Genomic DNA, 72089 nt, shown 5'->3' with positions numbered 1-72089 from the left:
TTTTTCGGGCTAAGAAGTTGTGCAATATTTACAAAAATCTCAAAAACATACATAGGATGTTTAGAAGTTTTACCTATCAACTTTAAAAGTTGATTGTGGCTCCAACTTTGTTGTCAAACAACAAAGCTCCTCAAGGCATGAAGATCTACAAGCTCCTCCTCCAAATCCTTGAATCTTTCCTTCAAATTAGGCCCACCACCAACTAGGTAGATCCCCTCACAATTTGCACTAGAAAAATGTGAGGATTTTTCAAAGAGAAGTGTGTGTTTTCTCCAACAAATTGAAGAACACAAAAGAAGAGAAATATGGAGAGAATAGGAAGGGAGGTTTCGGCCATGTGTGTGTGTAAAATGAGGGAGGAGAATCTAGTCTTGGGGTTGCAAAAAGTTGATACAAAAAGTTGCATGCCAACCATTATTTTTAAACAAAAGTATTCCCCAACTCTTCACCTCCCATGCATGCATATAATATAGTTTTTAATCAAATTAAAAACTTTGGACTAAATTTAATTATCTCAAACACATTTGAGACTAATTAAACATTACTTGAATTTACCCAAGTCCCACTAGTTAAATAATTATTTTAATTGAGCTCTACAAGACTCAATATTATTTAATTAATCCAACACTTGAATTAATTTAATTATTTGGGCTCTACTAGGCCCACTAGTGTTTAATTAATTCAACACTTGAATTAATTTAATTTAGTCCATAATAATGTTTATGAAAATCACAATTTTCAAAAACATTAGTCACTTGGCCAAATTTTAATTTAGGAACACTTCCATAAATCAAAATTTACATTTCTCTCATAGAAGTCATACTTCTATTTTTCTTTACACTTATAAACACATTTATAAGCCGTTCAACACTTTGAACTATTTTCTCCTTTATAGAAGTCATACTTCTAATTTTCTTTACGCTTATAAACTCCTTTATAAGCCGTTCAACACATTGAACTATTTTTACTTCTCATCGGGATTTACAAAGCTAGTACTTGTGTGGCCCTCAATGGTTCATTGATACAACTAGCCGTGGGTTCACATCTCCATGTGATTCGGACTAAACATGTCCTTATTCGAGCATACCCCAATTGCTCCATTCTTACTTATCAACTCCTTGATAGTAAGAACGTCAGAACTCAAGTCTGATAGTACCCAACCAATCACGTTAAACGCCTAGCAGCATCGCTTACGTGATTCCCTAGGTATCACATGATAGTGCCTGCAAGAACCATTCAATTATGGTTAGCGTACAGTACGGTCCCTTCAACTCATATATCCCGACCGATTCGACAACCATTGGTTTATCGAGAGTTGTCAATGAATCGATACTATGTGTCATGTCGTAGTTGCATCGATGGTGCAATCTATGAAACACCTTTCATAATTACAACCATACTCTGGCCAGAGATTTCGATCTACATACACATGATAACACATAGGATATCCATACCCGAAGGTAAGCGGTGAATCCCCGACTACAATGCATCGACTCCTATGTGTTTCGACAGAACACCCAACCTTGCCACCTAATGACCCCATGAGAGTCGGTAAACAAGTCAAAGTGTAATTCTAGCACATAGAGTCTCAATGTTGTCCCAGGTCATAAGGACTAATTCTGTACAACCATAAACCAGGACTTTTCCACTCGATAAGTGAGAACCACTTGGAAAGTCCTTTTATGGAGGGTTGTTCAGTGCACTCTACCAGGAGCACCTATCTGCATGTTCGGACATCACAATGTCCCCTACCAATGAAACATGGTACTCACATCGCAGATACTAGTCTCTAACTCGAGCGGCCTATATCCTTCTTAGTGGCGGCTGAATTGACTAGGAACCGTTTAGAATATATAGTATTACAAATATGAGTTTCATGATACTCATCATATGAGCATCTCATATTCTTTCTACTATTTGTATATTCAAGGGCTTTATCTATGCAGCTAGCATGGGTATACAGATAAAGATTTGCCAAAATAATAATTTCAAATATTATTAAAATAAAGACTGCTTATACATAGAGTTTCATTGTGGACACTCGGCCAACACTTGGCTCGACGGGCACCTACTCCAACAAGTACATGTAGAATCCTTCGCATGTACTAAATTATGAGCCTGTACAGTTCACTACAAATACGTCATATGAAGAAAGACCTACACAAATCCAAAGAAGACTACGAAACAAGGTTATTCCAATGATCAAAGTCAAGTGATTAAATCTCTCTGAGGAAGAAGCTACTTGGGAGACTGAGATGGACATGAGGTGTGAGGCCCGGGGCCGAAGAGAGCGGGGGGTGAACGCTGGTGCCATGAGGTTGCACGGACAATGAGCGGCTCCTGGCAGGATTCTAGGTGGATGGAACATGAATGAACCGATCCCACATCGGAATGAGAGGGATTCTGAGACTGTTCAATTTAATGGACTATACAGTTTAAGAGGGCTTAAAAGATTTGATATGTACTACTCATATCAAGAAGGTGCATCTTCTTTTCGGTAGCTCATCACATAAGAACTCCAAAGTTAAGCGTGCCTGACTTGGGGCGATTTTGGGATGGGTGACCCCCTGGGAAGTTTTCTAGGGTGCGTGTGAGTGAGGACATAAACACGCTGAAAAGACTTGTCTTGGTATAGTGAGGACAGTCGTCGAATCTGGGGAGTTACAGTTGGTATCAGAGCCGACCTCTCTTAGTACGGTGTGGTTCGGGGACGAACCAAGCGGAAGCTGGTGGGCATGTGAGGCCCGGGGCCGAAGAGGACGGGGGGTTATCGCTGGTCCCATGAGGTTGTACAGACAATGAGCGGCTCCTGGCAGGATTCTAGGTGGAGAGAACATGAATGAACCAATCCCACACCGGAATGAGAGGGATTCTGAGACTGTTCAATGTAATGGACTGTACAGTTGAAGAGGGCTTAAAATATTTGATATGTACTACTCATATCAAAAAGGTGCATCTTCTTTTCGGTAGCTCATCACATAAGAACTCCAAAGTTAAGTGTGCTTGACTTGGGGCAATTTTGGGATGGGTGACCCCCTGGGAAGTTTTCTAGTGTGTGTGTGAGTGAGGACATAAACACGCTGAAAAGACTTGTCTTGGTACAGTGAGGATAGTTGTTGAATCTGGGGCGTTACATGAGGAGTCGCTACCCGAAGTCATTCGGTAAGTTTTAATTTCTAGGACGAAATTTCATTTAAAGGATGGAGGAATTTTGGACGTAATCCAAACTGCATGCAAATCTAGGAAAATGGAAAATGACAAATTAAATTATTTTAATGGCATGAGTTAATTAAGATATGGATGATTACATGTTAAAATAAGATTTTATTATTTGAATGCATAAAACTATATTTTTAAAGGTTATTTGAGATGCGATCAAGAAACGGAGACCGAGGGCTGAAAAGGGGAAAATATTTTTATTAAATAATTGTTTTCAGTTCTTTAAAATAAGATTGATTTTAAATGGTATTTTTGAAAATAAATTGTTTTGAGATGATTTTATACGCCGAGTTGTAAATTTTAACGGTATTCGATTTTCAACGAAAATATGAACTTTTGACAACTCGGCTAATATTTTCACAAACTTTCCTAAATGAAATATTCTAAATATGCACTAATGGGCATAATGGGCCTAATTAACCATCTTATTGGGCCTATTCTTGTTTACTTGATAACTAAACAAATAAATAAACACAAACCCTCCCCACTAAAATTCATTATACACGCCCCTCTCCCCTCAAAACACACGAAGTCTCCTAGCAGCCTCAAACACATGCACACACGAGAATTTCATCAAGGGAAGCTTCGGTTCTTGCAAGGAAAATTCAGCCTACGTTCTACATTGCCATTCTTCGAATCGCCACAACGTTTTCGTGCTTATATAGGCACGCCATAAATCTTATTTTCTCATCTATCACATCCTATACATGTTTTATTATCGCTTGCATGAAAAACATGATCTTCTTTGAATTATTTTCTTTTGTATGTCCTACTATGTTAATAACTCATGATTTTATGTCCCAAAACTTGATATATTATTGCATGAAGGGGTTGCATAATAGGGACACCGAAAAGGGAAGATTTTAAGGGGGTTTAAGCGTCCCTATAAGCTGCACACGACAGGAGCCGAGCTTGATCGAATAAGAGCATGTTGATGCATTAGGGTCTCGATTAAGGAGGTAATCAGCACATGGCTCAACTAGGGCTTGGCCAGGGCTCAGGTCAGGCGTGGTTGAGTGTGAGGTAGAGTCCTAGCCATGCTAGGATTCGAGCACAACGGCTAGCTAGGAAGGAGTCCATGCAAGTTAGGGCTCTTCCCGAGCCAAGCGAGAGCAGTTGTTGTGCGTAAGGGCTTGTGGCTCGGACAGGGTGGTCAGGCTTGTCTAGGCTAGGTCTCAGAGAGGTCCAGTGTTGGTCCAGAGGGTGAGGGCTCGGGTGGTGGCTCGAGCAAGGGGTCCTTGCTGATCTAGGAGTCCTAGGCACAAATTTTAGGGAACTCGTGCAGCTTCTTGTTACGTGCAGGAGGATTGCAGCTGGTTAGGGACTGGTTCAAGGGGTCATGGCTGGTCAATAGGGTCCACAGGAGGGTTGGGAAGGACTGGGCTCGAGGAAATCACAAGATGGATCGAGGGTGTCTTGTAGGGTTCGGTTTTTAGGTTTGGATGGCTAAAGGTTCAAACCATGGTCCACAGGGGTCGAATCATGGTCCATGAGGGTATTTTAGGTATTAAAAGTCTAAGTTCAAAGTACAAAAAGAAAATATTAAAGTTTGAAATTAATTCGGGATTAAAACGCTTTACGAATTAATAATTACAAAATAAATAGAAAACCATGAATTTAAGCCAAATAAAAATATAAGAAAAATAATTTAAGCTTAAATAGTTATTTGGGATAATCTAGCGTCAATGAAACTAAGAAAAACTCAAAATCGAGAAATTTTATGTCTAGGTGTAAAACGGTCATTTTACACTGAAAAAAATTGGGTTAGACGTCTTGCCAGTGCTCTGAATGCCGTAATATATGATAAAATGCTTATTTTGAATGTTTAAGAAATTTTATGATAAAATTTTAATGCTAAAAGATATGTTGCATGTTTGGTTTAAAAAGAAAATGACATTTATATGCATGATTTTTATAAATGATGAAAATATGAAACGTTGGATGAAGTGAAGTAATTGTAACTGTTATGATGATATGATTGGAGATATTGTGAGGAAAAAGGATCCAGGGGATCCCATTTACGCAAGAAGGCCCAGAGGGAGCCCGTCAATGGGAGAAGGTCTCAGAGGGAGCCCGTCTATGGGAGAAGGCCCCAGAGGGATCCCGCGATCATATTTCCATATGATGATATGATAGGCCAAGGCTCAGTTGATGGGTGAGAGTGTCGCTGATGTCCCCGCCACCCAGTACTGTGGTTACATGTAGATGGATCCATCGACCATACGAAGAAATGAAAGTCACAATTAACGATCTGAATTCGATAAAATGAAAACGTATATGCTTAAGATGAAAAGAGAAATGGTTATGATGAAATGCTATATGATATGAAATGATAAAAGGAAAATTTTTTACGCATGTTAGTGAAAAATTCTTTTTAAGTAGAAGTATTTTGACTGTTGCATGCAATTGTATATATATTACTTGTTATCAAGATTATAGTTTGCTAAGTCAATAGACTCACTAGGTGTGATGGATGCAGGTGAGCATGATATTAATGATGATGGAGGTTTGGATGGTTGATCTTGCTGGACTGAAGGTGCACACAACCCGAGGACCAGCGCTAGATTTTTCTGCATTATGATTATGATTTACGTTTAAGTTTACGTTAAAGATTTTCACGAATTTTATATGATTTGAGTGGTTTTGGAGAGGATGTTAGAGTTAGGATGATTTTGAAATATTGATAAGTTTAGGGTTGGCAAACAAGTGACGAATTTATATTTCAAATTACTTTATTTTGAATTTGCAAATTTAGTTGGTATGTTTTATTTTAAATTGGAGTCAAAATTATTGTATATATGTGTATGTATAATTTCGGCTGAGATGGTGAGGGAGGAAAAAAAATTATAGTGTATTTTAAAGAAAAACGAGTAGTAGAAATTTCAGAATAAAACAACAATGAATGTTTGTGCTTGAAGCTCAAAGTATAGCCTAAAAGCTATTGATATATATATGTTAAGTGTGAGCTTTTGTAAAACTGAGCTTTGAAAGAATATGCGTAGAGTTCTAACTGAAATAGGGATGGCAATTTCCTCCGAACCCGTTAGAAGATCCGATACCCGACTCGAATAGAAGAGGGTATGGAGGGATTTTTAGACCCGATTAAATAATTGGGTAATCGGGTATGGGAATTTTCGGGTTTGGGTATGGAGACGGGTTTGATATAATCCGACCCACACCGACCCGAATACCCGTTTAAATTAAATATATATATATATATATATATATATATATATATATATATATATTTGTGTATATATGTATATATAGTAATTATATTTATTTATATTAAAGATTCATCTTCTCAAATCAAAGTAAATCATACATATATAGTACTTATATTTATTTATATTAAAGATTCATCTTCTCAAATTCAAGTAAATCGATACTTTTTTTTTGCTCTTCCCTTTCGCTTTCACTTTTATGTTTCAAGGTTTTACCGCTCTTTTATTTCTCATTCAATTTTTCATCTTCTCTATTGGTAAGTTTATTCCATGTTTGACTTCAAAAATTGAAAAATATTTTATTTTTGTTGAATTGCGTACTTTTATTCAACTAATATAAACTATTTTTAATATTTTTTTATTTTTTCTACAAAGTTTATTTTGTAAATTTTTATCAATAATAATTTTTCATATTTTTAATTAAATAATTTTTTAAATATTCATAACTTCATTGAAATAATTTAAATTTGAAAAAATTCAATTGTATATGATAATAGGGTATTTGGGTAAGGTATGTGTATCCGATAATCCAATGGATATGGGGATGTGGATGAAATTCAATACCCGATGGGTATGGGGATGAATTTAATAAATGGGTATGGGGATGGATGTATGAAATCCGACCCATACTGTAGAACTCGTAACTTAGACTACGTATAAGTCATGCATAATTCTAGTATTTAAAATTAAAATTATTTTTATTTCATGAGTATTTAAATGCTTTTCCTTAATTTAATTATTTTATCATAATAGTTTGATTTTTATCATTTCAGTTAATTCAGTGAGGCCGGACTGGAGTTGGAGTTTTGAGATAAAATTTAAGATTTAGAAATCATTTCCAGAATTTATTTTAGCTAGCAAGTAAGTTAATTTAAGTTAATAAAGAAGTTTAAAGAGTTATTTAAGTTACTTGAGGTGAGTAGAAAATAAATTCATTTAAGATCCTTAATTAAGGGGTTAGTTCACTAAATTAATTAAAGGATTGGTAAGGCTTTTGAGGGTTATAAATTTAGTAAATAATCAACCTTTTCCTTCATTTTTATTGATGATTTCGGCCACATTAGAATATTAAGCAATTCAATGGCCAACTCACCCTTTGACCCATTCTTTGTTGTTTTAGCATGCTAATATTTTTAATTATTGAGCAACCTTAATTAATTACCTAATAAGCATTATCCTAGTCTAGATAGCATGAGGAATTCGGTCACCACATTCTAGAGTCATCCAATAATCATTTGTTAGCAAACCAAATTCAAATTTCAAAAAAGGTGGAGACTTGGTCTTGATTTTTTCCCTATATTTTGCACACATCTCCCTCACTCCCCTAACCAATATTTCTCCCCTCCATCACCGAAATCCAGAGCCATTTCAGTGTTAAAAATCGTGAGAATTCAATGAGAGTAAGGAGAGAAAAATCGAGCAAGAAGCAAGATAAGAAAACGCTCCACCTCCTCCGCGCCGTATCGTCTTATTCATTTGTTTTCGTTCAAAATGAAACCAGGCATGCATATATTCTTCCTTGACTCTTCAATCAAGTCCTATTATCATTTATTTTCATTTCATGATCATTATTTCTATGGCAAAAATCGAAATACAGCAAGCATTTTTTTAGAAAAATAAATCATGCAGATTTCGGTTTCTATGACAGCTTCACGGGTTGCATTGTTTTGTTGGTTTCAGGTATTGGTTCGATTCCAGGCTCCCAAGGCGACATCTAGACATGTAATAGGATGCATTAGGACCATGTTGATCCATTCATTTAACCCCCTGCACGCTGGAAGTCGAGAAAATGACAGCAACTTCCCCTTTGGTCAATATGATTTTTTCGAAAAAAACAATGTTGTTGTGCTGTCAAAGGGAATGGATCTGATCATGGCTACCCTAGGGGCCTATAGCCATGGTTAGATCACTTCCCTGGCATGTCTAAGACGTGACTAAGTCGCCCTTTTGGTGGCTTGGTCCATGGTGAATCGGTTTTTACAAAATAACTCAAGAACAGCCCCTTCCCCATTTCGGCTCTTCATTTGTACAGGATGTGTGTTTCGAATTTTGGTGGATTGGTGTGGATCTTGGTTGGCCTATGGCCCTTAGCCATGGTTCATACCATACCCCAAGATTTATAGATCGTGCCATGGTCAACCAAATGGCCACTGGAACGGTCCATGACAGCAAACGAAGCAAAACTCCCCAAGCGCGCAGATTACGTTCTCGGCTAGGAGTGTGGTCTTGTTTCTGGTGTGGTTCGGATTGTGGCTGGCCTAGGGCCCTTAACCATGGTTCAAATCATTCCTTGAGATGTTGGTAAGAGTCTCTGGTCGGTGGTTCAAGCCCCAATGGCCGGTAGTCTCGAAAACGACACAAGAAAAGAAAATGTGCAACTGCTGTAATTTTGACAGCAAGTGTGCTGTTGTTCTCAGGCGTCGTTTGAGTTCTTGGTTGGCTTTTAGCCCATGGACTTGGACTGGAAAGTGCCTCATCAAGTTATTAAGGTCATGTTTTTGGCCGTTTGTGATTCGGATCATTTTTGAGGTCGTACGAGAATTTACGGTGCGATGTGCCAAATTGACTCTCGAAAGAGTGTTTCATGTTTTGGCCTCCATTCACCTAAAATTCGACTTGCATCATTTTAGAAGCATTAATTTATAATTTTAAATGTATTTTAATCATGACTATATGATGTTTCAGTGTTGGCTCGGGTTGGTTCGGAGTCATGATTAAATACGAAGTCGTTCGGTGTAATTGTCACATTTTCGAATGTTATTGCATAGTTTGGTCCCATAAATCTATTGCATATTTTTCATGGAATATTTATGTTGCAGCGAGCCTGGGAGCGATCCAATCCAAGCAGTAAATTATTACAGGATATTTAATTGTGCCATTTAATTATATTACGTGCATAAAAATAAAAAAAATTTCATTTTTGAGATTATGCGATATTGCTTGTGGTCATTTCACTATCATGGGATTATTGCTAAATCCGGTCGCCAGTTACCTGTCCGGTCGCAAGTTACCGGTCAGTTCAGTTTGTACCACCCAGTATACTGTGGCATAGTCTGATCAAACGTTTACTATTTTACCCGGTCACCAGTTACCGGTCATGGGAGCATTTTATTATCCGATCGCCAGTTACCGGTCAGTTTCAGTGCAGGGGCCACTTGCGTAGACCATAATCTCAACAGAAAATTTATTACAGTCTATTTCAGTACAGGGCTCCAAAGAGCAAACATTTTCACTATGACTTTCAGTTCAGTTATGCACGTATTATAATCACTCATGATATGTTATTTTCACTTTGTGCCTCATGACATGATATTTTTATCCCATGCAAATTTTACTATATTATTTACTCGTTATTTACGATATATGCATGTTAAAACTTTAAACTCACTAGACTTGATTGTTGTAGGTACTGATGATGCCGGGGCTGAGGGCGGGGACCAGTGAGCTAGCTTGGGTCGGCAGTAGTGGAACCCGAGGACCTCGTTTTAGCATTTACTATTTTTATGCTCAAACAGTTTATCCGTTGTTGGATTATTCTTAAATTGTTCTTTTGCAAACAAATAGTTTCTTCCGCTGTTATTTTTAACATTTAAACTTTATTTAATGGTCTATTTTATGAATGAGGCATTTTACTTACTTTACAAAGAAAATTTTTAATTTTTCGCAAATATTCAAACACGAATTTTCGGGCCGTTATACATACCCTACCCATTGCCATCCCTAAACTGAAAGGTTTGATAATCAGATGACTCAATTAACTTCATATGTGTTGTGTTATTCTTTCCGTGTGTTTCTCAGCTGATCTTCTCAGCTATTCATAGGCTTTGATTCCAACAATAACAATGAATACATTTAAATCTTTATATCCAATTGTATAGCTATGTAAACATTCTTCTGACAGTCATACACTGTATCTTTTCCTAAATGCGGCATTCCCCTGCTTCTATACAAACTGTTGGTTGTTGGCTACGTCCTTAACTGATGATGTGTAAAGCTGATAAAATTAGTTGACTTCTTTAGCCGATCGATAGGATTAACAGATGTGTAACTGATCAGTCTCAACTCATTGTAGTGTAACTGATCAGTCTCAAATGATCGTTCAGTTGACAACACGTTTAAGTTAGTTTTGCTCAGTTCAGTTGCCTAGAATTATATACGCATTAATCTTCAGTTTATGCAACTATGAGTTTACGAATCTTCAGTTCAGTTACCTTCGGTTTTCTTGATCAGTTGTTCAATCTTTTCACGCTAAATTTGTAAAACTCCGAAATTTCGTTTCCAACACACGTTGTGTGTAAGATTATAATAGTAATTTATTTAATATTTTTAAATTTTAATAAATTCTTACTTTTATGTTTAATTTAATAATAATTGACATAGATTAGTGAGATGTAATAGTGCAATTTGAAGGGGTAATATTGAAATAAATTGCAATTAAAATATTAAAAATATATTTGTGTGAGGACAGTTTTGTAAACCGAAGATAATGTCGTGAAAAATTTTTTATATAATAATATAGATATATATTATTATTTATTTATAAAAGCATATTTTACGTATTTGTAGTGTTTAATATAAATTTATTTAAATTTCATTTGTAGGATAATAAAAATTCATTTCATATAATTAAATTTTTGTTATTTAGAAGTATTTTAATATTCTACTTCAACCCTTTTAGTAAATTGAAACGTCATTTTATTCGTGTTCTTAAAAAAATGTTGGAAATTTTTTTTTCTCTTACATACATATAAATACTTTGAAAATACCTTGTATCATTTTAAAATTAATCAATCAATTAACATTCAAAAATCAAAGAAAAATATTTTAAATCGTAAAATCGTCAAACGTTTTACCAAACATAAAAACATTATTAGAAAAGTGTAGCCCATACAAAGCCTCTCAAAATCTCTCAAAAACATAAATAAAAGTCTTAAAATCTTTTAACGTAACTCATAAACTTAAATGCGGAAAGTAGAAGCGCTGGTCCTCGTGTTATGTGCACCTTCAGTCAAGTCAGGTCAACTATCAAGACCTCCAACCAACTCTCCTGCATCAAACACACTTAGTGAGTCTAAAGACTCAACACATCATATCTTTGATAACCGATAATACGTATATAGATCACATACAAAAGTGAAAAATACTTATACTTAAAATAACATTTTTATAATAATGTATAAACTTGAACATAAACATTTTCATATGAGCATATTCAAATTCATATTAACATATTCATATTCATTTAACATATCATATCATTATTCTTATTCATATTCATAATTATATTCATGTTTGTTTAATTCTGATCGTGATTGTGACTCGTATTCTTAAATGTATTGGACTATGGATCCATCTACATAAAACCACAGTACTGGGTGGCAGGAACATCAACAACACTCTCACCGGTCAACTGAGCCTTGGCCAACGTATCAACATATTAATGTATTCATATTCGTATTCGTATTCGTATTCGTATTCGTATCAACGGAAACACGTTCATCGAGCTCCCACTAGGACCATAACCCTCACGATATTTCCAACATATCATCGTATTTAGTCACAATCCCTTCACGTCCTTCAACATTTAAAATTTCCATCGCTTTATAAAAACATGCATAGTATTATAGTTTTTCTTTTAAACCAAACATGTAACATGTCTTTTAAATGTCAACATTAAATCATAAAATTTCCTACAATTAAAAATCATAATTTAACATATAAAAATTCATAACATCCATAATCATTAAAAAAAATCATATTAGCATATAAAACAGCATTTAAGACATTGTCATGATGTTTACTAATTTTTAGGTGTAAAATGACCGTTTTACCCTAGACATAAAATTTCAGTTTTTTACTTTTTCATAATTTCATTGACTTTAGTATGTCCCAAATAATTATTTAAGCTTACATTAATTTTTTCCATATTTTTATTTGGCTTAAATCGAATAATTTTAATTTAATCTGTAAATAAGACGTATGACTGTGTTTTAATCCCGAATTAAACAAAACTTTCATATAAAATTCCCAAATTACAAAATTAGACTTTTAATAATTATTTGAGCTTAAACATAATTTTTTTCATAATTTTATTAAGCATAAATCTAGGTGTTTCTATTAATTCTTTAATTAACGTTTCATGATGCGATTAAATCCCGAATAAATCCAAACCTCATTATTTTGATCCCAAATTTTAAACATAGTATTTTTATTATTTATTCTACCCTTCCAAGTCATGAGCCACAACCGTGGACCCATGTATTCAATTTTAGCTTTATTATTTTCGTTTTTGACACCTAGACGAACACACCGAGCCATCTCCCAAAATACTAGAGCCATGGCCGAGCCACCTCAAGCCAAACCCAAGCCAACCCATCTAGGGACCCTACTGACCAGACCCAAGCCCTTGAACCTAGCTCTGGCTCGCTCAACCTCTGTTGTAACCGAACCCAAAAATTTCATGTGGTGTGCGTGTGTATCCTAGCAATAGTAGGACTCCTAACCCAACTAGGACACTTCCAGCCCTTAACCACTTGGCCCCTCATGCCCATAACCACCCTGAACCACGCCCAGGCCCAGCGCAGAACAACCCCAAGCTCTAAAACCGAAGCCACATCTCAGCAACTTGTCATGGCCGAGAAAACCCATATGAACATGGACTCTTGATTCTATTGCTAGGACATAGCCAACCCAACTAGGCCCTGAACTAACCCCTCTAGAACCCTTCTAGGACCCTAAGGACTTAACTTAGCCCAGTCTAAGCCCCCTGGCCGAGCCCCTTCTCCCTGCACAAGCTTCTGAAACCCTTGCTTTCTCTCAGGTGATGTCCTTGTTGGCTAGGACTCCTCCCAGACCCTGGTTTTCGAGTTCTAGCATGGGTAGGACTCTTCCCTTGACCCATAAAAGACCCTAGCAATGCCCTAGTCCCAATCGAACCCGATCCCAGCCACCATGCCCATAAAACCGAAACCTATGATCACCTTGACAGCAACTTGTTTCCAGTTTGTTTCCTTTGTTCTACCATCGTGTGTGGTGTGTGTCTAGAGTCTTATAACATGTGTAAAACCATGCTTAATCTTAACCTAAATTATGGCAATCCTTAAACCATACGGAAACATGATTTCTGAAGAAAATACAAGCCAAAATTTTGACATATGCCATAAATCCGAAAATAATTCAATGTGACACTTGTTTTCCATACTTTTCATGCATAAAAACATATTATGGTGTGATGATGTTTTGAAGGAAAGAATTATGCGTGCCTTTCCGTATTTAACGCAAGATTATTCGTTGGCGATTGCGAAAAACGGCGACGAACGACCTTGGCTTTCACTCTCTTGAATCTTTTGAATTTTTCTTTAAAATTAACTTGTGTGTGCCGTGTACTTGATGGGGTGAAAGAGTTCTGAATTTGTGAAGGGGTGTCTGGCGAGGGTTTACAATGAATTGGGTAGGTTTATTGCATAATATATAGTTTATAACACATTAATGGGGTTAATTAGGGTCATTAGTGCTTAATTAAGATATTAAAAATAATTTTGTTTAATAAAGTTAGTGAATGTATTAGCTGGGTTGTAAAAACGTTCGCGTTTTTATTGAAAATCCAGTACTGATAAAAAATTACGTCTCAGCGTATAAAATCACTTCAAAACTCCTTATTTTCAAAATTTTATTTTCAAAAATAAGAAAAAGCATCACCCTTATTTTAAATAATTAAAAACAAATAACCAATAAAAACATTTTCTATTTTTCAGTCATCGGTCTCCGTTCCTCGATCGCAATTCGAATGACCTTGAAAAATAAACCTTAATCAATCTTAGTCTCATTAGTGGGGTTAATTAGGCCTATTTGTGCTTAATTAAGACTAACAACCAAGGCACACGCGTTGCGTGTGTCATGAATATATGAGCCTAATATATTAAACATTTATGATATTATAAAATCATGCACCGTTTTTTTTTATCATGAATATATATTTAAAATAAAAAAAATGAACATTTAAAATATGTATTAGCAAATCAATGTCATCAAACTTACCAAAAACATGTCAGATCCAAAGCTTGCAAGCCATAAAAAACTCATAAAATAAAACTAAAGAGACAAAAAATTACACGAATTATGCGCTAAACTCATGAAACTAAGTTTATTATAAAGTTAAAATTGTACGTATAAAACATGCATTAGCAAATCAATGTCATAAAAATTACTAAAAACATGTCACATCCTAAGCATTCAAGCAATAAAAAAACCCTCCAAAATAAAAATAAAAGACAGAAAATTACACTAATTATACTTTAAACTCATGAAAACATGTTTAGTCTAAAGAAATTGTTGAGGATCGAAGTTGAGTTTAGAGGGGGGGTGAATAAACTCTACTCGTTTTTCTTTCTTCTTTGATGAGGTACTAAAATCCTGTTAGAGATAATAGTTTATCTTGTGCGTACACCTTCACCTAGATTACAATAATATGTGCGGAAACAATCTGATGAAGTAGTAGAAAAACAATAATAATAACAGTAGGCAGCAGTTGTTTATGGAAGTTCGAAGATAAAATCTTCTACGTCTCCCCTTCTTCTGTTTCCAGAAGGTATAACTAAAAGACTTTGGATATTACAGTACAACTCTTGTACACACCCACTTCAGAAGGACTTACACCTCAGCCTATTGAAACTCTTAGTTACTCAACTCACAAATAATGTGACACACAAAGTTCTGAAAAGACTCTTTTCAGATTACAAACTCTTACTGATAAAGTATAAGTGATGTAAGGATTGTGAAGATTGTAAGAATCAGTAGCACAAGATGATCTTCAAAAGAACAGATATTAGCTATGAAGCGTGTGCTACTTTCCTTTGTGTTGAACTCTAAGTTTTCAAGGAATTTCGAGATTGTCTGATCAGTGAAAATAGCTTTGATTCTTGAAAAATGATGTTATGCGAAGTGTCATGTCGTATAAGGATTTGTTCCATGTATATATAAGCGACTGAGTTCAACGTTCATAATCAGAGGATGTCTTCAGATAACTGATACAATCAGCTTTATTACCAAAAGAGGTTCCTGCAGAAAAGCTATAAAACAATCAGTCTTGTTTTATACTTAATTGGGTAAAGTGCATTAAATGACTCCGTATAGTATTTAATGCTGCAATTAATACTAGTACTAGGAACTTTAACGGTAACATTTAAAGTAGTAACGTTAGGCAATGTCTTCTACTGGTTCTGTATTTATATCCTTTCTACTGCTTTAGTTTTACTAGATCAGTAGCTTTTGATAAGTTAGTCTACTGTTTTAGTTTTACTAGACCAGTATCTTCTGATAAGTTAGTCTACTGTTCTGGTCTGCTGGTTTTAGTTAACATCGCCACAATAAAATTCATGTCTAACAATTTCCCCCTTTGTGGTGATGCCAAAACCTAAACAGTAGAAAAGAGTTAAATCAATCTGATAATCATTAAGCAAAAGGATAATGTCAATAAAGTATCAAAGTAAATAATCAATCAGTTTCAATATCCCCGTAGATGACTTCTTCATTCTGAGGATCTTGAAGTCTTCTGTCTGAAGGTTCAGCTTCAGCTTCTGATTGCCTAGCTTCTGCTGGATCTCTTCTATCTTCCTCCTTTTTGGCATCAGCGGCAACCACATGGGCCAAGAGATCATTCATTCTTCCAGATAGGTTCTGAATGTCATTGGTTAGCATCTCCAGATACGGAGCTTGAGAAGAGATGCGACATTCAGTGTAGTGAGAGATTGATTCTGAGAATCAATCTTGGCATCCATAGCTTCCATGGAGGTGGAAAAGGAGCGAATAAGATCATCATGCTGGTTGAGTCGTTTGAGTATATCATCTTGAACAAGCAGCATTTGACTGTTATTCCTCGTTATAGCCTGTCTGAAAACAACGGTTTCAGCATATATCTTGTCCATGTCTTCCGCCGTGTTATATATGTATTTGCCCATCCGATCTCTGAAGGATTGAGCACCAGCAAATTCTGATATGTTCTCACATGACATTCGTTTGACTAAATCAGACAAGTTGTTGAGTTTCCTTTGTAGAACATCAATCTGGAACTCCAAGTTGAAAGAATCTGATTCAGGGGAGGGGGTTCGCGCAAGCATGCGTTCCCTCATTTCAGCAGTGCGAGTGTTGGTGAGAGTTTGAACAGGATTAGTGATAATCAGTGCAGTAGAGACCGGATTGGTGTCTATCACAGCAGTGGAAAGACCAGGATCAGCAGAGCTTTCTTCTGGAAGAGTAGAGACAGTCGGTTCAGCAGCAACCATTGGAGGAGAAATTTCTTCAGCGAGAACGGCCAAGTCAGAGGCCAAATTCTCTGCCGTTGGTGCAATGGCAGCAGGTGAGTCTGATGGTTCTGCAGTTGAAGGTGTAGATGGTTGATCCAAAAGAGCTTTCATTTATGCTTGATGATCAACAGAAAATATCTCTAGATTTGGCAAATGAGATATGCCATCTGATTTTTCCATATGTTGTTCTGCGGTCGTAGAAGGAGAAGGTGGCAATGAAGTAGCCGGTGCTGCTTCCTGAGTGGTAGAGACCGTTGGAACAATCGACTCAATGACTTCTTCAACCGAAGCCAGTTCATGCACAGATAACAGAGACGATGACGGAATGGGCCTTGTTGGAGAGGCAGGAGTACTGAGAACAGAAGCCTTTGGTGAGGCTGTAGTTCGTTCCTCAACTGTCTAGTCTGTTGAAAATCTGGAACGAGGCCGACGTGATATACAATAGGCTCTCCAAAACCCTTTTCTTGAGCAAGAAGTTGCTCACGCATCTGTTTTAACTTGTCAGAAAGAATCAAAATAACGTTTTGATCCTGAATAGCAGTAGGAACAGCATGATCAAAATTCGATTCAAGAACTTTTAGAACCGATTCTGGCTTCTGACATTTCAGCTGATCGAGGATGAAACTCCTTCTGCGCAAGGCCTCGATGATATTTTCAGTTTTGGCAAGCTGAAAAATTCTCTTCTCTGCGTTCATCATTTTTCCATAGGTTCCTTTTGTCTTGAAGTAAGCAAAAGAATGTAAAAGTCGGACCGTGTGCCACTCATCAAAAAAATTCATGTCATCATTTGCAGAGCTTTTGATTTCTGCCAAATGAAGATCAACACCTTTGGTCACAGATGTTCTTAGTCCAAAAATTTGTGGTTCTTCAATCATCTTCCCTTTGCCTTTATCAGATGAGGAAATAGGCAAAATGGGTCGGAATGCAGAAGACCCCTTCGTAGGTTCTCGAATCACTATTCCAGACAACGGCTTGAAAACAGAAGCAGCAGATGTTCCTGGAATAGATGCAGTAGCTTGTACAGACGCAGCAGCAGTGGGTCGAACAGAAGGAACCACTTCTGGAAATACCTGTCTGATAGGTATTTTCTCAATCTCAGAAAGGGCTGCTGTCTTCTTGATCTTAAGAACAGTGCGAGCTTTCTTCTTGGTTGGAGTTGGTACGGGTGGCTGAACAGCAGCAGACTCTTCTGATGCTGTTTTTTCTGAATCAGTCGAAATGATCACTCTTTTCCTTTTAATTTTCCTTTGAGGTTTCTGAACCTCAGAAGCAGTTTCTCCAATCTCATTTTTCAAGGCGAAAAATTCAGCCACGATTGGCTTAGGCCTTAAAGCGAGAATGTTCTCAGCATCAATCATTGATACTGAAGCAGCATCATGATCACTGGTAGAGGCGAAACCAGCATCCTTGAGCATTGCGCTGATTTGAACAGCGAAACCAGAACTTTTCTTGACAACCATTTCTTTCATGATTCTGAAGATGAAACGACTCCAGTCCACTTTGGTTCCCTTGGTGATGGCAGTCATCACTAGAACTTTCTCCTTAGGCAACTTGTCGAAAGTGCCGGCTTTGATTAAAATGGCTTTTGCCACAATATCGGCCAGAATTTGGTATTCCATTTTGAGTAATTTCTTGTGACAAGAGGGAGACAATTCTTCTCCAGAAGCTGAGAAATTGTTGAGCGCAATAGACATATTCAGTTTGGAAATATCAGATAGTTCAGAAATACCTGAAAGTGGGAGGAGGAAGGTCGCTCCCAAAAGTGTGGCATCAATGGAGATGGATGCATCTCCTTGAGAATGAAAAATCTTTCCTTCATACACTGTCGCTTTAGCGTAGAAATCCAGAAGAGCACTTTTGTAAATTACAGCTGGTGCTTCCAGGAATTTTCTAAGTCCTAATTTCTCAAGGTCTTGAAACATTTTAACGAGATTCTCATCCTTGACGTTGAGAACAGAAGCAAAATTTACTTGTTATGCGTTGAGAGTGTATGCTCCGGCCATTTCTGTATGAAGATAGAATCAGATACAATTTGCAGTAGTTAGAGATGATGGAGAGAAAGCAGTAGCTGAATAACAACAGTTATGAAACAGTAAAGATGAAAAGGTGAAATTTAAAATAAATATACAGCCGTCAAATAAACATAAAGACACGTGTCAGTATGTTTTTGGTTGAGTGTTTGAAAAGATTTGCAGAAATTGTCAGATATACGAATGATTTTGAAAATTTGAAAAAGGCGGGCTGTCCAGGCGGTTACTAGGAGGAATCAGAAGAAGATTTGTCGTTTTATGATAACGTCTACTGGAAGTTTCAGGGTGCTGAAATATTTGAGCACTTTGACAGAACCAGCAGACTCGTAGTTTTATCGAAAAGACAAACATTCTATATGTTTTCTGAAAAAGGTGTAAAAATCTTAGTCTGACTAAGATACTGTTCCCCCTCGGTAAATGCAACTAATAAGTGGTCATTAAAGCGACAAGTGACTCTTGGCAATCTCTCAATCTGAATCGTCGAAAATGAACAGTCGCAAGTGTATTTGTTTCTTCTATAAATGCCTGCACAACTTGAACGAAGTTAAACATACATAATCTAAAATGAAAACTCAAGTTAAAAGAGAATTAGAGTCTGATCCAGGAGCCGAAGAAATGTTCAGAAGGAAGTTTGGGGAAATCATTCTTTTCGTAATGATCCTTGAAACAAACTCCTGGAGTTGTAATGTCGACAAACAAACAGATCTGTTGCTTCCATTGATATTGAAATATAGCATCGATTTCTTCCAGAAGCATGCTGATGCAATTAGAGAGTGCTGGTTGATCGATAAAGCTGATATCATCTATGATGCCCTGTAAGGCATATAATAATACATTAGTGCTGACAAGACCCAAGCTTGCTAGATTATTTCTAGACTCAAGCTTTGCTGGAATCTTTATTCCTGTTGAAGTACTTTGCAAACAAACTGCAGGGTGCTCATATTACTGAAGACAAAAGCTAAATGTAACGCTTCTGGTTAAAGAGCATTTGTAGATCTACTGTTTTTACTTCTGTATTGTGTAATGTACTGGAATGGTTTCTAATAAAGTTTCAGTTTACGTACTTGACTTTCCCTTCTGCTTTCCTGCAAATAACTTACAGTTGACTAAATAAGATAAATAACTGATAAATGAATAAAATTCAGAAGAAGAGAAGTTGTCTAGATAGCTTCTACTGGAAGATAAAATAAGCCTAGTTTGGTTAAAGAGACAAAATACCTTTTGCTTCTGACACAGATCACAGAAAATCAGAATAAAGTTTTTTCTAAATTAGTGCAATATATGGAAACAAATTCAATGAGAGCTAGATATGTGATGTTTCATATATTTACTGTAATCAGGACTTTCTCGAGCTTTGGTCCCTGGTTTTCATCTATAAATATGAACAAAGGTTAAACCAGATAGTCATTACAGAAAATGGCAAGAGGTAATAGTCCTGATTTGGCTGATGAGTTCATGAGAGAGGTGACTGCTGCAAGAAAGGAGGCAATAGAAGTCAAGGTGCTGAAGAAGACACTTGCTACTTGGACTAAAATCCAGGAGCTTAGGTCTTCCTTCGAGAGTGGGCGAACATCTTCTACTAAGGAGTTGATGATGATGTCGAAGTATTATCGACGTCTCCATAGTGCTGATAGTGCTGACGTTGTCTCTGTTGATGGAGTCTACCTTCTTATGCTTTTAAAAGAGCTAAAGACTCTGAAAAAGATTGTTTTTTCAGATGAGTTTTTACGTACCTCTACTGGAGAGCTGACCGCTTGGTTGGCATCCTGGAGAGTTTACGTTAAAACAGAAGTAAAAAATGTACGCCTCCGTTTCAATTATCTTTAATGAAATATAATGTCTACTGATTGTCTCTATTGTTCAACTTTTACCTTCTGCAAAATTAGACACTAAATAATCACAGAGGAAAAGTTAAGTTAAACTATCAGATAAAGATAAATAATCAAGTTAGGTCTATCAATCCAAGTGAGTTTCGAAAATAAGAGAACTTATTTTCCAGCAAAGGCTTAGTGAAGATATCTGCTGTTTGTTGATCAGTAGAGATATATTCCAGACGAATGTTCTTCTTCTTCACATGATCTCTGATGAAATGATGTCTGATGTCTATGTGCTTCGTTCTGGAATGAAGTAATGGATTTTGTGTGATTGCAATGGTACTGGTATTGTCATAGAAAATGGGTGATTCAGAGGCTTGAATTCCATAGTCTTTTAACTGTTGTTGAATCCATAATATCTGAGAGCAGCAGCTTCCAGCAGCCAGATATTCTGCTTCTGCAGTAGATGTGGCTATAGAAGTCTGCTTCTTGCTAAACCAGGATATCAGCCTATCACCAAGAAATTGTCAAAAACCACTTGTGCTTTTTCTGTCTAGTTTGCAACCTGCGTAATCAACATCTGAATATCCAATAAGATTTAACGATGAATCATTGGGATACCATAAGCCGACATTCTGAGTTCCTTTCAAGTACTTCAAAATACGTTTAGCAGCAATATAATGAGATTGTTTGGGATTAGATTGAAATCTAGCACAAATACAAACAGCAAACATGATATCTGGTCTACTGGCAGTCAAATATAATAATAAACCAATTAGACCGCGATACTGAGTTACCTCTACTAGAATTCCACTTTCATCTTTATCAAGTTTGATAGATGAGCTCATTGGAGTGGAAGCAGCAGAGCATGCTTCCATACCGAACTTTTTCAGAAGTTCCTTGGTGTACTTGGCTTGATTTATAAAAATTCTAGTATCCAGTTGCTTAATCTGTAATCCTAAGAAGAATGTTAATTCTCCCATCATACTAATTTCGAATTTATCCTGCACCAATTTTCCAAACTTTGCACAAAATTTGGGGTTAGTTGACCCAAAAATGATATCATCAACATAAATCTGTACTAGAAGTATATGCTTATTCTTGACTAAAGTAAACAGAGTTTTGTCTACTGCTCCTATTGTAAAGTCATGATCGATAAGAAATTGTGATAAAGTGTCATACCATGCTCTAGGTGCTTGTTTTAGACCATATAATGCTTTGTGTAATTTGAATACGTGATGAGGTGAGAAATGATCGATAAAACTTGGAGGTTGTTCGACGTAGACTTCTTCTTGTAAGAGACCATTCAGAAAAGCACTCTTCACATCCATTTGATATACTTTGAAATTCTTGAAAGCAGCAAAGGCCAAAAAATTATGATAGCTTCGAGCCTTGCTACTGGTGCGTAGGTCTCATCAAAGTCTATTCCTTCTTCTTGTCTGAAACCTTGAGCTACCAGTCTTGCTTTATTTCTGATCACTGTGCCTTCTTCATTGAGTTTGTTTCTGAATACCCACCGAGTTCCAATGACAGCTTGGTGAGATGGTCTAGGTACTAGAAACCAAACTTCGTTGCGTTTGAATTGATTTAGTTCTTCTAGCATAGCTTCAATCCAACTAGGATCCAGAAGAGCTTCTTCAATTTTCTTTGGTTCATCCTGAGAGATAAAAGCAGCATGCATGTATTCATTAATCATTTGCCTTCTGGTTCTCAAAGGCGCTGCTGGATTACCAATAACCAATGATGGAGGATGAGATTTTCTCCAGATAAAAGGATTTAAAAGGATATCTTCCTGATTTGATATGTTGAGATTGTTCTCGACGGAACCAGTAGTAGGTTCTTGAGTGTCTTTTGCTGGTATTGGTATATCCAATGTTTGTACATCTGGTTCCACTATCGGAATGTCTGGTTCTGGATTTTGAAGATCCTTAATGTTTGCTTCTACATCATCTTCACTGTCCAGTTCCAAGTGAATCTTGTCTAGCCTGTTGCTTAAATCAGACATGTTAGATATTTCAGGAGCACTGCTGTCTTCATCGAAGACAACATGAATCGACTCTTCAAGATTAAGGGTTCTATTGTTGAAAATTCTAAAGGCTTTGCTTATAGCAGAGTAACCAAGAAATAGTCCAGCATCTGATTTTGAGCCAAATGCAGTTAAATGATTTTTGCCATTATTTAGTACAAAACATTTGCAACCAAACACATGAAAATAAGATACGTTAGGCTTTTTCCCTTTCCATATTTCATAAGGGGTCTGATTGTGCCTTTTGTTGACCATAGATCTGTTTTGTGTGTAACAAGCAGTATTGATAGCTTCAGCCCAGAAGCGCTGAGAGATGTCTGCATCTGCTAGCATTGTTCTAGCTGCTTCTTTTAATCTATTTCTCCTCTCAGCTACTCCGTTTTGTTGAGGTGTTCTGGCAGCTGAATATTCATGATGAATCCCCTGTTCATTTAAATATAACTCAAGATACTTGTTAGTGAACTCAGTACCCCGATCACTTCTGATTTTAATGATAGAAGTAGACTTTTCATTTTGAATCCTTTTCAGAAGCTTGATCAGGAGGCTACTGGGTTGATCTTTTCCTGCGAGAAATATTACCCAAGTGAATCTAGAAAAATCATCAATAACAACAAGAGTATATTTTATTCCCCCTAAGCTCATGATAGGGATTGGACCAAATAGATCCATATGCAGTAGTTCCAGACATCTTGAAGTTGATTTGCTATCTTTGTTCTTGAAGCAAGATCTTATCTGTTTCCCAAGCTGACAAGCAGAACAAACATGATTTTTAACAAAATTAATATCAGGTAATCCATCAACTATATTCTGCTTCTTGAGATAATTGATTGACTTGAAATTCAGATGATTTAATTTCTTGTGCCATAGCCAGTGTTTATTGCTAAGAGAGGCAACTAAGCATGTAGGAGTATTGACTTGATTTGAGTTCCAAGAGACTCTGTAAGTGTTGCCTTCTCTCTTTCCAGTTAACACAGTAGTTTCAGCAGAATCTCTGACTATACATGAATTCTTCTGAAAGGCTACAGAATAACCATTATCACATAGTTGACTAATGCTGATTAGATTGTAACAAAGGTTGTCAACTAATAACACATCATTAATAGTTATGTTACCATGGATAATCTTACCTTTACCCATGGTTTTACCTTTTGAGTTGTCTCCAAAAGTTATCTTTGGTCCAGTGCAACTCACTATCTCGGAAAGTAGGCTTTTCTGTCCAGTCATGTGTCTGGAACATCCACTGTCCAGATACCATGTAGAGTTACTGATTTATGCTTTCTTCTCCTGTTCCTGCAAACACAAATTTTAGTATCTGGTACCCAAAATCTATTTAGGTCCAAGCCTTATCAGTCCTTTGGGGACCCACATTTGTACAATCTTTGGTGATCTTGTACTTCGGATATCCAAAGATATGTGTGCAACAGAAGATCTATTATTGCTAACAGTATGCATGTTAAAGTGTTGTTCTTCCATTCTGTTTCTGTTGTCCATCCTGTATCTCTTCTGAACAAGTTTAGAGTTGTAGTACTGGTAGTTTTTAACCTTCATAGGAGGTTGTCTTCCAGAGTTGAATTCTTTTCTGAATCTAGAACTCTGGTCAACTTTTTCCTTAGGTTTAACGTAACCCAGACCATAGTGCATTCTTCTGTTCATCTGATTTACATTCCTTTCAACTGAAACAGTAGGTACTTCTGGTTTTTGTACCACGCTAGATTTCACAAAGTGAATATACTTCCCTTTGCACATATCCAGTTTTGGCTTAGTATTCGTTTCAGAAGTGCCTTCATCATTACAAAATCCGAGACCACTCCTATCTCCTGACTGTTTTTGTAATTCTTGCATCTTTTCCAGTGAAACAGAAGACTTGTTCCAAGCATTTACCAGTAGTGACAACTTCTGGTTTTCAGAAAGCACCTTCTGGTAATCTGCTTTGGCTCTTTCATTCTCAGTTATTAATTTACTCATCTCAACTTGTAAATCATTACAGCTGTCTACTTGCAAGCAAGTTAACTTACTGTTCTGATTCTTTAAGTCCTGATTTTCGATCTTAACTTCTTCAAATGATTGAGAAAGTCTAGAATACTCTTCTACCATGTCATGTAGTGCATCAATCAAATCAGTTCGTGTAAATTCGTTAGAGTCAAAATCAAATACCTCTCCAAATGTCGAGGTTGAATCATTTTCTGCCATGAGACATTTGACTTCTTCTGCATCACTGTCACTGGAATGACTTTCTGAATCAGATGACTCAGAACTAGAGTCCGCCCATTTGGATTTGCTTTCTTCAGCAATCATTGCTTTTCGATCTCTTCTGGACTTTTTGTCATTCCTCTTGTGATCCTTTCTCTTTTGGTCATCCTTCTTTGGTTTAGGACAATCAGCAATGAAGTGACCTATCTTTCCACAGTTAAAGCATCCCATATCACCAGATGGTGAATCTTTCTTGAAGTTGTGATTGAGACCCTGATAAGTTCGATGGTTCTTCTTCATGAACCTGGAGAATTTCTTTACAAATAAGGACATAGCATCACTACTGATTTGTTCAGCAGTCTTCTCCAATGTACTGTCAATGATCACAGTAGGTAATGCTTGAGGTACAACTGTAGCAGCAGTAGAAGAGGTGGTAGCAGTAGCAGTAAAAACAGTAGCAGTAGCAGCAAGAGCCTTGGTAGGTAGACTTGAAGCTCTTCTCCACTTCTTACTTCTAATTCGAACTCGTAAGCTTTCAGGTCTGCAAACAAGTCGTGCAGTTCCAACTTGTTCAAGTCTTTGGACACTCTCATAGCCATTGTTTTAACATCGCATTCTCTGGGTAAGGCTCTCATCACCTTGAGGGCTATTTTTCTGTTGCTATGCTCTTTACCCAGAGCTGTTAGCTCATTTACCAGGCTACTGAATCTTTCATCGAACTCATTTAGAGTTTCACCAGCTCTCATTTTCAGATTTTCGAACTTCTGCATTGCTACAGACAGTTTGTTTTCTTTCGTCTGCTCATTTCCTTCACATATCTGGATGAGCTTTTCCCAAATATCTTTTGCAGTAGAACACATTTTGATCTTGCTAAAAGTGTTCTTGTCGAGTGTTTTATACAATATATCCTTTGCAACATTATCAAGGTTGGCCTTCTTCTTATCTTCACTGGTCCATTCATTTCTTGATTTTTCAACCATCTGTGGTGCGCCTCCAGTAACAGTAACAGCTGTGTTAGGCTTTAATATTTTCAATGGACCATCTGTGATGACATACCACATGTCATCATCTTGTGCTGCAAGATGAGCTTGCATTCTAATCTTCCAATCATCAAAATCTTCCTTAGAGAACATAGGGATCTTGCTAAAGTGTGCCATCTGTTGTAGATTTTCACGAACAAGAATATTCTGCTCTGATACCAATTGTTGAGGATCGAAGTTGAGTTTAGAGGGGGGTGAATAAACTCTACTCGTTTTTCTTTCTTCTTTGATGAGGTACTAAAATCCTGTTAGATATAGTAGTTTATCTTGGGCGTACACCTTCACCTAGATTACAATAATATGTGCGGAAACAATCTGATGAAGTAGTAGAAAAGCAATAATAACAGTAGGCAGCAGTTGTTTATGGAAGTTCGAAAATAAAATCTTCTACGTCTCCCCTTCTTCTGTTTCCAGAAGGTATAACTAAAAGACTTTGGATATTACAGTACAACTCTTGTACACACCCACTTCAGAAGGACTTACACCTCAGCCTACTGAAACTCTTAGTTACTCAACTCACAAATAATGTGACACACAAAGTTCTGAAAAGACTCTTTTCAGATTACAAACTCTTACTGATAAAGTATAAGTGATGTAAGGATTGTGAAGAGTGTAAGAATCTGTAGCACAAGATGATCTTCAAAAGATCAGATATTAGCTATGAAGCGTGTGCTACTTTCCTTTGTGTTGAACTCTAAGTTTTCAAGGAATTTCGAGATTGTCTGATCAGTGAAAATAGCTTTGATCCTTGAAAAATGATGTTATGCGATGATATGAATCTAGCCAGCCACTTAGCGTTCCAAGAACCAATCCCGAGAGGACGCTTGAAGATGTTGAATGTTGCCTTTCATCCAACCAATGAAAGCTTGGAAACAAGGCTCGAAGGGTTCGGGTTGCATCACAATCAAGTAGAAGGTGACCGAGGCTACACGGACGTGTACACGGACTTGTACACGGGGTCCGTGTATCATACATTCAAGATTGAGATTTACAGAGCCTGCACGGACCCTCACCCGGAGGCCTACACGGGGTCCGTGTCCTTTACGAATTGGAGAGAATAATTTTCTTAAATTAGAGTTTTAATTATTTTGGTTAGAGTTTTAATTATTTTGGCAAGTAGATTTGATATCTTTAAATATGCAATTTTTTTATATTTAGGGTTTTGTTACCTATATATAAGCTAGAATACCATGTAAACAATTTAACTTTGGTTCATTATTGATTTATATCAAAATTGTGAGATTTTCTCTCAACCAAAAAGCGAAAGCTTTTGTACACTTCGGTGTTTTCAAAAATCAAACTTATCAAAGGATTTATCTTTTGTGGCGTTTGTCGATTGTTCTTCACTCGGATTGTCAAAGATAAGTTCTTTGAAGGTTCGCTTGAATTTCGATTGTTTACCTTCATTAATATTTGTTGCTAAATCGTTCGTGATTTAGAGGTGAATATTACACAATTACTTGTCTCAAAGATCGGGAAAACACACGAATCTTATTATCGTAATTGAATAGAGGGTGCGATTCACTTTTAATCGTGTTTGCTATTTATTCGTGTCGAGATTCGCGTCATTTGGTATCAGAGCTCAAGGTTTTTGATTCAAGTAAGCGTATCCATTCAATTCTTCGTAGGATTTTCAATACCGATTTTCGTGTAGCGATTTCTACGGATTTGTTGAATCCAAAAAAAATATATATATATCGCGTTTACTTTACTGTTCATCGCCGACACTATTCATTTGCCGGGTTACTATTCATTGCCGGAAATACTGTTCAAGAAGCCGAAATACTGTTCACGTTTTTTTCGGAAATTTTCGGAAATACTGTTCACGAATTTTTTTTCGAAATTTTCGGAATTACTGTTCACCGTCGGATTCACTGTTCATCTGCCGGAGTACTGTTCACGTCGGAGTACTGTTTACGTCGCGGGTACTGTTCTAATCGGAATCACTATTCATATCCGATTTCACTGTTCATGGCCGGAGTTACTGTTCATTTGCCTGATTTACTGTAGCATACTGTTCACCCGAAAAAAAAAATATTTAAAGGAAAAAAAAAAAAAAGGGTGCAATATGCTTGATAGTGAGTTTCAGTCATTGTTGGTAGAATTTGGAAAAAGAATGGAGGAAGAATTTAAACATATTCGTGAAAAGTATGGGCGAGTGGATGAGATTGGAAGGATGGGTAAAGTTGAGAGAAACATGGCGACACCAGCGAGGAGTTCAAAACGTGGATCTCAAGGTACATCTAAAATTTCAAAAATTAGTACTTGTGATATTCAATGTGTTTGGTGTCTAGAGTTTGGACATCATATTAGCCAATGTCCAATTGAGGATATGAAGGTAGTGGATTCCACTTCCAACCATGAAGCTAAACTTGTGGATGATTTAAATGTTGATATTGTGTCTAATGCGAGTATTGAGTGTTGTGCTGTGGAGGGTGAGTTGTTAGATGATGTGCAATTTGTTTCTTTTGCTCAATTGTCTACGAATGTAATTTGTGTCGATGAATCAATTTGTGATGAGTTGAGAGAAAAAAAAATAAGATTTGTGATGAGTTGAAAAAAAAAATGAAAATGAGATGGTCGAAAAAATGAGTGATAAAAAGAGTGAGATGACCATCGATGAAAATAAAGAGTTGTGCGAAAAAGAGGCCAAACAAGCACAAAAAGAAGTTATATGTGTGGCCCAAAAGAGTGAGGATGAGCGATTCTTTATTTTGAATAAACCACTTCATCTGTGCAAGGTTGGTTTATTTTATTTTAATGAAATAGCCGGTTCGATCCCGAGCATTGTTAAACTCTACTTGCAGGATTGTGGGAAAGGCATGAAATGTATTGATCTTCCTAGCTATCAAGAAAGACAAGATTTGAGGACAAATCTTTTTAAAGAAAGGGAGTATGATATGAATCTAGCCAGCCACTTAGCGTTCCAAGAACCAATCCCGAGAGGACGCTTGAAGATGTTGAATGTTGCCCTTCATCCAACCAATGAAAGCTTGGAAACAAGGCTCGAAGGGTTCGGGTTGCATCACAATCAAGTAGAAGTTGACCGAGGCTACACGGACGTGTACACGGACCTGTACACGGGGTCCGTGTATCATACATTCGAGATTGGGATTTACAGAGCCTGCACGGACCCTCACCCAGAGGCCTACACGGGGTCCGTGTCCTTTACGAATTGGAGAGAATATTTTTCTTAAATTAGAGTTTTAATTATTTTGGTTAGAGTTTTAATTATTTTGGCAAGTAGATTTGATATCTTTAAATATGCAATTTTTTATATTTAGGGTTTTGTTACCTATATATAAGCTAGAATACCATGTAAACAATTTAACTTTGGTTCATTATTGATTTATATCAAAATTTTGAGATTTTCTCTCAACCAAAAAGCGAAAGCTTTTGTACACTTCGGTGTTTTCAAAAATCAAACTTATCAAAGGATTTATCTTTTGTGGCGTTTGTCGATTGTTCTTCACTCGGATTGTCAAAGACAAGTTCTTTGAAGGTTCGCTTGAATTTCGATTGTTTACCTTCGTTAATATTTGTTGCTAAATCGTTCGTGATTTAGAGGTGAATATTACACAATTACTTGTCTCAAAGATCGGGAAAACACACGAATCTTATTATCGTAATTGAATAGAGGGTGCGATTCACTTTTAATCGTGTTTGCTATTTATTCGTGTCGAGATTCGCGTCATGCGAAGTGTCGTGTCGTATAAGGATTTGTTCCATGTATATATAAGCGACTGAGTTCAACGTTCATAATCAGAGGATGTCTTCAGATAACTGATACAATCAGCTTTATTACCAAAAGAGGTTCCTGCAGAAAAGCTATAAAACAATCAGACTTGTTTTATACTTAATTGGGTAAAGTGCAATAAATGACTCCGTATAATATTTAATGCTGCAATTAATACTAGTACTAGGAACTTTAACGGTAACATTTAAAGTAGTAACGTTAGGCAACGTCTTCTACTGGTTCTATATTTCTATCCTTTCTACTGCTTTAGTTTTACTAGACCAGTAGCTTTTGATAAGTTATTCTACTGTTTTAGTTTTACTAGACCAGTAGCTTCTGATAAGTTAGTCTACTGTTCTGGTCTGCTGGTTTTAGTTAACATCGCCACAATAAAATTTATGTCTAACAGAAATTATTGTAAATTTAAATTATGCATTAGCAAATCAATGTCATAAAAATTACCAAATACATCACATACAAAGCCTTCAAGCCATACAAAACCTATAAAATTAAAATAAAAGGGCAGAAAATTAAACAAATTATACGCTAAACTCATGAAACCACGCTAAAATCATACTAATAATTTTATGAAATTTATTCGAAAAACCACCCCGAATCACATCTAAAGACTTGAAGCTAGTAAAAAACTGAAAAAATAAAAATAAAATGACAGAAAACCATATGTGACGCTTAAAACTAATGCACATATAGTTTACATATAAAATTTATGTGCCAAAGAACTATAACATGTAATTTTTAATTTTTATTTTATATATTATCACGACGACCACCTCTACGTGCACACATGAGAGAAATAGAAAAGTAGTTGCATATGATACCAATTTAATCACTTCACGAAATTTCAAACTAGTCCTTAACCAAATCACTTAGATATACACCAGGATACTATCACTCTCCCTGAGATGGACATGACGAAGATTCATAATTGTGGCATTGAAGTTGAACATTGCAGCATCAATGCAAGCTATTACTCTAACGCATGCGCCATGGAAATAAAATAAGCATCGATACACAAAACAAAAAATAAAAAAGATTTATGAATTAATGAACTGAAAAGAGAAACCAAAGTTGAGTCTCCGTTACTAAAATTTAAAGGAGAAATTCATTATCAGTAATAGCCAAAAAAAAATGGTCCCTGACATTAACAGAAAAAGAATACACCAAAGAGAATAACAAAGATCTAAACATTTCATAATCAAAAGAATAAAAGTTTCATTAACAAATGATGGTCAAACACAACCATAACATGAAACATCAAGATTCAATATTTAATAAAGGAATATAAAAAATATGGCATCCTTGTACGTAAACCACCAAAACATCTGATGGGACAGCCAAGAAAATTGCAGTAAAAGTAGAAATTTACCAGTTCAAAATAATTCGTGCATCCGGGATTTTTGGGAGACAGATCGTTATCATGGACGATGTCACCGGCTGTCACATCGTGTGGGATGCAAAATAGCATCAGTAAAAAAACGCATAAAATCTCTGAAATTCCATGGCTAAGCTTCATATTTATAGGAGCAATTTCCTCTTTATGTCTTGATTTAACTGCATCACCAATTGTAGCCGATTTATAGAGAGATTTTTGCGAGGCAAACCAACCAACAGCAAATCAAAAATTGTAGTGACCCGTTCCAGAATCACCTACTAAACAAAATTAAGCATGCAATTAACTTAATTAATAACAATCAGAGATAATGGCGGAAAAGGTCAACAAATGATAGATATACAACCCAATCGAAAATCCAGAACAACTTAAACTAAAATGAAAGTATGCGGTACAATCATATCGAAACAAAGCAGTACTGAAGAAATAACTCAACCGGCTACTCCACGTCCTCCTCATCCTCCTCCTGAGCCATCCAACCTGAGGCCTGCCCCGCGGAAATGGGGTGTCCAAGATAAACAAAACCGAGGACGTGAGCGATAAGAACGCCCAGTACAAAAGCATGAGTATACAAGCCTATATGAAATGCACATGCTATGATATGATACCAGGGTAGTCAAGAAACAGGAGTCACAAAAGATCTCAATATGCTCAGTCTAGAGGCGCCAAGTGGATAGTGCCGCGCGGTACTCCTCTGGGTCACTGCATCCACTACAAGATCAGACGTGGACCTAAAATGTCCCGGATCACCGAAGCCCTCCGGACCCGTCGGCCACTGTGTACTCTCGGTGTCCATGCGTCCACAAGACAGGGCTGAGCGGCCCCACAAGATATAGCTTATCTCGAAAGAGATACAGCTCAACAATAAAAGCTATCTCGAAAGAGATACGGCTCAAGATGAAATGTAATATGCAGCAATAAGCGTGACATAATAGCATGCATCATATGACATATATCAATGCAGCAAGTAATCATGCAACACATATAAGAATGTATACTCGACCAGGATATCTCGGATAGTACTTTCGTACCTCAAACCAGTAGATCCTAGCAATCAGCCCTAGAATCAAGCCTGCGTCCGTAGTCAGCCCACTGATGCCGCTAGCTCCCAACTAGAGCACAGTTCCGCTACAAAACCAGTAGCTCCCCGCTAGTGCCTGAACCTCGGGAAAAGACTAGAAACCCATCAGAAACGACTAAAACGCTCTGGAACACTCGGAATTGGCGAGTAAAAAGTGAAGCCTCGCGCCTCTATTTATAGTCAAACTTCGGAAGCTCCGATCCACTTCGGAAGATCCGATCCGGTACACTTCGGACCTTCCGAACCCTGCATGTCTTCCACGGGTCCAGCCACCTGTCTCGGACGATCCGAACCCTGATCGGACGATCCGAATCCTGCATGTCTTCCACGGGTCCAGCCACCTGGCTCGGACGATCCGAATCCTGATCGGACGATCCGAACGCTGATCGGACGATCCGAACCCTGTTCGGTCCTTCCGATCCCACCGAAATATAATTAATCCAATAATTAACTCAAATTAGGCATCGGGATACTACATTCTCCCCCCCTAAAAAGGATTTCGTCCGCGAAATCGTCTCTGAAAAATGACAATTCTGAACAACAATACATTCAACTTAAGAATGAATTACAACCGAAAGTACAACTGAAATTACAATCATAACTGAAAATACTACAACTAGAACAACTCTGGATGCTCTGACCGCATACGACTCTCTAGTTCCCAAGTAGCTTCTTCAGTGCCTCTGCGCTGCCACTGAATTAAGACAAGAGGAATGATCTTATTTCGCAACACCTTGTCTTTGCGATCTAGAATCCGAACTGGTCGTTCCACGTAAGACAAATCCGAATCAAGTTGAACTTCAGAGGGATGTAAGATGTGAGACTCATCTGCTACATATCGTCTCAACAAAGATACGTGGAACACATCATGAATACTTGATAGGTACGGCGGCAATGCAAGTCTGTAAGCCAAATCTCCCACGCTTTCCAATATTTCAAATGGACCAATAAATCTCGGAGACAGCTTACCCTTGAGACCAAATCTCAAAATCCTGCGAAAAGGCGAAACTCGGAGAAACACTTTCTCACCTGGCTGAAATTGAAGAGATCGACGCTTGGTGTTCGCATAACTCGCTTGTCGATCTTGAGCAGTCTTAATCCGCTTCTTGATTACTGCAACCTTATCAATAGCCTGCTGGACTAACTCTGGTCCTTCAACATGTCGTTCCCCAATTTCGTCCCAGAATAATGGAGTACGACAACGTCGCCCATACAACGCCTCAAATGGTGCCATACCAATACTACGATGATAGCTGTTGTTGTACGCGAACTCAATCAAAGGCAAATGATCCTGCCAAACGGTTCCGAAATCCATAACACAAGCTCGCATCATATCCTCAAGTGTACGGATAGTCCTCTCTGTCTGACCGTCGGTCTCTGGATGATAAGCCGTACTCAAACTTAGTGAAGTACCCAATGCTGACTGGAAACTACCCCAAAATCGTGAGGTAAAACGAGGATCTCTGTCACTAACAATACTGACTGGCACTCCATGCAAACGTAAAATCTCTTGAATATACAATCGAGCCATACGATCGAAAGTGAAATCACGGTTATATGGCAGAAAATGAGCAGACTTGGTGAGTCGATCCACCACTACCCAAATAGCATCACTGTTCCTCGAAGACAATGGCAAGTGAGTAATGAAGTCCATCGCGATATGCTCCCACTTCCATTCAGGAATAGGTAAGTTCAACAATAATCCTCCCGGTCGACGGTGCTCTGCCTTAACCTGCTGACAAACTAGACACTTGGAGACAAACTGATAAATGCTGCGCTTCATTCCTTTCCACCAAAATCGTGTCCTCAAATCTTTATACATCTTGTTGCTTCCCGGATGAACACTCAACTTGCTTCGATGAGCCTGAGACAAGATCTCTTCCCTCAAAGTATCATCCTCTGGTACTACAACCCGATTAGACAAACACAGAAGACCATTAGACTGATAATGGAAATTACTATTTCCACCAACCAACCGAGCTAATCTTTGAGTCTTGAGATCAGACATCTGAGCATCTCGAATCCGAGTGAACAAAGTTGGCTCAGATAAAATGGTAGCAACACGAATGCTCTCCATACCTTTCCGATGTTTGAACTTAAACCCCAACGAACAACAATCCTGGACAGTACTAGACATAGCACTGGTCTGAAGTGCAGAGGCTCTCACCTTGCGACTAAGAGCATCGGCTGTGAGATTCGCAGAACCTGGATGGTACTTGATCACACAGTCATAATCTTTAAGTAGATCCATCCAACGACGTTGTCTCATGTTCAACTCAACCTGAGTGAACAGATACTTCAGACTCTTATGATCAGTAAAGATTTCAAACTGAACACCGTACAAATAATGACGCCAGATCTTCAGCGCAAACACAATAGCTGCCAACTCTAGATCATGAATAGGGTACTTCTCCTCGTGAGATTTTAACTGTCTGGAAGCATAAGCGATCACATGACCATTCTGCGTCAACACACACCCTAAGCCTTGAAAAGAGGCATCGGTGTAAACACTGAAACCATCAGATCCTGACGGTAACGCCAAAACAGGTGCAGAAGTCAGAAGTCGACGAAGCTCTCTGAAACTATCTTCGCACTCAGATGACCACTCAAATGGAACATCCTTCCGAGTAAGCTGCGTCAATGGTCTAGCTACCTGAGAGAAATTCACGATGAAGCGACGATAATACCCTGCCAGACCTAGAAAACTACGGATCTCGGCCACTGTCGTCGGACGTGACCAATTCAGCACTGCCTCAATCTTGCTAGGATCCACAGAAACTCCTTCCTTGGAAATCACATGACCAAGGAATACTACACAATTAATCCAGAACTCGCACTTACTCAGCTTACCATACAATTGCTTCTCGCGAAGAATCTGCAACACCATCCTCAAGTGATGGATATGCTCTTCCACACTGTGAGAATAAATCAAGATATCATCGATGAAAACCACAACAAACTGATCTAAAAAATCCCGAAAGACTCGGTTCATCAGATCCATAAACACCGCTGGCGCATTTGTCAATCCGAATGGCATAACTAGAAACTCGTAATGCCCATATCGAGTACGAAATGCAGTCTTGGAAATATCATCATCTCTAACTCTCAACTGATGATAACCCGATCGCAAGTCAATCTTGGAGTAAACAGAGGTACCCTGAAGCTGATCGAACAAGTCATCAATACGAGGTAATGGATACTTGTTTTTGATCGTCACACGATTCAGCTGGCGATAATCAATACACAATCGCATCGATCCATCCTTTTTCTTGACAAACAAGACTGGAGCTCCCCAAGGTGAAACACTCGGGCGAATATAACCTTTATCAAGAAGATCCTGCAATTGTTGCTTCAATTCTCTCATCTCTGACGAAGCAACACGATAGGGGGCACGAGAAATCGGTGTAGTCCCTGGCATTAACTCGATGCCAAATTCCACCTCTCTAATCGGAGGAAAACCAGGAATCTCATCTGGGAAAACATCAGGAAATTCACAAACCACTGGAATATCATCTGTACCAACACTACTTGTGGATGAATCAATCGCATAGATGAGGTAGCCTTCCCCGCCCGACTCTAAAGCACGACAGGCTTTCAGAGCAGATATCACTGGCATCGGAGGTCGCGCTCCCTCACCATAGAAAAACCAACTAGAGCTCTCACTCGTACGAAACTGAACAAGCTTCTGGTAACAATCCACAGTAGCTCGGTAGGTAGTCAATAGGTCTATACCCAAAATACAATCAAAATCTTCCATCTCTAGGATTATAAGATTCGCATTCAATTCGTTACCCTCAAAATCTAAGGGACAACCCATCACTAGACGCTTTGCTAACACCTAATGACCCATCGGAGTAAAAACGGAAAGAATGACGTCTAGAGAAACATACGGTAACTTATGACGCTTAACAAATCGTGCAGAAATGAATGAATGTGATGCTCCGGTATCAATAAGAACAAAAACAGGAATACCGCATAAACAAAAAGTACCTGCGATGACTCTCCCTGACTCATCTGCAGCCTGATCCTGGTTCAGTGCAAATACCTGACCTTGGGCACGAGGTCGAAGGTTTGAACTACCCATTGCCTGACCCTGCATCCTCTGCTGAACAGTCGTCTGAGATCCGGAACCAGATCCTGCTCCACCTCGCAACTGAGGACAATTCTTCTTAAGATGACCCATCTCTCCGCACTGAAAACAAGCTCCCGCGGCTGATCGGCACTGCTCCGATGGATGGTTCTTCCCACAATACACACAAGAAACCTTCTTCTTACCAAAGCGAAAAATACCGCTAGACCGAGTTCCCGATCCAGAAGAAGAAGAACCTGACTTCTTGAAAGACTGAGATCGAGGGCTCAAAGTATTCGGAGGTCTAGAAGAAAGAATAGACCTACCACGCTGAAGACTGATCTCTGCCTGGCGACACCGGTTCACTAACCCATCATAAGAAGTAGGATTATCGCAGACAGTGACTCGATCAAAGATTTCCTGGTTAAGACCCTGAAGGAAATGGTCATACTTGGCCTCAGAACTGCCACTAATATGAGGAGCAAAGGGTAACAACTCGAAGAACTTCTGCTGATATTCATCAACAGACATACTACCCTGCTTAAGATTCAGAAGTTCAATCGTCTTTGCCTGGCGAAGGGCTGGAGGAAAATATAGCTGCATGAAAGCTGCACGGAAATCGGCCCAAGTCACCCTACCCTGAGACTGGACTATCGGCACAGAAGTCGATCGCCACCACTTGCGCGCACGGCCCTCGAGAAGAAAACTAAGGGTCTCCATCTGCTGCTCTTCGGTGCACTGGAATGCACGGAAACAACTCTCCATGCGCTCTAACCAATCCTCAGCAACATCGGGAGTCTCACCACCGACTAAAGGCTTAGGCCCCATCTGAATGAAACGGTGCATCTCAAAACGCCTAGGGCCATCACGACGATGGCGATGTTCACGATGACGCCTACGATCGTCCTGGTCACCCCAACGACCTACACTCCCCTGACTACTCTCATCACCAAAGTGGTCAGCCATCGCTACAAGATAGAATGGGGAAAATGGTAAAATGGTCAACGAAAAATCCCAAAACAGAATCTATATCCCAAAATCATAAGCATGCTCTGATACCATAAATGTAGTGACCCGTTCCAGAATCACCTACTAAACAAGAATTAAGCATGCAATTAACTTAATTAATAACAATCAGAGATAATGGCGGAAAAGGTCAACAAATGATAGATATACAACCCAATCGAAAATCCAGAACAACTTAAACTAAAATGAAAGTATGCGGTACAATCATATCGAAACAAAGCAGTACTGAAGAAATAACTCAACCGGCTACTCCACGTCCTCCTCATCCTCCTCCTGAGCCATCCAACCTGAGGCCTGCCCCGCGGAAATGGGGTGTCCAAGATAAACAAAACCGAGGACGTGAGCGATAAGAACGCCCAGTACAAAAGCATGAGTATACAAGCCTATATGAAATGCACATGCTATGATATGATACCAGGGTAGTCAAGAAACAGGAGTCACAAAAGATCTCAATATGCTCAGTCTAGAGGCGCCAAGTGGATAGTGCCGCGCGGTACTCCTCTGGGTCACTGCATCCACTACAAGATCAGACGTGGACCTAAAATGTCCCGGATCACCGAAGCCCTCCGGACCCGTTGGCCACTATGTACTCTCGGTGTCCATGCGTCCACAAGACAGGGCTGAGCGGCCCCACAAGATATAGCTTATCTCGAAAGAGATACAGCTCAACAATAAAAGCTATCTCGAAAGAGATACGGCTCAAGATGAAATGTAATATGCAGCAATAAGCGTGACATAATAGCATGCATCATATGACATATATCAATGCAGCAAGTAATCATGCAACACATATAAGAATGTATACTCGACCAGGATATCTCGGATAGTACTTTCGTACCTCAAACCAGTAGATCCTAGCAATCAGCCCTAGAATCAAGCCTGCGTCCGTAGTCAGCCCACTGATGCTGCTAGCTCCCAACTAGAGCACAGTTCCGCTACAAAACCAGTAGCTCCTCGCTAGTGCCTGAACCTCGGGAAAAGACTAGAAACCCATCAGAAACGACTAAAATGCTCTGGAACACTCGGAATTGGCGAGTAAAAAGTGAAGCCTCGCGCCTCTATTTATAGTCAAACTTCGGAAGCTCCGATCCACTTCGGAAGATCCGATCCGGTACACTTCGGACCTTCCGATCCTGCATGTCTTCCACGGGTCCAGCCACCTGTCTCGGACGATCCGAACCCTGATCGGACGATCCGAATCCTGCATGTCTTCCACGGGTCCAGCCACCTGGCTCGGACGATCCGAATCCTGATCGGACGATCCGAACGCTGATCGGACGATCCGAACCCTGTTCGGTCCTTCCGATCCCACCGAAATATAATTAATCCAATAATTAACTCAAATTAGGCATCGGGATACTACAAAAATAAATGAAGGCAGTGCCTTCTTATTCTTTATCTAAGATAATACCCTCAACTGCGTGACCGTAAAATGAGAAAAAGGTGTGCGGGGTATTTACTGCATTTCGACTATGCGGGAGTTATAAGTATAACCTTAACATTTATATTAATTTTAGCTATACAAACCAAAGATTTTTTCGACCTATACGTTGTTTAGAATGTAACATGAAAGATTTTTTCACCAAATAAAAAGACAGACTATATTAATGATACAAACCATTATGCATTATCATTTCATGGACAAAATTGGCAAAAGAATGAATCGAACATGTCACAGGACGTTACACAAAAGAAACCTCCTGGCAGATAGAGATTTCTAATCCTCTTGAAATCCCACAACGGATTTTTGAGCTTCTTGCACAATTTGTGAAATCCCTGCAAATAATAATATGTGAAGAAGATGAAAAGAATAAAAAACAAAGAATGGTAAAAATTACACAGAGACCCGACTGAAATAAATCTCATTTTTAGCGTTCCAAGATAAATTGATTTTCGAGGGAGACGATTTGAAATAGGGAAGTGAAGTTTATGAAGGTGAACCAACCATAACTGAGAGAATTGTGCAGAGGTGTGTGGAACAGTTTTGTTGAAGATGTGGATTGATTTTTAGAGAGAAAGATATTATCGAGGTGAGGCAAAAGGGCAAAAAGGTAAAAAAAAAATTTGGTGTCCGTTGGAGAAGTTTTTATGAGCACCTCTGATTTAATAAAATAGTAGAAAATAGTAAAGATATAAAATAAATAGAAAAATATATTAATGCGTTCTTCATAAAATTGAATTGAAATAACAAAATGTAAATTACTGAAAAGTTTTTGCTAAATACATTGCAAATAAAGTTGAAATTGTCAATCTCCTTTTATTTGCAAAAAAGTAGCAAAATATTGTAAGTAAGAAACTTGATAAAAATGAAGAATACAATTCTAGCAATAGTTAAGCTATATTAAATCATTTATGGAATACACCAACTTTTTTTTGCTTTATTTGAAATATAAATCAACAAATTAAGTAGATAGAATAATGAAAATTTTAATTTTTCAAATCTACGTTAAAGTCAAGTTAAATAATGTAATTCAAATAATTTAAAATCCAGCGACGTTGGCTATTTATGGATACTATTGGTCGAACTCCTGCCTCCATAATCTGTGTTCACCATGTATGAATATTCAGATTTAAATAGTATAGATGCAGCAAAGATTCAAATATGTCAGATCAGTAAAGATGCAAATGTGTCGGAAAAAAGTTCAGATTTTTAGATAGTAACTCTACTACTAGTAATCTCTACATATTGTACTGCAAATTATCAAATTAAGTTTTAAGAAACTAATTATACCACTCCAAATACAACTAAAAAAGGTTTGATTTTAGCAGAAAATAATTAAAATTACTCACAAATGTAATCCAAGGGGTCTGCTAAAAAATAAGAATTAAAAGACTAAAAAATTCCATAAAATACGAAAGAAAACATACCCAGATCAAATACACGCCTGTAGTCGCTGACAAACCCAATGACCGGTAACCAAAAATCCAGAACACCATCTTCTTTGCTTGAACAAAAATACCTGCCCAAGCAAAGAAGCAAAATCAACAATCCACCACAAAAAGTTTACTCGACACCCAAAAAAAATAACTTACAAAAGAATCAAACACAACGAATCAGTTGTGAATTAAACTAGGAATGAAATCGAGTAACATGGATCATGCAAACAATCGAAAAGGTGAAATGGGGATGGATTTTCTTTCAATCTCTGCGAGAAGGAGGGAGGGAGAGAGATGAGTTGGAGATGTGGGAAAATAGATCAAAACGAACAAAACTAATTTGATATGATCACTAATTTAAATCAACATAATATTTCATAGACTATAAAATTAATCATTATTAAAAATGAACCAGATGAAGATGTGGAGGAATATGTATGATCCATTGAATTGAGTATGCCATTTATACAAATACTTTGTTTGCAACATGTTTCTTTGAAAGGATCGGTTACAAAGGTGATTAGTGTTTAGAAGGGGAGATTGAATAAACACTCACTGATTATGAATTCTTTTCGAATAATGGGTTCAGTTTAGTTACAAACTGACACTCGGTATCTCGTCAGTCGATAACAATCAGTTTAACTGAAATACAATTGCGGAAATAAACTGAAAGATAGAATAACTGAAATGTAAAACACACGATTTGTTTCTGGATGTTCGGAGAATAGAATAACTCCTACGTCACCCCTTCTATCACGAAGATAGGATATTCACTAAAAGACTTTGATCAAATACAAATGTTGTGTTGACCCACTTCAGTTTGGTCTTAACACTGCCAAACTGAAAATCTTAGTTCACAAATGCTTTTACAGTGCGTAACTGAATACAACACAACTGAATAAATCTAACAAATATTTCAAGGTGCTAGTAAGCTCGTAAATGTAGCCTTGATTGCTACTGATAAAACTGATAAGAGTGAGCTTTGATATCTGAATGCGAGTTATGATTTTAGTAGAGTAATAGCAAGATTGAATAGAATATTAGTTCGCGTGTTGTTCTTCTCAGCTGCTCTCTTCACCTATTTATAGGCTTCCCTCTCAACGGTAAATATTAAATATCATTTGAAACTTTATATCTGTTGATTGTCACGTCGATATTCTCTGACATTCGTACACTACAATCTCTGAAATGCGGCATCTCATTACTAGTTGCAGTTTGTTGTACTAGTTGTCGGTTGTCGTTCTCAATTGATGACGTGTACAGCTGAGGGACCAGCTGAAGGATACTTTGCTGGAAAACTCATAACTGATTTGTTTCAACTGATCAGTCAGTTATATTTCTGCTTCAACTGATGACGTGTATAGTTTATATCTGGTACGCATTAATCTTCAGCTAGTGGCAATTGATCAGTTAGCTCGTTGCTTCATTGCCTTTGATTAGTTATACAAATACGTTTCGAAGCTTAGTTTGTCAAATCAGTGAAATTTAGTTTCCAAAAATTTCCTCCTTTTTGGTGATTGAAAAAACTCAGAATATAATAAACTGATCATTTGAATAAAGATTATTTGTAGATAAAATAATTTCTAATGTACAGATTCGTACAAAGAAAACAAATAATCTTCAAGTAATAACTGATAAAAGAATGTCTCTTCAGCTGTATCCTCGCTATTCTTTCATTAACCTAGCTGCTTCCCCCTTTTTGTCAAGCACATCGACCTTGAGAGAAAGAATCCCAACATCAGCTACAATGTCTTTGACAGCAGTCAATACAGTAGTCTGCAGCAGATCGATCTTCTTTGAAACAGATAGTTCCATGAATTCAACTCTCTTGCTGATTGAGTCTTGAGTAACAGAAAGACTTTCAGCTAGGCCTCTGTTCTTCTTGAGCTCGTCGATTGCAAAGGATATGGAAGTCATAGCTGTTTGAATGGATTTCAATTTTTCTGAATTAAATTCACTGGAGGAGTTCAACTTCAGAGAATGAGAAAACCGTGTGCTTTGAATCTCCTTTATTTCTTGAATTATTTTGGACATGTTGAGTTGTATGTCCTGAATTTCTTCAAGGACCAAATCCATGTCTGATGAATGATGAGGAAATACTGGTCCAGACGTCTCTGGTTCTTGTTCCTTGGTGGATTGATCAAATATCACCAAAGTTCGGTCAGAAACCTCTGTTACCTCTTGTGTCATTTCTGGCACATCTTCCACATTTACTTCTTGTTGAACTGGAGAAGAAGATTGATTAGGAGCGGTAGATGGACTGCCCTGCTGATTCAGTTGCATATCTGTGGTAGCTTCAGTTGTAGGGTCAGTGACTGATGGTTCTGACTGTTGGTAAACTGAATCTTTCTTCGGTTCTTCAACATGCAACTGAGCTTCCTCAGTGACAACATTTTCTTCAGTTGGCTCAACATTTGATTGAATAGGCACATCAGTTTGAACCTCTTGTTCAGCAGAGACAGGGATAAGAGTTTCTGTAACTGATTGATCAATTGGGCGATCAACTGATTATGTGGAAGGCGCATTTGCTTGAAATTCTTCTACTACTGACTGAATGATTTCATCAATATTTGCAAGTGTCAAGTCAGCTTCTGAATATATTTGATGATCAGCAGCAGTAGATTGAGGCACATCCTGAACTGGTTCTTCAGTTGTAGCAGCAGCTTGTTCAGGGGATGGCTCTCTGTGCTGAGAAGGCGAATCATCTTCTTCATTTTCCGAAGTGCCTTCATGATTAACCATTTCCTGATCAATCTCCCAAAATTTTATATGTGATTGCAGAGCCATAAGATCATTTTCCAGCTGCGTGAGCACAACTCGATCATTGTAGGAAGTTGGACTTGTGAGAATATATTTGGCTTTCAATTTCTCAATCAGTTGGCCCAACTTCTTGGCTCTGATTTGATCAAAGAAATAGTTCTTTCGCCCCAAAGCCTGAATTATTGTAGCAGCCTTGACCATTCTGAGAACAGTTGCCTCCAGCTTGATAAATGTATTCAGCTTTGACTTCTTTTTCATCTGTTTGGCAAATGTGTGCGTTCTGAACCTAGTCCATGCATAAAAAAACTTTCAACTTTGATTCAGCAAAGGCATTGACCTGTTCCCATATGAGGTCAATATGAGTTTGAATAGCCTTTGAGGGCCTTGGCTCTTCGATCATCTTGCCCTTTCCTTTCTCATCAGCAAGAATATGCGGAATGTTCAGTCCAGAGTGAATAGCGTCCAATCTTTCCTGAATTACGATTCCCTTGGGTCGAGCAGGAGCAAGAATTGAAGGTCGTTTGATTTGGATCAAAGTAGCTGAAGCTTTTGCTGACTCCTTCTTCTCATTAGCTGGAATAGCTTTCAAAGGAATAGCCTGTATAGGCTGTTGAGAATCTGATGGCTTCAGTCTCTCAGCAGGGACATATGCCAACTTAGCCACTGGCTTTGTCTTCAGAGTCTTTTGCTTCTTAGTAATCAGCTGAAAGGGTGTTTTCTCAGAATCTGATCCACTGACGATCAGTTTCCTCTTGGTAGTATTCAGCTGTGCCAGAGTCTTGGCCTTTTTAACTGACTTGGGAGCAGCCTGCTGTGACCCAATATCGTTCTTGATCTTCACAAACTGATCTGGAGAGATGTCCAGTTTGGTCTTCGGTGGCTGAACATTTTTGGCATTGAAAACTTTGAACTTTGATGATCTCTTTGAATCATCAGCTACTAACCCTTTGACTTTCAGCAAGTAGCTCAGTTGAACAGCAAATCCCTTGGACTGCTTGGTGGACTGGAACATATTCTTTAAAATATTGAAGATAAGGCGCTTCCAGTTGAGTCTTCATTCAGCCATGATGACAGTGATGGCTTGAAATTTCTGCAAGGTAAGGGCAGCAAAAGATCCTGCCTTCGCCAAAAGCCCTTTGGCCATAATATCGGCCAGCAACTGAACTTCATGCTTTAGTTCTTTCTTTGGATCGGAAACCTTGATTTTCCATCCATCAGCAGAGAGGAGGGTTTGCATATCTTCAACTTCAGATGCTTTCACCTCAGCAAGATGTGCAAATCCATCAGAAGGTAGCAAGAATAACTCTCCAAAATAATCATCAGAGATGGTCAATGGCTGACCATTGACAGTGGAGACGATGCTTCCATCAGAATTAATCTTTGCAGCGGAGTAGAATTCGTGAAGTTCCTTTGGTTAAATATCTTGTGAAGATTTCCCTAAAAACGTCCTCAATCCATCTGATTCGAGCTTCAAAAATACATTTTTGATATCGTCTTCTCCAACTATTAGGACTGATCCAAAGTTGATAGCCTTTGCATTCAACTTATGTGCGGGAATTTGATTTGCCATTTGTCGTGAATGATTTCCTGCGAAAATGAAAGCTTGAATTTGCTTTTGCTCTGAGAATTTTTGGTAAGCGTAAGGAAGAAGAACTGAAATGGAGAGGGTAAAGTACTGATTTATGTGACTGTTCGAATTATTGGACACGTGTCAATCCAGGAAAAATTCTGAATAAAAGACATGTGTACGTGTGTACGTGTGGTAAAATCGTGTTAAAGATACATGGATTAAAAAGGATCCATGTTTCAACTTTTCATTTGTTGAAAGATATCATTTAATGATTGATAACCAGTCACGTCACTAAATTTGGAATAAAAATGGTTAATTTGTTAACTTTCGTGAGAAGATTAGTAAAATAAACAGCTGAACGATCAGTTGTGAAATTGTGTCTTTTCAATTGAGAATTTACTAACTGTTGTCTTCTCAGTTAACGTTTTAAACCAACATTCCCCCTTAGTAAATTCATACAAAGACTACGAAAAGTTTAAGCAAGACGAATTAAATAAAATCTTATGCTTTGAAGGTTAATCGTCTGCTGTAATGACTTTGTCCTTTCATCTTCCTCGTTCCTGTGCTATAAATAATAATAGCTCAGTTAGTTTTAAACATATCAGCAAGTAATATTAAGCAGATAAAATGGCAGGTGCAGGTAGCTCAAAGACTCCAGACTTGACAGACGACTTCATGCTCTCAGCTGTGGAGCAGCGAAAGGCTGAGATGGAAGATGAAGTTTTCCATAAGGTCCTTCGCTTCTGGGAGGAGCTACAAGAACTCCAGTTTTTCTGGAGAATGAGATGGCTACCACTCCCATACTGGTGGAACAACTGGAGAAATATCGGGAACGTTTGCACGTTGCTGGTGTAGTGCAAGTCTTTGAAAGTGATAATGTCTACGAGCTGATGCTCTACAAGGAACGGAGGATCCTGGAGCAAATAGCTGAATCTGATAGCTTCCTGAAGACTTCCACCGGTGATTTAAACCGATGGATGACCAAGTGGAGGTCTTTCGTTCAGGAGGAGTTGTACGATGTAATTCGCACCAATTTCTTCAAATAAATAAAATGATATTTCAGTTTATCTTTGCATTTTATTTTCCTGCATGACATAATCTTATCATTTGACAAGTAAATCACGAACAAAATGACTGATAAAAATTAACTAACAAATGATTAACTGACAGCAGTTGAAATTTAAATGGATGAAATGAACTGAACATAATAACTGCCAAAAAGTTAACTGTCATCACTTGAAATTCACATGGATGAAAAAAAACTAATTGAGTGAACAGTAAATGACAATAGAACTGACAGATGAATTAACAACTGATATATCGGCAACAAAAACTAATTAGAATAAATCAATTAATCCAAGTATATTTCGAAAATGAGAAAACTTAATCTCGAGCAATGGTTTGGTGAAGATATCAGCTACTTGCTGTTCAGTTGAGACGTATTCCAATCTGATGTCATTCTTCAAGGCATGATCTCTGATGAAGTGATGCCTGACATCTATATGCTTGGTCCTGGAGTGAAGAACTGGATTGTAGGTAATTACAATTGTGCTTGTATTGTCATAGAATATGGGCGATTCTTTAGCTTCAACCCCATAATCTCTTAATTGTTGCTGAATCCAGAGCAGTTGAGTACAGCAGCTTCCACTAGCAAGGTGTTCTGCTTCAGTTGTGGAAGTTGCTATGGATGTTTGTTTCTTGCTGAACCAAGATATCAGTTTGTCTCCTAGAAACTGACATGATCCACTTGTACTTTTACGATCAAGCTTACGTCCTGCATAATCTGCATCTGAATGTCCAACTAAATTGAAAGATGAGTCTTTAGAATATCATAAACCAACATTTTGTGTGCCCTTAAGATATTTTAAAATACGCTTGGCAGCCGAAAAATATGATTGCATAGGATTTGCCTAAAATCTAGCACACATACAGACAGCAAATACAATATCAGGACGACTAGCAGTTAGGTACAATAATGAACCTATTAAACCTTTGTAAAGTGTCGTCTCAGCTAATATTCCCCCTTGATCAGTGTCCAGTTTTACTGATGAGCTCATGTGAGTACTTGCAGCTGAATATGATTCCATGCCAAATTTCTTTAGCAACTCCTTCGTGTATTTTGTTTGACTAATAAAAATGCCTATTTCTAGTTGCTTCACTTGTAATCCAAGAAAGAATGTCAGTTCACCCATCGTGATCCTTTCAAGTTTCTCCTGCATCAACTTAGCAAATTTCTCGCATAATTTGGGGGGTTAGTTGACCCAAATATGATGTCATCAACATAAATTTGAACAAGTAAGATGTATCATTCTTTGAAAATTTGAACAATGTCTTATCAACTGATCCAACAGAAAAATCGTGTTCAATTAGAAATTTTGAAAGAGTTTCATACCAAGCTCTTGGAGCTTGTTTAAGACCATATAAGGCTTTGTTCAAATGGTAGACATGATCAGGAAAATGATGATTGACAAAACCTGGAGGTTGTTCAACACAGAATTCCTCTTCCAACTAGCCATTTAGGAATGCATTCTTTACATCCATCTTGTAGACTTTGAAATTTTTGAATGATGCATAGGCAAGGAATATTCTGATAGCTTCCACTCTTGCAACTGGTGCATATGTTTCATCGTAATCAATTCCTTCTTCTTGCCTATATCCTTGTGCTACCAGTCTCGCCTTGTTGCGCACAACTGAATCATCTTCGTTTAGTTTATTCATGTACACCCATTCTGTACCTATAAAAAATTTTGAGATTGGTCTTGGACTAGGTTCCAGACATTGTTATGGGTAAACTGATTTAGCTCTTCTTGCATTGCATTTGTCCAGTTTGGATCAACAAGAGCTTCATCAGTTTTCTTTGGTTCCATTTGTGATAAAAAATCTGAATGAATAAATAGATTGAGCATTTGATTTCTTGTTCTTACCGGCTCAGATGGATTACCTATCACCAATTCTGGAGGATGTGATTTCTTCCATCTGAGTTCAGCATTAGTTTCTTCTGTATCAGCAATTTCTTCAGTAGGTGACTGAATGTTTTCAGTTTCAGTTGGAGCTATTTCTGTTGGTAACTGACTATCATTTCTTTGCTCTTCCAACTGATTTTCAGGAACTACTTCATGTTCAACGGATTGATCTACAATTTCAGGTTCGGGTGTTTGAAGGATGTTTCGATTGATATGATTTTCTTCTTCATGATCATCCTCCAAACTGATATCTGTAAATCGATAAACTAGCTTAACTAGATCAGTTGACTTATCAGTTAGAACAGTTTCATCAAAAACAACATGTATAGACTCTTCCACATTTAGAGTGCTCTTGTTAAAGACTCTATAAGCTTTGCTAATTGACGAATATCCCAAAAATATTCTCTCTGCAGATTTAGAATCAAAGGCTTTTAAATGAGTTTTGCCATTGTCAAGAATAAAACATCTGCAGCCGAATATTTTGAAGTATGAAACCACACTTTTTCGTCCATGCCAGATCTCATAAGGTGTTTTCAAATGATTTTTCTTAATCATCGATCTGTTCTGAGTATAATACGCAGTGTTTACAGCCTCTGCCCAAAATCTTTGAGAAATACCTGAATCAGCAAGCATTGTTCTAGCAGCTTCTTTAAGGGTCCGATTTATCCTTTCAGCTACACCATTTTGTTGAGGAGTTCTAGCTGTTGAGAGCTCATGCTTAATTCCAGCATTTTCTAAAAATTTTGAAAGAATTTGATTGATGAATTCAGTTCCTCGATCGGATCTGATTCTATCAAGTCCAACTGATTTCTCATTTAATATTCTTTTGAAAAGATTGATCAGTTGAACAGCAGTTTGGTCTTTTGATTTGAGAAAAATAACCCAAGTAAATCTTGAAAAATCATCTACAACCACCAAGGTGTATTTCATTCCTCCTAAGTTCATGACTGGTATTGGACCAAATAGATCCATATATAACAGATCTAAGCATCGGGAAGAAGATTTACTGCTGTGGCGCCACAAACCTCACCACATAATCATACAACATGTGACGTCATATGCATAAAAAATTTCTTTTCGGCGACGTAATAATATAATGCGTATAAGAAAAAATAGTGCAATCACCACACTATCTACGTCAGTGTAGCAGAAACAGAATAATAAATACACACATAAAACTCAAATAAGACAATGAACCACACTGTCTCTATTTACTATTAACTACAGGACTGTTTGACTAGACACACCTAGTCCTTCACCACTATCCTGTCTCACGCATAGTTCTATAACCTGCCCAACAGAAACAACCCTCAAAAGGTGAGCATACACAACAATCATCATCAAAATACATAACAGTTATATTATCAACATTATAAAATATAACTGGAATGATAACAGAAATACCCCCTTTGCTGTCTCTGGACAATCAAGCCAACAACAACCTCAACAACATCACAATGCAACAATAACATCGAAGATACGCCGCACCCCAAAATCGGCGACAGCAATATCGTCAAACGAACAACAACATCGACGATACGTCGCACCCCAACTCCGGCGACAGCAATATCGTTGAACGAACAACATCAACGAGACGTCTCCCAACAACGATAGTCAACAATATCAACAATAATAAACAACAACAAATATAATATCAAATCACCCAATTTCGGTGATTTATCATCGTTCAACGCAATAGCATTCATCAATACTAAACAATAACAACATATGCTCGTACGTCAACACGTACCTGATAATCGAGTATATATATAATCTGGCTATTTCTTTTATCCCGAGGCTTGTGATGTATCTAAATAATTCAACAATATTTATCAGATCATTGTCACCGTATCAACACAATCATAATAGTCTCAATATACAACATCAAGTAGCCCAACAACAATTAATTCAACAAAATATAAAACTCGATTATAATTTCTTATCGTTCATCAATTTAATATTATAGTGTATTTAATTCACAATACTATCATCAGATACACCCTAACTAATTTAAAATCAAATAATAGGCTATTTTACAACATCCGTCAAATTGCGAAAACTTTATATCAACGTGTAGCCTATACTTCGTAGACTTCGAATATACACTCAGAGTTAATAACAACTAACAAAAAACTCTTCAATCTCAATTCAACGATTAAAATCCCTAATTATAATAAATTAGGAATAATTCAAAACAACAACACGATAATCTTCTCTACTTCGTTAAGATCATACACTATTCAACAATCTTCAATTTCAGTATGATTTAATAATTTATTGGATTTATTCCAGATATCGACGAATTTCAAACATCAATAAAACTATAAAATTTATACCTCAAATCGAAGACCTCGTATCAACGATCCTAGAACTGAAGTCGGTTCGTCGATTGGATATAAGTCGCAAGGTCGAAAAGAAAATTCGAAACTGTATTATTTCTTTCTCTCTGCCTCACTCTCGATACCATGCTTCTGTTGCGGTGGAATTTGAATTTCAATTCAATTCCAACACCTCAATTTTTTTTAATATTATATTATATTATATTATAAAATATAATATAATATATAATATTTAACGTTTTAATACCGGTATATCCCTTTGGATCAGTCAAACGATCAAATTTATCTGATTTTTCTACTTCATATCCAAATTTCAAATCATTTGGACTTCATATGACCAAGATATTTCATATTTCATTCTTTAAAAATCATTAATTATTTAGTAATATCACATTATTAAATCAACAATTTGTGATATTTACATCAGGCATTACATTTCTACCCCCCTTAAATGAATTTCGACCCCGAAATTAACCAACAACAGTAATAACATGCATAAATAAAAGATACGTCATACCATCAGAACAAGTAGGGGTAGAGCTCCCTCATATGTCGCTCTGTCTCCCAAGTGGCCTCTTCGACACCTCTATGCTCCCACTGAACCTTCACCATCGATATATGTTTACTACGAAGCTTCCGTTCAGATCGATCCAAAATACAAACTGGTCTCTCAACATAAGACACATCAGGATCTAACCGAACCTCGGAAATATCCAACACATGTGAAGGATCCGCCTCATACTTCCGCAACATCGACACATGAAATACATCATGAATACCAGATAAAGATGGAGGTAGAGCCAATCGATAAGCCAAAGTGCTTATCCGCTGCAATATCTCATATGGGCCAACATACCTCGGTGCCAACTTTCCTTTCATACCAAATCGTACTGTGCCACGAAAAGGAGATACTTTCGAAAATACTCGATCTCCCTGCTGAAACTCTAAGGGTCTTCGTCTTTTATTTGCATAGGCGGCCTGTCTATCTTGCGCTGCTTTCAATCGTTGTTGTATCAACTTTACTTTCTGTTCCATTTCATGAATCATATCAGGACCAGTAACTACAGCTCGATTAACATCATCCCAGTATAACGGAGATCTACAACGTCTCCCATACAATGCCTCAAATGAGGCCATCTGAATACTATTCTGATAACTATTGTTATATGCAAAATACACCAATGGAATAGATGATTGCCAAATAGATTTAAAATCCATAACATAAGCACGCATCATATCCTCCAGCGTCTGAATAGTACGCTCAGTCTGACCATCTGTCTGAGGATGATAAGCTATACTAAATCTCAACTCTGTCCCCATCGCAGTCTGCAATCCTTCCCAAAAATGAGAAGTAAATCGAGGATCTCTATCAGAAATAATAGACACTGGAATCCCATGCAACCGTACGATCTCTCGTATATACAACTGTGCCATCGTCAAGTACGTACTACTCACGCTATAGGGTGTAAAATGTGCAACTTTCGTCAATCGATCAACAATCATCCAAATAGCATCAATAGTTCCAGTGCTTCTTGGCAAATGAGTCACAAAATCCATGGATATGTGCTCCCATTTCTAAGTCGGTACTTCTAAACTCCTCAACTCACCTCCTGGCCTTCTCCTCTCAGCTTTGATCTGTTGACAATTGAGGCATCGACATACAAAATCAATCACATCATGTTTCATTCCCTTTCACCAAAACTGAGAACGTAGATCCTTATACATCTTCTTGCCACAAGGCTGGATAGAATACCGACTACAATGTGCACGCCGCAATAAACCCTAATGCAACCCAGATGCATCAGGAACTAACCATCTATCCTTCATCCTCAAACTGCCATCATCAGCCACTCTAAAACAAGTATCTTGTTTCCGATAAACCAACTCCTTCCATCGCTGAACTCTCTCATCTGTCATCTGTGCATCACGAATACAACCATATAAATCAGGTTCAGCTAATAGGTAGATACCTGGATAGGAGTCGTCGAGATATCAAAATCATATCCCAAGGAACAACAAGACATCATCATAGCTGATAAACGACTCACATCCTCTGCAGTACAACTCACTTTACGGCTCAATGCATCAGCTGTAAGATTGGCTCGACCAGGATGATATTCAATCTCACAATCATAATCCTTCAGCAAATCTAGCCATCGTCTCTGTCTCATATTCAACTCTATCTATTAAACAGAAATCTCAAGCTCTTATGATCAGTATAAATTGTAAACGAGGTACCATATAAATAGTGTCGCCATATCTTCAAGGCAAAGATAATGGCTTCCAACTCCAAATCATGCACGGGGTACCTTGTTTCGTGTTGTTTCAGCTGTCTCGAGGCATATGCCACAACATGTCGATCCTGCATCAAAACACATCCCAAACCATGTAATGATGCATCAGTATAAACAACAAACCTCTCATTTTATGTAGGGATTGATAACACCGGTGCAGTCGTTAGTCGATGCTTCAACTCCTGTAAACTCCTCTCACATGCTTCAGACCATTGAAATAGCACACCTTTCTGAGTCAACTGTGTCAAAGGCCTAGAAATCTTTGAAAATACCTCGATAAATCGACGATAATAACCTGCTACACCCAAAAAACTATGTATCTCTGGTACAGATGTAGGTGCAGACCACTGTAACACGGTTTCGACCTTCATTGGATCAACAGAAATTCCATCTCTCGATATAACATGACCCAAGAAGACCACTCGATCCAATCAAAACTCACATTTACTGAGTTTGGCATACAATTGTTTATCTCGCAGCACCTGTAACACTGAACGCAAACGCCCAACATGCTCAGCCTCACTCCTGGAATATATCAATATATCATCAATAAACACAATAACAAATCGATCGAGATAAGGCTGAAATACCCTATTCATCAAATTCATGAACACGGCTGGAGCATTCGTCAACTCAAACGACATAACTAAAAGCTCGTAATGCCTATATCTGGTCCTGAATGCTATCTTCTGAATATCCTCCTCTCTAACTCGTATATGATGATATCCTGACCTCAAATCAATCTTCTAATATACCGAGGTTCCCTGTAACTGATCAAACAAATCATCAATATGAGGGAGGGGATATTTATTCTTAATTGTTACCTTATTCAGCTGTCGATAGTCAATATTAAGCCGCATCGTTCCATCTTTCTTTCTAACAAATAAGACTGGTACACCCTAAGGCGATACACTAGGACGAATGTATCCGTTGTCCAGAAAGTCCTGCAACTGGGCTTTCAACTCTGCTAGTGCCATTCTGTAAGGAGTACGAGAAATAGGAGAAGTACCTGGCATCAACTCAATCTCAAAATCCACCTCACGGACTGGTGGAAAGCCTGGAATCTCATCAGGAAATACATCAGTAAACTCAGCAACTACAGGTATCTCCTCTATTCCCACCTCCTTCTTCTTCTCTGCCACATCTACAGCATAAATAAGATAACCCTCATGTCCATGCTCCAATAACCAAGACATCCAGATAGCACATACCAACGGAACATGGGGAGAAGAACCTTTCCCATAAAAAGTCCAACGCTCTTTATCATCGGTGTAAAAATATACTACCCCCTGATAACAATCAACGGTCGCACAATATCTCTTCAGCACATTAATTCCCACAATACAATCAAAATCAGTCATCTCTAGAATAATCATATCAGATCTCAGCTCATAGCCCTCATAAGAAATAATACCATCTGATATCATAGATACAATTGATATATCAACTCCAGAAAATATTGAAACAGAAAGAGGCATAGACAATGGAGATGAGCGCATATGATGCTCAACCACAAACCTCTTCGATATAAATGTATGCGAGGCACCAGTATCAATAAGAATATAAGCAGGATAAGAACACAAATAACACTTACCTGCTATCATTTCCTCTCGTGCCTCCTCTGCCTGCTCTCGTGTCAAAGCATACACCTGTGCCTGAGGCAGACCAGCTCCCTGCATACGTGGTTGTCCTCCAGAAGGTCGTGGTGTAAACTGCTGAGACTGTCGTCCTCATCTCTCTAAGGATATACCTCTAGCACTCCTAGGCTCTCGTTGTCCCTCACGACTAGGACACTGTCTCGCCAGATGACCAACACCGCCACACTCAAAACAAGTGATCTCGGTCTGTGTACACTCTCTGATCAGATGCGGTCCCCCACAACGAAGACATCTCACTGCTCTGGACTCCTCTCTCTGTCCCTGAACAGACTGAGAACTGCTCTCACGACTCTAAACACGTCGTGAATCAAATCGACGCTTCCGAGATGATGCTGAAGAAGAAGATAAACCCTTCTGATATTTAAAAGAGTGTCCCTGTGGTTGCAATGACTCCCTAGTCAGCTCTGATAATCGTCCCTGAGCCCCATACTCCTGCATAACCAACTCAGCCATCTCAGCCCTAGTCACTGCATCCTCAAATGATACCGGGTTATTTGATTGCACACGGTCAAATAACTCTAACTTCAACCCTCTCAAGAAATGCCTCATCTTAGCATGAACATTCGTAGCAACATGTGGCACATATTTCAGTAATGCAGAATACCGAGACTCATACTCAGCAACAGACATACTGCCTTATCTCAAATCCTCGAATTCTCTCTCTTTCTTCTGTCTGGCTGCTATAAAAAAATACTTATCAAGAAAACGAGAGCGAAACACATCCCAATCAACAGTATGGCCCTGAGCTCTCAATCCGGCCTCAGTCGTCTGCCACCACAATAGTAAATTCCTCGAAAGCTGAAATGTAGCTAATCGTAACCAATCAGACCTAGCACACGGTGCAGTCACAAATATCTGCTCTATCCTCTCAATCCACTCCTCTGCTCGCTCGACAGTCTCAGAGCTATCAAATCTCGGTGGAAGATAATTGCTAAACAGTGCCAAAGTCAACTCACCAGGTAATAAAGGCTGATCTGCAGGTGCATGTCCCATAGGAGGAGGTGGAAATGGATTCATCTGTCCAAACCCACTATCAACCTCATCTGTTTCCTCATGTGTATGTATATGTTCTCTAGCTGCCATCACTGAAAATCAAATTGTTAATCATAACATTTAACAATTACGATCCAGTAATCATCATCACACCTTTCGCACGAAAACACACGAAACTAAAGAACAATCCATCATATCAAGAAATCATCAAAAACAAGTCAAATGCACAGACACACGCAGATAATATCGCTGTCCAACTCTCTCATCACAAACCCAACTCCTATCCATCCCAGACATCTAACATATGCTCTGATACCACCAATGTGGCACCCCAAACCTCGCCACGTAATCATACAACATGTGACGTCATATGCATAAAAATTTTCTTTTTGGCGACGTAATAATATAATGCATGTACGACAAAATAGTGCAATCACCACACTATCTACGTCAGTGTAGCAGAAACGGTATAATAAATACACACATACAACTCAAATAAGACAATGAACCACACTGTTTCTATTTACTATTAACTACAGGACTGTTTGACTAGACACACCTAGTCCTTCACCACTATCATGTCTCACGCATAGTTCTTTAACCTGCCCAACAGAAATAGCCCTCAAAAGGTAAGCATACACAACAATCATCATCAAAATACATAACAGTTATATTATCAACAATATAAAATATAACTGGACTTTACTCACATCAGTGGCATATTTTTACCTGTAAAAAACGGGTCTAAGCCTTGGGGATGCCATGGACGATACGTCGCACCGCAACTCCGGCGACAACAATATTTTCGAACGAACAACAACATCAACGATACGTCGTACCCCAACACCGGCGACTGTAATATCGTCGAACGAACAACAACATCAACGATACGTCGCACCCCAACTCCGCCGACAGCAATATCGTTGAACGAACAATATCAACGCGACAACATCAACGAGACGTCTCCCAACAACGATAGTCAACAATATCATCAATAATAAACAACAACAATATAATATCAAATCACCCAATTCCGGTGATTTATCATCGTTCAACACAATAGCATACATCAATGCTAAACAATAACAACATATGCTCGTACGTTAACACGTACCTGATAATCGAGTATATATATATAATCTGGCTATTTCTTTGATCCCGAGGCTTGTGATGTATCTAAATAATTCAACAATAATTATCAGATCATTTTCACCGTATCAACACAATCATAATAGCCTCAATATACAACATGAAATAGCCAAATAACAATTAATTCAACAAAATATAATGCTCGATTATAATTTCTTATCGTTCATCAATTTAATATTCTAGTATATTTAATTCACAATACTACCATAAAATACACCCTAATTAATTTAACATAAAATAATAGGCTATTTTACAACATCCGTCAAATTGCGAAAACTTTATATCAACGTGTAGCCTATATTTCGTAGACTTCGAATATATACTCAGAATTAATAACAACTAACAAACAACTCTCCAATCTGAATTCAACGATTAAAATCCCTAATTATAATAAATTAGGAATAATTCAAAACAACAACACGATAATCTTCCCTACTTCGTTAAGATCATACACTATTCAACAATCTTCAATTTCAGTATGATTTAATAATTTATCGGATTTATTCCAGATATCTACGAATTTCAAACATCACCAAAACTATAAAATTTATACCTCAAATCGAAAACCTTGTATCAACGATCCCAGAACTGAAGTCGGTTCGTCGATTGGATGAACCGATAAGTCGCACGATCGAAAAGAAAATTTGAAACTGTATTATTTCTTTCTCTCTGCCTCACTCTCGATACCATGCTTCTGTTGCGGTGGAATTTGAATTTCAATTCAATTACACGGCCTCAAATTTTTTCTTTTTTTAATATTATATTATATTATATTATATTAAAAATATAATATTTAATATTTAACATTTTAATACCGGTATTTCCCTTAAGATCAGTCAAACGATCAAATTTATCAAAACTCAAAACATGAAACTTCTATATCTTTGAGTTTTCTACGTCATATCCAAATTTTAAATCATTTGGACTTCATATGACCAAGATATGTCATATGTCATTCTTTAAAAATCATTAATTATTTAGTAATCTCACATTACTAAATCAACAACTTGTGATATTTACTTCAGGCATTACAACTGCCCTTGTTCTTAAAAGAAGATTTAACTTGTTTACCAAACTGATATGCTGAGCAAATTTTATCTTTGGTAAAATCCATTTTGGGCAAACCAGTGACAATATCGTGATTACTCAGATATGCAATAGATTTGAAGTTCAGGTGGTTTAATCTCTTATGCCACAACCAGTTTTTAGAGGATTTAGAAGCAATAAAACATACTGGTGCATAAGGTTGATCATTCCAACTGACTTTGTAAGTGTTTCCACACCGTTTGCCAGTTAATATGACCTCATCAGTTGCATCTTTGACTGAACAAGAATGTTTGTCAAACTGGACTGAGAATCCATTATCGCATAACTGACTAATGCTAATCAGATTATACTTGAGATTCTCAACTAATAAAACATCATTAATGATAAAGTTACCATGGATAAGCTTACCATTACCCACAGTTTTACCCTTGGAATTATCTCCGAAACTGATGTTTGGACCAGTAAACTTGATCAGTTGAGATAGCAAGTTTGCATCTCTTGTCATATGTCGTGAGCATCCACTATCCAAGTACCAGATAGATTCCTTGTTTGTACCTGTTACCTACAATCATACACAAAATATAACATTGTTACCCTTTTTTATTTGGTTCCAAAATTGATTAGACCTTTAGGAATCCAGACTTAGATCACTCTAACTGACTGTCCAGTTGCCGTATTCCAGATGGTCTTTCTCGATCTATGTGTGCTTGGTGTGTGGTGTGCAGGTGAGACAACATGTGATTTGGCTCTGTTCAACTGATTGTTCGGCCGATATCTTTTCTGAATCGGCTTGTTGTTATAGTAATTGGTGTAGAAATTTGAATAATTCCTATTAAACCTTTTTGACAACTGATTGCGTGATTCAGTTAAAACTTTTGGGCTATAACCAATACCATATCTTTTAGCCTTGTTCGTACTTTCAGTAGGCTGTTCAATCAGTTTACTTGGCTCAGTTTGTTCTTGTGCTACAAATGATTTGACAAAGTGAATATATTTCTCTTTATCCATATTCAGTTTCGATCGAGTATCATTAGAAGACTTTTCATCTTGGTTATTGAACCCTAAACTAGTTTTATCAGTAACTGATTTCTAAGAGTTCTGTATGTCAGTTAATGCAATAGGTGGTTTGTTCCAAGCCTGAATAAGCTCAGTTTTCTTTGAATTTTCAAGCATCAACTTTTGAATCATTGATTGATTCCTGCTTCTTTCAGCATTGAGTTCAGCAATTTCCCCTTTAAGACTCAACACATCAACTGTTAGAGTAGGTGCCCGTCGAGCCAAGTGTTGGCCGAGTGTTCACAATGAAACTCTATGTATAAGCAGTCTTTATTTTAATAATATTTGAAATTATTATTATGGCAAATCTTTATCTGTATACCCATGCTAGCTGCATAGATAAAGCCCTTGAATATACAAATAGTAGAAAGAATATGAGATGCTCATATGATGAGTATCATGAAACTCATATTTGTAATACTGTATATTCTAAACGGTTCCTAGTCGATTCAGCCGCCACTAAGAAGGATATAGGCCGCTCGAGTTAGAGACTAGTATTTGCGATGTGAGTACCATGTTTCATTGGTAGGGGACATTGTGATGTCCGAACATGCAGATAGGTGCTCCTTGTAGAGTGCACTGAACAACCCTCCATAAAAGGACTTTCCAAGTGGTTCTCACTTATCGAGTGGAAAAGTCCTGGTTTATGGTTGTACAGAATTAGTCCTTATGACCCGGGACAACATTGAGACTCTATGTGCTAGAATTACACTTTGACTTATTTACCGACTCTCATGGGGTCATCAGGTGGCAAGGTTGGGTGTTCTGTCGAAACACATAGGAGTCGATGCATTGTAGTCGGGGATTCACCGCTTACCTTCGGGTATGGATATCCTATGTGTTATCATGTGTATGTAGGTTGAAATCTCTGGCCAGAGTATGGTTGTAATTATGAAAGGGGTTTCATAGATTACACCATCGATGCAACTACAACATGACACATAGTATCGATTCATTGACAACTCTCGATAAACCAATGGTTGTCGAATCGATCGGGATATATGAGTTGAAGGGACCGTACTGTACGCTAACCATAATAGAATGGTTCTTGCATGCACTATCATTTGATACCTAGGGAATCATGTAAGCGATGCTGCTAGGCGTTTAACATGATTGGTTGGGTACTATCAGACTTGAGTTCTGACGTTCTTATTATCAAGGTGTTGATAAATAAGAATGGAGCAATTGGGGTATGCTCATATAAGGACATGTTTAGTCCGAATCACATAGAGATGTGAACCCACGGCTAGTTGTATCAATGAACCATTGAGGGCCACACAAGTGCTAGCTTTCTAGATCCCGTTGAGAAGTAAAATAGTTCAATGTGTTGAACGGCTTATAAAGGGGTTTATAAGCGTAAAGAAAATTAGAAGTATGACTTCTATAAAGGAGAAAATAGTTCAATGTGTTGAACGACTTATAAATGAGTTTATAAGTGTAAGGAAAAATAGAAGTATGACTTCTATGAGATAAATGTAAATTTTGATTTATGGAAGTGTTCCTAAATTAAAATTTGGCCAAGAGAATAATGTAATTGAAAATTGTGATTTTCATAAACATTATTATGGACTAAATAAATTAATTCAAGTGTTGAATTAATTAAACACTAGTGGACCTAGTAGAGTCCAAATAATTAAATTAATTCAAGTGTTGGATTAATTAAATTATATTGAGTCTTGTAGAGCTCAATTAAAATAATTATTTAACTAGTGGGACTTGGGTAAATTCAAGTAATGTTTAATTAGTCTCAAATGTGTTTGAGATAATTAAATTTAGTCCAAAGTTTTTAATTTGATTAAAAACTATATTATATGCATGCATGGGAGGTGAAGGGTTGGAGATTACTTTTTATTAAAATAATGCAAGGCATGCACCTTTTGCTTTTTGCTTTTCTCACAACCAAGACAAGAAAAATTAACTAATTCTCCTCCCTCTCCCACTCCACCTTGGCCGAATTCTTCATGCCATTTTCTCTCCTCCATTTTTCTTATTTTTGTTCTTCAATTTGTTGGAGATAAAACACACTTCTCTTTGAAAAATTCTCATATTTTTCTAGTGCAAAATATGAGGGGATCTTCCTAGTTAGTGGTGGGCTTGATTTTTGAACAAGGAGTGTTCAAAGGAGGAAGCTTGTAGATTGTCTTGCCTTGAAGAGCTTTGTTGTTTGACAACAAAGTTGGTGCCATTCATCAATCTTTTAAAGATTGATAGGTAAAACTATTTCTAACACCCTATGAATGTCATAATGTGTTTTTATTGTATTTGTTGCACAAGACTAGTAGGTGGCCGAAATTTTCCCTATAAAATTCGTTTTTTAAACTTCCGTTGCGCTTCCGGCCACCGTAACCGATCCCCTTTCATCAACTGATGCATCAGTTGTAGTTTTATTGTCTATGGGATCATTTTGCTTTGCTCTAGCGTTTTCAAATGATAAGGCAAGCTTATGGTACTCACTAACCATGTCATGAAGAGTTGAAATGAGTTCTTCTCTAGTGAAATCAGTTGAGCTAAAGTCAAATACCTGTTGACTGCTTGACTCCACTTCTGTATCACTAGCCATCAGACACTTCACTTCCTCTTAACTATCACTGGAACTGCACGAGGTTTTTGGCTCTGACTCTTTGCTGTCAGATTCTGCCCATTTTGATTTGCTCTGTTCAGCTAAGAGCAACTCATGCTTCTTCCAGAAGGACATCTTATCATCTTTGGGTCTCCTCTTGTGTTCATATGACTTCTTCTTTCTTTCAGTCGAGCCTTGACTGTCCATCTTGAGTTCGGTACAGTCACCAATGAAGTGACCGAGTTTGCCACAGTTGTAGCAGGCGTTTGATTCCTCCTTGGAATTGCTTCTCTGATAGTGCTTCTAGAAGTTCCCCTGATTTTTCATCATAAATATTCCGAATTTTTTGAAGAACAATGACATGGCATCATTGCTTAGTTGATCAGCAACTTTCTCGAATGAACCAGTTGGTTCTGTTCTAACAACAGCTAAGGCAGTTGTGACTGCTGGAGTAGAGGGTTCTCCTTCTTGAGTTTGCAGCTCGAACTCATAGGCCTTCAGATTAGCAAATAGGTCATGAAGCTCAACCTTGTTCAGATCCTTTGATTCTCTCATTTCCATGGTCTTTACGTCCCACTCCTTGGGAAGACCTCTGATTACCTTTAAGGCAACTTCTTTATTTGTATACACTTTTCCAAGTGCATTTAATTTATTGATGATGCATCTGGTTCTTTCATCATATTCATGCATCGTTTCTCCAGCTCTCATTTTGATATTGTCAAAATTCTGAATAGCAACATAAAGTTTATTTTCTTTGGTTAGTTCATTCCCTTTGCAAAGCTAGATCAGTTTTTCCCAAATCTCTTTGGCTGTCTTACACATTTTGATTTTACTGAACGTTACTTTGTCCAGTGTCTTGTACAGTATGTCTTTTGCTACATTGTCCAGATTTGCTTTTCGTTTGTCCTCAGCAGTCCACTCGTCTCTGGGCTTTTCAATTCTATGAGGTGCCCCATCTGTGATTGCAACTACTGTATTGGCTTTCAGAATCTTCATTGGTCCGTCAATGATGACGTACCACATATCATCGTCTTGCGCAGCTAAGTGAGCCTGCATCCTGATTTTCCAATCATCGAAGTCCTCTCTGGAAAACATTGGGATCTTGTTGAAGGAAGACACGGTCAATAGTTTGAATATAAATATTCTTAGATAAGATACAACCGCTCTGATACCCCTTGAAAGGATCGGTTACAAAGGTGATAAGTGTTTAGAATGAGGGGTTGAATAAACACTCACTGATTATGAATTCTTTTCTAATAATGGGTTCAGTTTAGTTACAAACTGACACTCGGTATCTCTTCAGTCGATAACAATCAGTTTAACTGAAAAACAGTTGCGGAAATAAACTGACTAAAAGATAGAATAACTGAAATGTAAAACACACGATTTGTTTCTGGATGTTCGAAGAATAGAATAACTCCTACGTCACCCCTTCTATCACAAATATAGGATATTAACTAAAAGACTTTGATCAAATACAAACTTTGTACTGACCCACTTCAGTTTGTTCTTAACACTGCCAAACTGAAACTCTTAGTTCACAAATGCTTTTACAGTGCGTGACTGAATACAACACAACTGAATAAATTTAACAAAGATTTCAAGGTGCTAGTAAACTCGTAAATGTAGCCTTGATTGATACTGATAAAACTGATAAGAGAGAGCTTTGATATCTGAATGCGAGTTGTGATTTTAGCAGAGTAACAGCAAGATTGAATAGAATATTAGTTCGCGTGTTGTTCTTCTCAGCTGCTATCTTCACCTATTTATAGGCTTCCCTCTCAACGGTAATATTATATATCATTTGAAACTTTATATCCGTTGATTGCCACGTCGATATTCTCTGACATTCGTACACTACAATCTCTGAAATGCGGCATCCCACTACTAGTTGCAGTTTGTTGTACTATTTGTCAGTTGTCGTTCTCAACTGATGACGTGTACAGCTGAGGGACCAGCTGAAGGATACTTTGCTGAAAAACTCATAACTGATTTGTTTCAACTGATCAGTTCCCAACTGATCAGTCAGTTATATTTATGCTTCAACTGATGACGTGTATAGTTTATATCTGGTACGCATTAATCTTCAACTAGTGGAAATTGATCATTTAGCTCGTTGCTTCGTTGCCTTTGATCAGTTATACAAATGCGTTTCGAAGCTTAGTTTGTCAAATAACTGAAATTTAGTTTCCAACATTCTTTTATACAAATACTTTGTTTGCAACATGTTTCTTTTAGCTTTTGAGAAAAAAACACAATGAAAATTCGAAAACAGCAAAGAAATTCAAATTATACTAAAAAACAAAACGCAAGTAATATGTTTATCAATTAGGCAATAACAAAGTAATGTTCAAATTTGCATCAAAAAATATAGAAAGTGTAAAACCCATGCAAAAAGTGGTTATTCGGGAGGCGTGATAAGATAGAAGATAAGAAATAGATAAACATTGGCAAAGTTAACACCCCGTACAGAATACAGGGTGACACATATAGCATGTATTTATCGATTAATGTAACTACTTGTTCATAATGCATTTTTCAAAATTTACAATAAAGAGAGTATATTTACTTACACTTTATCATTCTCTATTAGGTAGCAAGACGTCTTTGAAAACCACGTTTCTTGTGAATACACCAGATCGACGATGTAAATTCCCGTCTTTTACCAAAATTTTTGTAGAATTTTGTGAGACTCCTCTTGAAAGTGCCACATATAGCTGACCGTGGCTGAACACATGGTTACGCAAAAATATGCCAATATTTTGGATTGTTTGACGTTGTGCTTTGTTTATTGCCAAAGCAAAAGTAAGCCTTATGGGAAACTGTCGACGTGTCAACTCAAATGGTAATCCAGAGTTATCTTCACTTTTCAAGGGCATTCTATGTAGAAAGAATATGGTGCCTTTATGAGGACCTGTTATGATCTCGGCATCTATGAAATTTCTACCAAGACCGCGGCATATTAATCTTGTTTCATTGCATAGACCAAGTTCGGGCACAACATTTCTCAAGAGCATGATCGAACTTCCTACTTTCAATATGATTCTATGCGGTGGCAAACCACTTGGACTAAGGGAATTCAAAAATTCTTTTTGAAAAAGGTTGTGATTGTCGTCTTCTACACTATCCCAAGATGTATACTCCTTTTCCTCTCCAGGAAACTTGAGAATGAGCATTTGATTAATATTGTCGACATCAACATTTTTCGATGTGATGATGGCTATATGGACCATATAGTTTTCATCGTTAACATGATTTATCATAGTAGGGAAAACAGCATCAATCAACATCTGAATTGATTGTTCACCTTCCCATGGTATGATCATTGAATCTGGTAATTTAATGAAATCATGATTAACAGTATATTGCAATCCATCACCTATGCGCAAGAGAAATTGCGAGAACTCAATATCTTGAGCAGATCTCATATTTTGTTGAAGCTGTACTATCTTTACGCGATGCCAAAATGTTGACCTTGAAATACTTGCAGAAATTTGTTCTGCCTTTGACCCTCGTTTAACAACTGGTAAAACTTGTCGGAAATCACCACCAAAAACCATTGTATTCCCTCCAAATGCTATTTTATTTTCCATAATATCTTGGAAACCCTTACTGACGGATTCAAAAGCGTAGCGATTTGACATTGGAGCCTCGTCCCATACTATAGCTGATGCACGCCTTATTAGTTCTGCAAGTTCGGTCTGTTTTTTTATTTTGCAAAGGGTTGTTGCAGTTGGTCTAAGTGGAATCTGAAAACGTGAATGTGCGGTTCTTCCACCTTGCATCAATGTCGCAGCTATCCCAGATGTTGCTACTTCAATTATAATTTTTCCCATTTTTCTTAGATGTGCCAACATTGAGCGGTATAAAAAAGTCTTACCAGTACCTCAAGGACCATCAATGAAGAAACGTTTTGATTGGTTATGCATATTACTTTCTATGATGGTGTCAAATGCAATCCTCTGTTGAGCATTCAAACGTTCAATAGATCTCAAATCATCATCAGAAATATGATAAGAAAGTTCATCCTCAATTATTCTTGATAGCGGTGTGTTTTCTAAAAACTCAGCACTTACCGATGGCAAATCAAAATCATCAAGTTTTTTTTGTACTGATGCAAAAACCTTCGTATCTCAAGCAACAACTTATTGATGATTAAGTTACTTGAAGAAATTTCTTTACCATAATCTTCACACATGTAAGGATGGAACTCATCCCAGAGTTCTCGAACTATTGTTGGTTGACAGAACACCAGTATGGATACAAATAACCTTCTCAATGAAGATGACATTCTAACATAGCATGCTTCTTGCAGACATTTTTTTACATAATCATCCTATTGGAGAAGCCCTCTCATTTGAGCAGACTCCTTAAATGTTGAATATGTTACCCCATTCACAGTCATCAGATTTTCAAACGATGTTGGGCCCCTAACATGATTTAAAAGGATACGAAGATAAAACCTCTCACCTTCAGATAGTGACACAACATATACTCTTCCAACCACTTTATTGCTGCTTCTTCGACGAATCCATTTTTTTCTAGCTTTTATCCATGTGTAATATTGTGGAAATTCTCGATAGAAATACTTTCCAGTCAAGTCAAGATCACAATTTATTTTGAAAAATTCTGTAAGCATAGTCTTCGACTTGTCATCATCTGCAAGTATATCATTTACATGTTCTTGTGGGTCGAAATAAATCAAATGTTGGTTTGGTGTATGTATTTGTAACCTAATGACTGGAGGATACATCCTACTGAACTTCAATGAGAAAATTCGCCATAATGCTTCGGGCGCACAAATCCACCTTCCATCAACATATTGTTGGATTTCATCACACTTTTGCCTATTTTGTAACTCTAGTGCGACTCGATCAGGACCTTTATGGATGTACTTGTATATGTAGTTGACACATTTAATCCCTCCACATATTTCAACATTAATATGACAATAATATTTCAACAAAAGCCATGGATTGTATGGTACAACCCAACCATTATCAATTAAAACATTATCATTGTTGGGAATTGATACTTGGACACCTCCACGTATTCGATACAAAGGGTATGAATCATTTCCTCGAGATGTGTATTCCACAAATGGCTTTGGAATTTTCTTCTTACATTTACCACTAACCATGCATGGACAGTTAGGATTGATTGATCCACATGGCCCATGTGTAGTATCCCGATGCCTAATTTGAGTTAATTATTGGATTAATTATATTTCGGTGGGATCGGAAGGACCGAACCGGGTTCGGATCGTCTGAAGAGGGTTCGGATCGTCCGATCAGGGTTCGGATCGTCCGAAGACAGGTGGCTGGACACGTGGAAGACATGCAAGGTTCGGATCGTCCGATCAGGGTTCGGATCGTCCGAAGACAGGTGGCTGGACACGTGGAAGACATGCAAGGTTCGGATCGTCCGATCAGGGTTCGGATCGTCCGAAGACAGGTGGCTGGACACGTGGAAGACATGCAAGGTTCGGATCGTCCGATCAGGGTTCGGATCGTCCGAAGACAGGTGGCTGGACACGTGGAAGACATGCAGGGTTCGGATCGTCCGAACAGAGTTCGGATCATCCGAAGTGTGCCGGATCGGATCTTCCGAAGTGGATCGGATCTACCGATCGTTGTCTATAAATAGAGGCGCGAGGCTTCACTTTTTACTCGCCAATTCCGAGTGTTCCAGAGCGTTTTAGTCGTTTCTGATGGGTTTCTAGTCTTTTCCCGAGGTTTAGGCACTAGCGGGGAGCTACTGGTTTTGTAGCGGAGCTGTGCTCTAGTTGGGAGCTAGCGGCATCAGTGGGCTGACTACGGACGCAGGCTTGATTCTAGGGCTGATTTCTAGGATCTACTGATTTGAGGTACGAAAGTACTATCCGAGATAGCAGGATTGAGTATGCTTTACTATGTGTTGCATGTTTATATAATGCATTATTATCTGTCATATGATGCATGGTTTATTATGCGGCATTTGCATAATCATGTTGAGCCTGATTATCTTTGAGATAGCCTGTTGAGAGGGTGCTCAGCCCTCGTTTATTGTGGATGGTTGGACCCCGTTGGCCGACGGTGGTCAGGTCACCGGTATATCCACAGGTTTATTTCGGTATGGGAGCCACCTCCTGGTGCGACGGCGCAGAGTGCTACATACCTTGACGTCATTTACCTGAGCAGTATTTCGTTATACCCAGATCCTGGTATCCAGTACATTTTGCATACATGCATGTCATAGTCTTGTATACTCATGCTTTCGGTGCTGAGCGTTTTATGCTCACGTCCTCGGTTTATCTCTGTTTTGGACACCCTATTCGATGGGGCAGGTCTCAGGTTGGACGGTCCAGGAGGGAGCGGACAGGGAGCTGGCAGAGGTTGATCTGTAGTGTTGGTATTTGTTCTTGGAATTTAGTTCGATCTGGTTGTTTAAGTATTTTGTACTTACAGATTCGATTGGGTTGTATTACTGTTTTTCCGCTGTTTACCTGATTCAGTTTTAAATGTTAATTTTGCATGCTTAAGTTCTGATTAGTAGTTGATTCTGGAACGGGTCACTACATTTATGGTATCAGAGCATGTATTAAGATTTTGGGATTTAGAACTGTTCTTTTGGGTTTAATTTCTGGTAACTTTTGTAGCTAAGAGATGTCTGGTTTTGACGACGATGCTAGTAGTCATGGCAGCATTGGACGCTGGGTAGACCGCGACGATCGGGAGCGTCGTCGAGAGCATCGAGAACGTCGTCAACACCGTCGTGATGAGCCTCGGAGTTTTAGTATGCATCGGTTCTTGCAGATGGGGCCTAAACCTCTTTCGGGCGGTGAGACTCCGGATGTTGCGGAGAACTGGCTCGAGAGGATGGAGAGCTGCTTCAAGACTTTTCAGTGCTCGGCGGAGCAGCAGATTGATACCCTTGATTTCTTGCTGGAGGGTGGTGCGCGTAAGTGGTGGAGGTCTACCTCTGCACCGATAATTCAGCGACAGGGTCGAGTTCTTTGGACCGATTTCCGAGCCGCTTTCATGCTGCTTTACTTTCCGCCAGCTCTTCTGCAGACCAAGGCGATTGAGTTGATCAATCTGAAGCAGGGAAGTTTGTCTGTTGATGAGTATCAGCAGAAGTTCTTTGAGTTGCTTCCGTATGTTCCACATGTCAGTGACAATGCTAGTGCCAAGTATAACCATTTTCTTCAGGGCCTCAATCAGGAGATTTATGATCGGTTTGTTGTCTGCGATGATCCGACATCGTATGAGGGCCTTGTGAATCGTTGTCGCCAGGCTGAGGGCAGTTTGCTGAGAGGTCGAGCCATGTAGTCTGCTCGTCCTACTAGTTCTTTGGGTCCCCGCGCCCAAGCATTCAAGAAAGCTGGATCTACTTCTTCTTCCTCTGGATCTGGAGGAGTTCACCATTTTGGGAAGAAGAAGGGCCCGTGTCAGCATTGCGGGAAGGATCATCCGACGGAACGTTGTCGCAAGGTTGCGGGTGCTTGTTACAAGTGCGGTGAGTTGGGCCACATGAAGAGAGATTGTCCACAGACGGGCGGAGGATCAGGATCTGGTTCTCAGGCTTCAGTTCATCAGAGGCCACAGCAGGGACAGTCTACTCAGGGTTCTAACCTCCGACCGCGTACTCAAGGGCGGGTCTTTGCTCTTAACCAGGATCAGGCTGCTGAGGAGAACGAGAGAGTTATCGCAGGTGTTTTTTTATTATGTGGATTACCTGCTTACGTTCTCATTGATACTGGTGCATCACATTCATTCATATCTGCGAGATTTGCTAAGCGTCATGCATTACCCTTCACTTCTTTGGGCGTTGTGGTATCTGTTTCCACACCGATGGGTCATTCGGTGTTAGCTAAACGTCTAGTTTTGGGTTGTCCTCTAGAGTTTGAGGGTAATGTTTTAACTGCTAATTTGATGATTCTTGCGATGGAGGATTTTGATTGCATTTTGGGAATAGATGTGCTGACTGTGTTTAGAGCTACTGTGGACTGTTATCAGAAGTTTGTGCAGTTTCGTCCAGTTGAGGGCGACAGTTGGTTTTTCTATGGAGAGGGAGCGCGACCCCCGATGCCCGTGGTTTCTGCTCTGAAAGCCTGTCGTGCTTTAGAGTCGGGCGGGGAAGGCTACCTTATCTATGCTATTGATTCGTCCGCAGATAGTGTCGGTATCAGTGACATTCCAGTGGTTTGCGATTTTTCGGATGTTTTTCCCGAGGAGATTCCTGGTTTTCCTCCCGTTCGGGAAGTGGATTTCGGCATTGATTTAGTGCCAGGCACGGCACCAATCTCTAGAGCTCCTTATCGTTTAGCTCCATCGGAGATGCAAGAATTGAAACAGCAGTTGCAGGATCTTCTTGACAAGGGGTATATTCGACCCAGTGTGTCCCCGTGGGGAGCACCAGTTCTTTTTGTCAAAAAGAAGGATGGTTCTATGCGGCTCTGCATAGATTATCGGCAGTTGAATCGTGCTACGATAAAGAATAAGTATCCGTTGCCACGGATTGATGATTTATTTGATCAACTGCAAGGTACCTCTGTGTATTCCAAGATTGATTTAAGGTCTGGTTATCATCAGCTTCGAGTTCATCAGGGAGATATATCGAAGACTGCATTCAGGACCCGGTATGGGCATTATGAGTTTCTGGTTATGCCTTTTGGGGTGATGAATGCACCAGCAGTTTTTATGGATCTGATGAATCGGGTTTTTCGGGAATTCTTGGATAAGTTTGTTGTGGTGTTTATAGATGATATCTTAATCTATTCGCATGATCAGCAAGAACACGCACAACACTTAAGGATTATTTTACAGACACTTCGCGAGAATCAGCTTTATGCGAAGTTGAGTAAATGTGAGTTTTGGATTGACAGGATTGTATTCCTTGGCCATGTCATTTCTAGCAAGGGAGTTTCAGTTGACCCGAGCAAGGTGGAAGCGGTATTGAACTGGTCGCGTCCGACGACAGTAGCCGAGATCCGCAGTTTTCTGGGATTGGCTGGGTATTATCGCCGTTTCATTGTCAACTTCTCTCAGATTGCTAAGCCACTCACTCAGCTCACTCGGAAAGATGTTTCATTTGAGTGGACATCAGAGTGCGAAGAGAGTTTCTTGGAACTTCGCAGACGTTTGACATCTGCGCCTGTTCTGGCTTTACCGTCTGGATCTGGTGGTTTCTGTGTTTACACCGATGCCTCTTTACAGGGACTAGGGTGTGTTCTGATGCAGAATGAGCATGTGATTGCTTATGCGTCGAGACAGTTGAAGTCTCATGAGGAAAACTATCCTGTTCATGATCTGGAATTAGCAGCGATCGTTTTTGCTTTGAAAATCTGGCGCCATTATCTGTATGGTGAGCGATTTGAGATTTTCACTGATCATAAGAGTTTGAAGTATCTGTTCACTCAGGCTGAGTTGAACATGCGTCAGCGTCGTTGGATGGATCTACTCAAGGATTACGATTGTGAGATCAAGTATCATCCAGGATCTGCGAATCTCACGGCCGATGCTCTTAGTCGCAAGGTGAGATTGTCTGCTCTTCAGACTTGTGCTGTATCTGGGATTATTCAGGATTTCTGTTCGATGGGATTCAATTGTAAGCATCGGAAGGGAACAGAGAGTATCCGTATAGCTACTATTTTGTCCGAGCCAGTTTTGTATTCTCGGATTAGAGATGCTCAGATGTCTGATTCTAAGGTTCAGAAATTAGCTCGGTTGGCTGATGGAGATAATACTTCTGGATTCCACTATCAGTCCGAGGGTCTTTTGTGCTTATCTGGTCGTGTTGTTGTACCGGAAGATGACACTTTGAGGGAGGAGATTTTGTCCCAGGCTCATCGTAGCAAGTTGAGTGTTCATCCGGGGAGCAACAAGATGTATAAGGATTTGAGGACTCGATTTTGATGGAAAGGTATGAAACGTAATGTTTATCAGTATGTCTCCAAGTGCCTAGTCTGTCAGCAGGTGAAGGCTGAGTATCGACGACCTGGAGGTTTGTTGCAGAATCTTCCTATTCCGGAGTGGAAGTGGGAGCATATCACGATGGACTTCGTGACTCACTTGCCTATGTCTGTGGAGAATAGAGATGCTATCTGGGTGGTAGTGGATCGGCTTACTAAGTCTGCCCATTTTCTTCCGTATAACAGAGATTTCACTTTCGATCGGATGGCACGGTTGTACATTCAGGAGATTGTACGATTTCATGGTGTGCCCGTGAGTATCGTTAGTGACAGAGATCCTCGATTTACATCTAGATTTTGGGACAGCTTTCAGCAAGCTTTGGGCACTACCTTGAGTTTGAGTACTGCATATCACCCAGAGACTGACGGTCAGTTAGAGAGGACTATCCGTACTCTTGAGGATATGTTGAGATCTTGTGTGATGGATTTCGGGCCAGCTTGGCAGGATCATCTGCCACTGATAGAGTTTGCATACAACAACAGTTTTCATAGGAGTATTGGTATGTCTCCGTTTGAAGCATTGTATGGTCGACGTTGTCGTACTCCTCTGTTCTGGGAGGAAGTCGGAGAACGACAGGTCGAGGGTCCAGAATTGATTCAGCAGGCCATGGACAAAGTTCTTGTGATCAAACAGCGGATTAAGACTGCTCAGGATCGACAAGCGAGTTATGCGAACACCAAGCGCAGACCTCTTCATTTTGATGCAGGCGAGAAAGTGTTTCTCAAGGTATCACCTTTTCGGAGGATTCTGAGATTTGGACTCAAGGGTAAGCTATCTCCGAGATTCATTGGTCCTTTTGAGATCTTAGAATGTGTGGGAGATTTGGCCTACAGATTAGCTTTGCCACCGTATCTGTCTAGTGTTCACGATGTGTTTCATGTGTCCTTGTTAAGACGATACGTAGCGGATGAGTCTCATGTTTTGCATCCGACAGAAGTTCAGCTGAATCCGGATTTGTCTTTTCTAGAAAGACCGGTTTCGATCTTAGACCGGAAGGATAAGGTACTGCGGAATAAGACTATTCCTCTTGTCTTAGTGCAGTGGCAGCGCCGAGGTACTGAAGAAGCTACTTGGGAACTAGAGAGTCGCATGCGGTCAGAGCATCCAGAGTTGTTCTAGTTGTAGTATTTTCAGTTATGATTGTAATTTCAGTTGTGCTTTCAGTTGTAATTCATTCTTAAGTTGAATGTATTGTTGTTCAGAATTGTCATTCTTCAGACTCGATTTCGCGGACGAAATCCTTTTTAGAGGGGGAGAATGTAGTATCCCGATGCCTAATTTGAGTTAATTATTGGATTAATTATATTTCGGTGGGATCGGAAGGACCGAACCGGGTTCGGATCGTCTGAAGAGGGTTCGGATCGTCCGATCAGGGTTCGGATCGTCCGAAGACAGGTGGCTGGACACGTGGAAGACATGCAAGGTTCGGATCGTCCGATCAGGGTTCGGATCGTCCGAAGACAGGTGGCTGGACACGTGGAAGACATGCAAGGTTCGGATCGTCCGATCAGGGTTCGGATCGTCCGAAGACAGGTGGCTGGACACGTGGAAGACATGCAAGGTTCGGATCGTCCGATCAGGGTTCGGATCGTCCGAAGACAGGTGGCTGGACACGTGGAAGACATGCAGGGTTCGGATCGTCCGAACAGAGTTCGGATCATCCGAAGTGTGCCGGATGGGATCTTCCGAAGTGGATCGGATCT

The 72089-nt window shown here is 38.5% G+C and overlaps 1 protein-coding gene and 1 long non-coding RNA gene across 3 annotated transcripts; both read right to left on the bottom strand.

The window, feature by feature from the left end:
• Positions 1-30899: 30899 nt before the first annotated feature.
• Positions 30900-39223, bottom strand: LOC140824625 (uncharacterized). Its single transcript, XR_012116404.1, has 3 exons — positions 39006-39223; positions 38837-38943; positions 30900-31152 (listed from the first exon to the last, which is right to left on the bottom strand). It is a non-coding gene; the product is annotated as an uncharacterized lncRNA (long non-coding RNA).
• A 787-nt stretch (positions 39224-40010) lies between these two features.
• LOC140824624 (uncharacterized) lies at positions 40011-64928 on the bottom strand. Of its 2 annotated transcripts, none has more exons than XM_073186195.1 (2): positions 63007-64928; positions 40011-40127 (listed from the first exon to the last, which is right to left on the bottom strand). In XM_073186195.1, the coding sequence occupies exon 1, from the start codon at positions 64288-64290 to the stop codon at positions 63013-63015; it is 1278 nt and encodes a 425-aa protein (XP_073042296.1). In that variant the 5' UTR covers positions 64291-64928; the 3' UTR covers positions 40011-40127; positions 63007-63012. The 2 variants fall into 2 exon arrangements, 1 of the variants encoding a protein (XP_073042296.1); XR_012116403.1 differs by lacking the exon at positions 63007-64928 and adding an exon at positions 40201-40496 and having other exon boundaries at positions 40078-40127.
• Positions 64929-72089: the final 7161 nt, after the last annotated feature.

Source organism: Primulina eburnea, chromosome 2 (assembly GCF_022965805.1).
Source record: "Primulina eburnea isolate SZY01 chromosome 2, ASM2296580v1, whole genome shotgun sequence".
Taxonomy (NCBI): Eukaryota; Viridiplantae; Streptophyta; class Magnoliopsida; order Lamiales; family Gesneriaceae; genus Primulina; species Primulina eburnea.
Note: the sequence above shows the minus strand (reverse complement) of the source record. Positions and strands in the feature narration are given on the sequence as shown.

Excerpts from the sequence above, each read along its gene's own strand:
- LOC140824624 (XM_073186195.1), bottom strand. The coding sequence starts at position 64,290 with ATGTTGGCACATCTAAGAAAAATGGGAAAAATTATAATTGAAGTAGCA.